The 60,948-nt window shown below is 42.9% G+C and overlaps 3 protein-coding genes across 5 annotated transcripts; all 3 read left to right on the forward strand.

Moving 5' to 3' along the window:
- The first annotated feature begins 6,088 nt into the window (after positions 1–6,088).
- On the forward strand, positions 6,089–22,024 carry znf143b (zinc finger protein 143b). Of its 3 annotated transcripts, none has more exons than XM_029751679.1 (16): positions 6,097–6,262; positions 11,187–11,318; positions 11,698–11,781; positions 12,015–12,110; positions 12,331–12,411; positions 12,671–12,864; positions 13,777–13,839; positions 14,105–14,221; positions 14,391–14,466; positions 14,589–14,714; positions 15,460–15,639; positions 15,828–16,055; positions 16,366–16,535; positions 16,811–16,963; positions 17,476–17,622; positions 21,722–22,024. In XM_029751679.1, exons 2-16 carry the CDS (start codon positions 11,213–11,215, stop codon positions 21,803–21,805), a joined length of 1,905 nt encoding a protein of 634 aa, XP_029607539.1. In that variant the 5' UTR covers positions 6,097–6,262; positions 11,187–11,212; the 3' UTR covers positions 21,806–22,024. The 3 variants fall into 3 exon arrangements, with proteins under 3 accessions (XP_029607541.1, XP_029607539.1, XP_029607540.1); XM_029751680.1 differs by having other exon boundaries at positions 11,205–11,318; XM_029751681.1 differs by lacking the exons at positions 16,811–16,963; positions 17,476–17,622; positions 21,722–22,024 and adding an exon at positions 16,694–16,794 and having other exon boundaries at positions 6,089–6,262.
- Positions 22,025–22,710: 686 nt separating this feature from the next.
- On the forward strand, positions 22,711–29,233 carry wee1 (WEE1 G2 checkpoint kinase). Its single transcript, XM_029751682.1, has 9 exons — positions 22,711–23,921; positions 24,453–24,664; positions 25,022–25,085; positions 25,623–25,795; positions 26,199–26,467; positions 26,760–26,947; positions 27,072–27,242; positions 27,624–27,769; positions 28,137–29,233. The coding sequence occupies exons 1-9, from the start codon at positions 23,427–23,429 to the stop codon at positions 28,291–28,293; spliced, it is 1,875 nt and encodes a 624-aa protein (XP_029607542.1). The 5' UTR covers positions 22,711–23,426; the 3' UTR covers positions 28,294–29,233.
- Positions 29,234–29,454: 221 nt separating this feature from the next.
- On the forward strand, positions 29,455–59,603 carry LOC115192813 (switch-associated protein 70). The gene is made up of 12 exons (XM_029751683.1): positions 29,455–29,611; positions 30,598–30,738; positions 41,647–41,820; positions 42,747–42,974; positions 43,354–43,500; positions 44,044–44,152; positions 44,590–44,771; positions 51,998–52,105; positions 55,662–55,828; positions 57,742–57,940; positions 58,287–58,383; positions 58,566–59,603. The coding sequence occupies exons 1-12, from the start codon at positions 29,459–29,461 to the stop codon at positions 58,682–58,684; spliced, it is 1,824 nt and encodes a 607-aa protein (XP_029607543.1). The 5' UTR covers positions 29,455–29,458; the 3' UTR covers positions 58,685–59,603.
- The last annotated feature ends 1,345 nt before the right edge of the window (positions 59,604–60,948 follow it).

Here is a 60,948-nt window from a genome sequence, read left to right on the forward strand (position 1 = left end):
AGCTCAGTCCGACGATGCTGTGACACACCGCCCCAGACCATGACAGACCCTCCACCTCCAAATCGATCCCGCTCCAGAGTACAGGCCTCGGTGTAACGCTCATTCTTTGACGATAAACGCGAATCCGGTGAGACAAAACCGCAAGTCCTGTCTGGTCCAGCGACAGTGGGTTTGTGCCCATAGGCGACGTTGTTGCCGGTGATGTCTGGTGAGGACCTGCCTTACAACAGGCCTACAAGCCCTCAGTCCAGCCTCTGTCAGCCTATTGTGGACAGTCTGAGCACTGATGGAGGGATTGTGCATTTCTGGTGTAACTTGGGCAGTTGTTGTTGCCATCCTGTACCTGTCCCGCAGGTGTGATGTTCGGATGTACCGATCCTGTGCCGGTGTTGTTACACGTGGTCTGCCACTGCGAGGACGATCAGCTGTCCGTCCTGTCTCCCTGCAGCGCTGTCTTAGGCGTCTCGCAGTATGGACATTGCAGATGTGGCCAGGGCAATAAGTTGCAGTCTTCATGCCTCCTTGCAGCATGCCTAAGGCATGTTCACGCAGATGAGCAGGGACCCTGGGCATCTTTCTTTTGCCGTTTGTCAGAGTCAGTAGAAAGGCCTCCTTAGTGTCCTAAGTTTTCATAATTGTGACCTTAATTGCCTACCGTCTGTAAGCTGTTAGTGTCTTAATGACCGTTCCACAGGTGCATGTTCATTCATTGTTTATGGGTCATTGAACAAGCATGGGAAACAGTGTTTAAACCCTTTACAATGAAGATCTGTGAAGTTATTTGGATTTTTATGAATTATCTTTGAAAGACAGGGTCCTGAAAAAGGGACGTTTCTTTTTTTGTTGAGTTAGTGTAGCGAACTCCGAATGCCCAGGATTTTGGAATGAGATGTTCGACGAGCAGGAAAACGTGAGATACTGTTTGTGCATGTGCCTTTTGAATAGATCTCTGCCCTTTATGTATAATTCAGCAGTCACGGTGGAATGTCTGGTTCATTACTGCAGTGAACAACGGAGATAGAGGGATCCACCATTTTGGGCCCAGTGTTTTGGTTTCTAATGATCACAAGGTTGTAAGACTTCTTGCCCATTCACCCTCTGAATAGCGCACATACACAATCCATATCTCAACTGTCTCAAGGCTTAGAAATCCTTCTTTAAAAGGATCGGACCCTTTGTTTTTTTTTTTAAATGGCCTAAAATGGCATACCCAAATCTTACTGCCTGTAGCTCAGGACCTGAAGGAAGGATATGCATATTCTTGATACCATTTGTAAGAAAACACTTTGAAGTTTGTGGAAATGTTAAATTCATGTAGGAGAATATAACACATTAGATCTGGTAAAAGATAATACAAAGAAAAAAAACATGTTTCTTTTTTTTTTTACCATCATCTTTGAAATGCAAGAGAAAGGCCATAATGTATTATTCCAGCCCAGGTGCAATTTAGATTTTGGCAGCAGTGTATGTGTAAAGTTTTAGACTGATCCAATGAACCATTGCACATCTGTCCAAAATGTTATATCAAGACTGCCAGAATGTTCCTAATTGGTTTATTAATACATTTTTAAGTTCATAATTGTGCACTCTCCTCAAACAATAGCATGGTATTCTTTCACTGTAATAGCTACTGTAAATTGGACAGTGCAGTTAGATTAATACGAATGTAAGCTTTCTGCCCATATCAGATATGTATATGTCCCAGGAAATGTTTTTGTTACTTACAACCTCATGCTTATCACATTAGCCTACGTTAGCACAACTGTACCGTGGGGTGGGACGACCCTGTAGAGGTTAAACTGTCTCCTCCCCTTCATCTACACTGATTGAAGTGGATTTAACAAGTGACTTCAATAAGGGATCATATCTTTCACCTGGTCAATTTATGTCATGGAAAGAGCAGGTGTTCATAATGTTTTGTACATAAAGTACGGGTTAATTATAAAAATCTTTGTGTATAAGGTCCTCCTGTGAGTGGAGATAAAGACCACGTCTCAGCACGACGCCATTGTTAGTAAGTTTCACTCCTCGATTGTTCAGCCGGCCTCGCAACAGGTTGGCTTCCAGCAACCTCCTCTCCATAATGTGGTACGGCTGCTACAATTATTTTTTTTTACATTTTAGCAGACGCTCTTATCCAAAGCGACTTACAGTAGTGAGTGCATACATTTACATACTTTTTTTCTGTACTTGTCCCCCGTGGGAATCGACCAAAGAGTTAGGTCTGCTTCGTGTTTTCATTCTTTTTTTGAATATATATATTGCGATACTGGTATTGTCACAACCCTAATTACTTTACAATGCAGCATAATGTGACGTGCAGGCCCGATGTGGTCTGTAAACCATGAGTTTCAGGTCACTGTATTAGGGTAAAACTAGGCCCTCAAAATAAGGCCTTATGAAAAATGTATTGTATTGTCTTCAATAATTTAATTTGAATGACAACATATTCACTTATGATCTCATTTGGTGAAGATCACAGGACTGAAAATGAAAGAATGCAACAACCAGCAAACATGGGTGGTTCTGGCAATTCTAAAATTCACTCGAAAGGCACCCTGGGAAATATGCAAATAGGGCAATTGAATTCCGGTCCTGGAGGGCCAAAATGTTTCTAGTTTGGGATTTTTTTTTATGGTTCTTCAGAGACTCTTAAAATGGTTCCCCTCTGCTATCGCTCTCAAGAACCTTATTAGGTTCCAACTTGCACCTTTATTTTTAAGAGTGTAGACGCAAGTACAACACATGCATTTGTTCTCTTTCACACACATAGGCCTTCACACTTACTGTAGCCTACGTGTATGCAAATTCAACTGTTACTATACTCAATCAGGAAACGGAGGAACACACAGGAATGGGCAAAAATGACAAAACAATTATTTTTTGTATGATAAAATACTTGTATTTTTTACATTTATTTTATTAAAATACATGTATTTGCAAATACAGTGCATTCAGAAAGTATTTAGAACCCTTGACTCCCCCCCCCAAAAAAAAATGTACATTACAGCCTTATTCTAAAATGGATTAAATAAATAAAAAAATCCTCATCAATCTACACACAGTACACCATAATGACAAAGTGAAAAAACAGGTTTGTAGAAATGTTAGCAAATGTATAAAAAAATTAAAAACAGAAATACCTTATTTACATAAGTATTCAGAACCTTTGCTATGAGACCCGAAATTGAGCTCAGGTGCATATTGTTTACATTGATCATCCTTGAGATGTTTCTACAACTTGATTGGTGTCCACCTGTGGTAAATTCAATTGATTGGACATGATTTGGAAAGGCATACACCTGTCTATATAAGGTCCCACAGTTGACAGTGCATGTCAGAGCAAAAGCCAAGCCATGAGGTCAAAGCAATTGTCCGTAAAGCACCGAGACAGGATTGTGTCAGCACAGATCTGGGGAAGGGTACCAAAAAATGTATGCAGCATTGAACGTCCCCAAGAACACAGTGGCCTCCATCATTCTTAAATAGAAAAAGTTGGGAACCACCAAGACTCTTCCTAGAGCTGTCCGCCTGGCCAAACTGAGCAATCGTGGGAGAAGGGCCTTGGTCAGGGAGGTGACCAAGAACCCAATGGTCATTGACAGAGCTCCAGAGTTCCTCTGTGGAGATGGGAGAACCTTCCAGAAGGACAACCATCTCTGCAGCACTCCACAAATCAGGCCTTTATGGTAGAGTGGCCAGACGGAAGCCACTCCTCAGTAAAAGGCACATGACAGCCCGCTTGGAGTTTGCCAAAAGGCACCTAAAGGACTTTCAGACCATGAGAAACAAGATTCTCTGGTCTGATGAAACCAAGATTGAACTCTTTGACCTTAATGCCAAGCTTCACGTCTGGAAGAAACCTGGCACCATCTGTATGGTGAAGCATGGTGGTGGCAGCATCATGCTATGCAGGGGTTTGCAATTCCAGTCCTCGAGGGCCGGATTGGTATCAGAGTTTGGCTAACACACCAGACTCTAATTACCTAATCATGATCTTCAGTTTAGAATGTCATTTGATTAACTAGCTGTGTTTGCTAGGGATGGAGTGAAAGTGTGATGCCAATCAGGCGCTCGAGGACTGGAGTTGCCCACCTCTGTATGGGGATGTTTTTCAGCAGCAGGGACTGGGAGACTAGTCAGGCTCGAGGGAAAGATGAACAGAGCAAAGTACAGATAGATCATTGATGAAAACCTGCTCCAGAGCGCTAAGGACCTCAGACTGGGGCAAAGGTTCACCTTCCAACAGGACAATGACCCTAAGCACACAGCCAAGACAACGCAGGAGTGGCTTCGGGACAAGTCTCTGAATGTCCTTGAGTGGCCCAGCCAGAGCCGGGACTTGAACCCGATCTCTGGAGACCTGAAAATAGCTGTGCAGCGACGCTTCCCATCCAACCTGACAGAGCTTGAGAGGATTTGCAGAGAAGAATGGGTGAAACTCCCTAAATACAGGTGTGCCAAGCTTGTAGTGTCATACCCAAGAAGACTCAAGGCTGTAATCGCTGCCAAAGGTGCTTCAACAAAGTACTGAGTAAACGGTCTGAATACTTATGTAAATGTGATATTTCAGTTTTTGCTTTGTCATTATGGGGTATTGTGTGTAGATTTGAGGGGGGGAAACAATTTAATCCATTTTAGAATAAGGCTGTAACATAACAAAATATGGAAAAAGTCAACAGGTCTGTATACTTTTCAAATGCACTGTTTGTTTTGGAATGTTTGTTCAAATAGATGCAGGGTTTTTATTTCAGCTGTTCAGAAATAAGGCCATAGACATAGACGACATCATCATGGTTCAGAATGATTAGAGCTTTTTAATAATGGAAATTCCCTTAGCCAAAAATGTTCATTGTTAAATTGACAAAACATGGAAAATATTCCATTGTCCTGTCAGGTCCACATCTTCACCTGCGGGATTAAAACTTGACTTCATTTCTCTCGTGAATGATCTGATTTCTCTCTAAAGAAACCACAGGTTGGGCTCATAAAAAAAAACCCTGACCTAAATGGAATTCAAGTAATTGGTCAATTAGTTGTTTAATAACCGAAAAAAAACGTTGGTTAGCTCAGCGTTAGCAAAGATTATGGATATACTGACACTTAGCAGCAGCTATGTTAGATAAAACGCATGCGTAGAAAATGATCCGGATCATTAGCTTTAAGGAAAAATACAATTTCAAAATGTATATTTTTTTCTAATTGATTTACAATATTATATAACCTTTTATTTAACTAGGCAAGTCCAGTTAAGAACAAATTCTTATTTACAATGATGGCCTAGGAACAGTGGGTTAACTGCCTTGTTCAGGGGCAGAACAACAGATTTTGACTTTGTCAGGTCAGGGATTCGACCTAGCAACCTTTCAGTTACTGGCACAACACTCTAACACTAGGCTACCTGCCGCATCAAAGAAGTTTCTACAATATTTGTTATAATGTAACTTGTCTATAGTGTAATAAGACCCCACACAAAAAAAATAAAGAAACTTTATCTGTGATAATTCACACCCCAAAAAATAAGTAACATTTTAATTTCCTTAGAGGTGGAGGAGGTATGGGCGAAAACTCAGTTTCTGTAGCCATGGCCTAAAAATAGACTATATAAATTACAAATGAGTGTGAGCCCTTATATATCCAATTTATACGTTACCTTTCGTAGGGTAATTCTACTTCATTAAGTCAGATATACAATAAGCTTGCATAAAGGTCACGTTATGTCTGCATCAATACTCAGCCATCATGAGCTCAGTTCACTGCATTGCCCACATACCCCCATTTTTTTCCCACACAACCTTGTTTTCAACATGGATGCCCGACATTTCTCAGTAAATGTTGTTTACATGGAACATTTACAGACAAATTTGATCTCAGCTGTATGACATAAGACAGAAATTAGAAGGGCTCAGAACGATCTAGTTACATGTTACGTAAAATGCAAAGCGTCAACCGTTTTCTAACGTTAAAAAATAACATTTATAGTCAAACGCCACAAACAATACACATAATGGCGCCTGCTAGGGGCCCATGAACGTGTATAGTGAAAATATTACCTGAAATTGTGACGTTTAGCTGGTATGTGGCCAATGGGAAGACCATCATTAAGTTGTAGACAACCAATAGAATGGTGGTAATTCAGTTGGGGTTGGTCTTCGTTGCGACGGCTTTTCTTCATACATGTTCCCGGGTGCAAATGCTCTCATAACGTTTCCTGCACTGATGCATGGTGGTCGAACGGAGGGATTGTTGGAAAATTGCGGAGGTTAGTATATAAATTGGTTTTTTACCCAGTGTGCATTATTCCCACAGCCATCTCTGAGAAGAACTACAACAGGGACTGTAAATGAGGGACGGGAGAAACCTGCTTTACAATAAAATTGAATGTCAAAGAACAATCATTCTTAACATTAATTAGCTAGCCAATAGATTGTCTTGTTGCCTAAGTGCGTTATCAGCTACGTGTGCAACCCACTTGCTATGAAACGACGAATTATTGTTAGGCTACACTGCTGGCTGTGTAACATTAGTTAATGTAGCCTATTGGGGAAACTCCAATTCAACATATTTAGGCTAGGCTATCACTTGAGGAATTGCGGTTTGTGTTAACACAGATTAGCTTTATGTATCATTAACTCGTGTGCAGTCTTCTAACTCAGTTGTTCCCAACGTTTTTCGTTTACTGTACCACCAACTTAATTTTTCTCTGCCCGGAGTATTCCCTCGTGCATTTTACCAGTAAGCCTATGGATTCATGTCGAAGTACCCGCTGAGGATAGGCCAAACACCCTCAGTGGTCCTAGGTACTGGTTGGGAAAAACTTTCCTAGCTGTCCTGCTCTGGCACATGCCAGTTTAGAAGTTGCAACATTTGTAACAACGCGTCTGTCTCTAGCTTGCAAGTCATCTTACCAAATAAAGTTAGTGTATGTTGCCTAATAAATCAAACTTGTATACCAATACTTAATATACATAGCAATTCAAAGTCGTCTACGTTTTCTTTACAAGCCAGAATGCTGAATAAAATAACATTTGCACTTACTCAGTTGCAGGTTGTATGTGTGGTTGGTCTTTGAGACACATCCACAGTGACTTATTGCTTACCTGACTTTTTAGATCACTGGTGTATTGTTTTATTATTTTTTACATTGAACCTTTATTTAACTAGGTAAGTCAGTGAAGAGCAAATTCTGATTTACAATGACGAGGCTGGGCCAATTTTGTGCCGCCCAATCGCGGCTGGATGTGATACAGCCTAGATTCGAACCAGGGAATGTAGTGACACCTCTTGCACTGAGATACAGTGCCTTAGACCGCTGCGCCCCTCAGGATACTGATCATTTATTGCCAGAGAGGGGTTGTTTACATAACAGGTTAAAATAATTAACTTGGCAGGTTAGGAGAACTAACGCAGTAGGTTAGGTGAATTAAATTAGCATAGTGTGTTAGTTAGGAAAAGGGTTAGGCTTAGCTACCATGCTACAGTTTTCAACAACTGTTGTCCCTGATAAGACCACTAGATAGAGCGGTAGGCCTACTCCATCTAACTACAACGGTAGAAACTAAAGTTCCATCTGTGGTTAGAAAATATCAGTATCATAACACCGATACTGCCGTTGAACTTGATATCACCTGGTACATGTGCAAAACCATGTAAACAGCTGCAGATTTTGCTTACATGCATGTGTCGTGTGCATGTTCTTCCATCTTGTGCACACGCCTTTGGTCACAAGCAAACACATCTTTATTGCCACACACCGAGACCAGCGTTTTGAAGTTGGGTAAATAACACTTTCCTGGGGATGTTTTGTCTAAAATGTCAACCAAGTGAAAGACCAACAACATGGATAATTGGCAGAGAAAGTTCAAATGAAGTGTATGCAACATTCTGACTTGTAAAGGGACTGTTCGGAATGTAACCTAAATGTGCGTGGCGTTGCCTACATAATTTAAAGGCATCGTCATGTTTTGTGTATACAGTTTCAATGGCTGTTGCTACATCTTTTCGCCCCAGATATTTTTTGTATTTTATTTAACCTTTTTATTTTAACAGGGAGTCATACTGTAACTAAGGTCTCTTTTACAGATTTGACCAAGGTCTCTTTTACAGATGAGCCCTGAATAGCAGAAAATACACACATCGATGTAAATACAAAGTGCAAGCCGAAAGAAAAACACTGTCATAAAAAACAAACACATTCACAGTCTAGGACCGATAGGAACGTTGACTGAATAATCTGCTTTCTAATATTTAGCGAGAGGCAGGACCTATTTCTATAGAAGAAGCCCATTTTTATTCTCAGCTTCTTAACTAACTCATCAATATTATTTTTAAAAGACAGCATTTCATCTATCCGGATGTCCAGATATTTCTAAGCAGGGACACAATCAATATGGACACCATCCAAAGTACATAAGCTTAAATCATCATCAGTTATTTTTATGTGCTCTAGAGAACAACATATACTTAGTTTTACCTGCATTCAGTACTATGTTCAGGTCTATAAAGTTTTTCTGTAGTACAATGAGGGCAGACTATAGAGCCTGGTCACCTGTGGGGGCAATAGCATACACAACAGTATCATCGGCATACAAGTGCAGGTTATTTTTTATTTTTTACAGACAAGTGGATATTGTTCATTTAAGCAGTAAAAAGTACAGGACCCAGAATTGACACCAGCGTGACACCTTTTGTAATATCCAGGAAACCTGATTTAACACCATCGATAGACCTCATTGTGTATCTGTCAAGTAATTGTTAAACCATTTACATGCAGCCTGGTCTAGGCCAATTTTAGGACTGCCTTTGAATTTGCGATCAACCGTATCAAAAGCCTTTGTGCTGCCCTCTTCATGGACTTGTCAATGTTGTCTTTTTTCCATACAATTAACCACATAATTTTTTTATTTTACCTTTATTTAACTAGGCAAGTCAGTTAAGAACAAATTCTTATTTTTAATGACAGCCTAGGAACAGTGGCTTAACTGCCTTGTTCAGGGGCAGAATGACAGATTTGATCTTGCAACCTTTCGGTTACTAGTCCAACGCTTTAACCACTAGGCTACCTGCTGCCCCATAACTAGGGATGCAGACTGATTTACATTTCAAGATAGGAAAGATCTTAGCTGAGAATTAATCAAGGATTTAAATATTTTAGCTAAGCAAGAACATTTTAAGAGCAGGGCAATTTAATAATTATTTAGGTCACAAGGGTCACCACCTTTGTGAAGGTGGAGTACATGGGCCGCCTTCTAAACCTTGGGGATAGTACCAGATATAATCGTCAGGTTGAAAATATGGGTTAATGATTCATCAATCGGGGTGGCAGAGAGCTGCAGCAAAAATGGATCCAGCATATCAGCCACAGTGGATTTTTTTTAAACATCAATCTTAAGCAAGGCATCTAGCACATAGTACGCTGAACAAAAATATAAACGCAACATGTAAAGTGTTGGTCCCATGTTTCAGTAGCTGAAATAAAAGGTCCCAGAATTTTACATATGCACAAAAAGCTTATCTCTCATTCTGTGCACAAATTTGTTTATATCCCTGTTAGTGAGGATTTCTCCTTTGCCAAGATGATCCATCCACCAGACAGGTGTGGAAAATCAAGAAGCTGATGAAACATGATAATTACACACATGTGCATCTTGTGCTGGGAACAAAAGGCCACTCTCTAAAATGTGCAGTTTTCTCACAACACAATGCCACGGATGTCTGCAGGAATGTCCACCAGAACTGTTGCCAGATAATTGAATCTTAGTGCTAATAATACACTAGTCTTGAACATCTCTACTAAGAGCATTGTTTTTGGTACAAGTTATTCCTTAAGTTCTAGATCTTAGCTGAATCTGATAATGAATGGTGTGGCTGTTGAACACGTTGAGGAGACTAAATGACTTGCCGTTACCTTAGATTGTAAACTGTCATTGTCAAAACATATAGATTCAATGGTTATAAAGACGGGGAGAGGCTCTGCTTTTTTGACACCACACTCCACAATGCAAGTCCTGCAGGCTTTATTTGTATCTTTATTGTCAAGTCATATGGTCATGTGTTGCGAAGAAAGACCTAGTTAAACTGCAGCTGGCCTAGAACAGAGCCACATGTCTTGCTCTTCATTGTAATTGGAGAGCTAATATTAATACTATGCATGCCAGTCTCTCTTGGGTAAGAGTTGAGGAAAGACTGTGTCACCTCTCGTTTTATAAGAAACATTAATGTGCTGGAAATTCCAAATTGTTTGCATAGTCAACTTACACACACCACTGACATACACACCCCACCAGACATGCCACCAGGGGTCTTTTCACAGTCCCCAGGTCCAGAACAAATTCAAGGAAACATACAGTAAGTATTATACAGAGCCATTAGTGCATGAAACTCCCATCTTATATAGTGCAAGGGAACAGGAAACCTGGTTTCAAAAAACAAATAAAGCAACTCCTCACAGCACAATGCCTTTCCCCCATGTGATCTACTTGTTGTGTCTATGTACTGACATGTATGTGTAACTGATAGATGCATACACACACTACATGTTCATGTTTTTCAAAGTATGTAAATTGTGAAGTCTTTTTGTTTGTAATGTATTTTTTTTGTTGTCGTACCCCAGTAAGACTGTTGCCATTGGAGTCGGCTAATGGGGATCCTAATGTATCAAATAAAACATTTTTCATTTCTCTACCTTAAGCCGCCTGCAATGTCATTTTAGAGAATTTGTAAGTACGTCTAACCGGCCTCACAACCGCAGACCACATGTATGGCGTCGTGTGTGCGAGTGGTTTGCTGACGTAGTGCTCCATGTTGGGGTTATGGTATGGGCAGGCAATTACATTTTTAAATACGGCAATTTGAATGCAAAAAAATAAGTGACGTGATTGTGAGGCCCCCTTTTTTTTATGCACAAATTAAATAATTTCATTATTAAATAAAACTTGTATTTCATGATTTGAAACTGAATTGAGCGTTGCATTGTTTTAAATTCATTTTAATTGAAAATTCAATATTTATATATTCTGTTTCAACATGGTAGATATTTACGTTTTTTGTCTGTGTATCAAGTTTATAATTTCAAATTGACCAAAGTTTCATGTATTCAACTTCTCAGATTTAAGTTTTCAAATTCACTTCTCTAAATTCAGAACCAGCGACAACATACTGAATCATGATTTTTTTTAAATTTTTAGTCCTGTTTGTTTGAGTAGGTTGAGACATGCTCTTGGCCCAGATAAACCGTGACTCCCAGGGGATGGCAGAGTTCCAGGATGCAGACGGCCAGCAGGTGACCCTCTGTCTGGCCGAGGCAGTGACCGTGGCAGGTGAGCTCCCTTGGGGTCCTAACCCAACACAGGGGAGGTCAAAAGGTCAAACCAATTACTAATGGGAAGTGGTCAGAGAATAGAATTAGATGTATGTATTACAGGTCAGAGTAAAATACTACAGCAAGCTTGGTACTTTGTTTATATCCCAAGACTGGGTTAGGCAAATAGCTTTCATAGTACCACAGTATAACTACTACATGTCTCAACACTGTAATTACACTATATCAACATATGTAGATGGGTTTTAGAACTCAACGTGGGACCTAATTAAAGTAACATACTGCCTAGTAGAAAAAGGGCAGCACCCTAATTATTATCGTGTCTCGACCAGCTCTTAGTTGAGTACGTTGATACTGACTGTTATGATCCTATATAGACGGCGATCATATGGACACAGTGAGTCTACAGGCGGTAACCCTTGCCGACGGCTCCACAGCATACATACAGCATGACCCCAAAGGTAAGCGTGCATCACTCTCTCATGTCATTATCAGAGGTGAGAGAAAAGCAAAAAATGTCCAAATTTGCCTCAAGTTTTCTCTATGTAAAAATACAAGGTCTTATCCTCTATGGTAAAGATAAGGGAAGGGGGTAAGCTAATCCTAGAGCTGTGCTTAGCAGGGGCTTCTGAGACAAGTATGTTGTGGCTCAGTGACAGCTCTGATTAGAGTTCAGTCTAATTGAGAGGAGTAGTTTCCTTTTCAGATGGACAGCTAATGGACGGACAGGTCATCCAACTGGAGGATGGGTCTGCTGCATACGTCCAGCATATGTCCATGCCAAAATCAGGTAAAGGATATGAACCAGACTCTTACAACTCTGCATTGTTGGGAAGGGCCCATGAGTAACAATTTCACTGTTAGTCTACACCTGTTTACGAAGCATTTGATTTTGACCTGTGCTTCTCAGGTATAACCTGGATAACATCTGTTTTTTTGTTTCGGTGACAGACGTTTGTGTATAATGCATTTCTAGAGACTACCATGTGTATTGCATGTTTATATTGTAGGAGGAGACAGTTTGCAACTTGAAGATGGACAGGCTGTCCAGCTAGAAGATGGAACAACAGCCTACATTCATGCACCCAAAGGTAAATGTTGTTCATCAAGGATGTAGGCCAGATTCTGTCTGGTCTCTCTTTCTTCTCTTGGATTGGCATTAGGTTTAGGTATAATTATTTATCATTAGCAATAGGATAGAAGTGCCACCTTTCTCTTTGTTAGGCCATGTGATATTTTTTGCCTCAAATTCAATCTCGGCTGTACATGAATACGTAGGGGAGTAGTGACTAGGGGTCACATTGGTCATCACATTGGTCACGGTTGACCTTTCTTCTGATACCTCCTCAGAGACATATGAACAGAGTAGTTTGCAGGCGGTGCAGTTGGAGGACGGCAGCACGGCGTACATCCATCACACGGTGCACATGCCCCAGTCCAACACCATCCTGGCCATTCAGGCCGACGGCACCATCTCCAACCTGCAGACAGATGGGGGCATAGACCCTGAGACCATCAGTGTGCTGGAGCAGTACACCACCAAGGTAGTGTGAAATCTAAACCCAGAGCCATAGAGGGAAGTATAGATTTATTCATATAGACATGGACACTAAACATGTCACCTCTGATTTGCTTTGCAACATGGTCATGAAAAGACTGGGTTGACAAAGTATTTGGTTCCTTGCCTTATTTCTGGAGACTTTAAAGCTGGGTTGGAGTGGAGAATGTTCCATGTTACTATAGGGCAGGGGTACCCAACTGTTACCCTACGAGGTCCGGAGTCTGCTGGTTTTCTGTTTCTACCTGATAATTAACCCTACGAGGTCCGGAGTCTGCTGGTTTTCTGTTTCTACCTGATAATTAACCCTACGAGGTCCGGAGTCTGCTGGTTTTCTGTTTCTACCTGATAATTAACCCTACGAGGTCCAGAGTCTGCTGGTTTTCTGTTTCTACCTGATAATTAACCCTACGAGGTCCAGAGTCTGCTGGTTTTCTGTTTCTACCTGATAATTAACCCTACGAGGTCCGGAGTCTGCTGGTTTTCTGTTTCTACCTGATAATTAACCCTACGAGGTCCAGAGTCTGCTGGTTTTCTGTTTCTACCTGATAATTAACCCTACGAGGTCCAGAGTCTGCTGGTTTTCTGTTTCTACCTGATAATTAACCCTACGAGGTCCGGAGTCTGCTGGTTTTCTGTTTCTACCTGATAATTAACCCTACGAGGTCCAGAGTCTGCTGGTTTTCTGTTTCTACCTGATACTTAATTGCACGTACCTTGTGTCCCAGGTCTAAGTCAGTCCCTTATTAGAGGGGAACAATGAAAGTATGCAGTGGAACTGGCTTTGAGGTCCAGAGTAGAGTTTGAGGACTCAAGGTTATGGGCTGCAGTATTGCTGTGAAGAGAGTCTCATTCAGAAGCACTATATGATGATGCATTTAATTTGCTTGTTCGCTAGGTGGAGAATTTAGAGAGTGGGCTGTTCGGCCGAGAGGAGACTGATAATGGCATCCACATGCAGGTACTGTCACTCTGCTGGATAATGTTCATTAGAGCAGGGTTTTTCAACCCTCGCACCCAGATGTTTCACATTTTTGTTTTAACCCTAAACTGGCACGCAACAAAGAACTTTTGAAAACATTTTGCAATGGAAAACAAAAAGGTACGCATCTTACTCCAGAAGTCCAGGTAGATCCTCTGTGTTTTAGTACGGTCTCTTCCGTTTGGTGGCTAATGAACAAGACCCTGGTTTGTCATGAGGACCTAATGTTTCCTCTTCTCTTCAGATTGTTCTCCAGGGTCAAGAGGGTAGGACAGGAAGGGTTTCACACGTAGGGGAGAAGTCCTTCCACTGTGACCACGAGGACTGTGGAAAGCTCTTCACCACTGCTCACCATCTAAAGGCAAGGCCCTGTGTTTGTCTCAATACCATTCTCCTCTCTATGTCAAATATTTTGTCTAATGACAGTTTTATACTTTGTTCTTCTTCTAATAAAAGCTAGAGTATTTTGTGTGTGTGTGTAGTTTGTTTTTACTGTTGCTGTAATATAGCTTTGTTTGTGTTTCCCACAGGTACACGAGAGATGCCACACTGGAGATAAGCCATATATATGTGACCACATTGGCTGTGGGAAGAAGTTTGCTACAGGTAGCAAGCTACTGTGAGGGCTTTAACTCTTCTCATGGGTCATACAACCTTGCTGATTTCTTCTTTGTGTTTAAATTGTCTCTAGACTAAAGTTGTTTGGCACCTTGTTTTGTCCTCTTCAGGGTATGGGCTGAAGAGTCACTCGCGCACACACACCGGGGAAAAGCCTTACCGCTGCCAGGAGATCAACTGCCACAAGTCTTTCAAAACATCCGGAGACCTACAGAAGCACACACGGACACACACAGGTACAATACACTCCCGGTAGAAATGCACTGGTACAATACACTCCCGGTAGAAATGCACTGGTACAATACACTCCCGGTAGAAATGCACTGGTACAATACACTCCCGGTAGAAATGCACTGGTACAATACACTCCCGGTAGAAATGCACTGGTACAATACACTCCCGGTAGAAATGCACTGGTACAATACACTCCCGGTAGAAATGCACTGGTACAATACACTCCCGGTAGAAATGCACTGGTACAATACACTCCCGGTAGAAATGCACTGGTACAATACACTCCCGGTAGAAATGCACTGGTACAATACACTCCCGGTAGAAATGCACTGGTACAATACACTCCCGGTAGAAATGCACTGGTACAATACACTCCCGGTAGAAATGCACTGGTACAATACACTCCCGGTAGAAATGCACTGGTACAATACACTCCCGGTAGAAATGCACTGGTACAATACACTCCCGGTAGAAATGCACTGGTACAATACACTCCCGGTAGAAATGCACTGGTACAATACACTCCCGGTAGAAATGCACTGGTACAAGGAAGAGGATGGGTTCCACTTATTCTTCCACCTATTGAGTTTTCTTTGTCTCCTCTGCCTTGTGTTGGGGTCATGTTGCTATTTTCAATATAGGCCATTGATAGATCTCAGGTTTCTCACTCTCGAACCCCCATTATGTCTAATTTACATTCTGAGACGTAGTCTTACTCTCATTTGTCCTGCCTTGTGTTGTTTTCAGGAGAGAAGCCATTCAAATGTCCTGTTGAGGGCTGCGGACGGTCGTTCACCACCTCCAACATCCGCAAGGTTCACATCCGCACGCACACCGGAGAGCGGCCGTACTACTGCGCTGAGCCCAGCTGCGGGCGATCCTTCGCCAGCGCCACCAACTACAAGAACCACATGAGGATTCATACAGGCATGTACCAAAATACTAGGCTTCTTCTTTACATGTTATTTACATGGCCACATAGGAAGGAGCTGTCTGATGGAGGCTTTTTGGACCAAAATGTCATGTTCTTTTTTTTGAAGCAATCACAATATACCTTGACTGAGTTATTTTTTTGCCCAATGATAACAATGTGTTGTACCTGTCCATGTGTCCAGGAGAGAAACCTTACGTGTGCACCGTGCCAGGGTGTGATAAGCGATTCACGGAGTACTCCAGCCTGTACAAGCACCATGTGGTCCACACGCCCTGCAAGCCCTACAACTGCAACTACTGTGGGAAGACCTACAAACAGATCTCCACCCTGGCCATGCACAAGCGCACAGCGCACAACGACACGGAGCCCATCGAAGAGGAGCAGCAGGCCTACTTCGAGCAACCCACAGGTCAGTGTTTGTGTGTACGCCTGTGCACATAAACGAGAGGGAAAAGTAATACTGCACTCAATACTCAGCAGTGACATCTAGCAGACAGAATAGCAGTTTACCTATATTTCTAAAGAAATGGTGAATGATGAAATCATTGAGTTCTTAGATTATGTTGAATACTGACAAATTGCAGTGATTGCTTGGATACGGAGATGACTTTCATTGGCCCTCATTCAATCTCAGACGACCTGTCATCACATTAAACCTGACCCTATTCATTTATTCTGGGGTTTTCTAAGCTTGACCCTGTTTTCCCTGTCTGATTCAGATGCCATTGATGACCCCGAGGTCACCTACACATCTGTAGTGGAGGTGGAGGACTCCGGGTCGGAGCAGGTGTCTGTGGGGACCCCAGAGGTTCTAGGGCAACAGCACCAAGTGTCTCTAGGGCAACAGCACCAAGTGTCTCTAGTCACACAGGATGGAACAACGCAGCAGGTAAGCATCCATGTCACACATCAGTGTTTCCCCTACTATTGGCTCACCTTCTCTCCCTTGCATATGGATGGATTTTATATTATTCTTTGCTTTTCGTGTCTTTTCGCTGGAAAGAATGATCTTTAAACTTAAATATTGCATTGCTGGTTGCATAACAGGAGCTGTTCTTCAAGAGCTCTTTTTATAGAGGAAATGAAGAAACACCATTCGTACATGTATGTTGATGAGTGCATGTTGTGACGGTTGGAAAACGAGCTGATGTTGTTATACTTCAGGTCAGTATCTCTGAGGCGGATTTGCAAGCGATGGGTGGTACAATTACCATGGTAACACAAGAAGGTACCACCATCACCATCCCAGCCCATGAGCTGATGTCACAAGGACATAATTCTGTCACCATGGTGACAGCGGATGGCACAGAGGGACAGGTATCTATCAATTATTAAAGAATGTTTAGTTATAATTATTATTTTTACGTAAAGTTGGGTGTTATTTTTATATTTTTTATATTCCGGGTTGCTGCCCATCTGCACTACTGCCAATGTCCATTCTATGTACTAGGAAAAGACAGAAATATATGTACCTATGATTTTTCCTGGGTAGATGTTGGTAAACCAAGTATACCTTCAGCAAAAAGAAAATAAAGATTCCACACACTCCCAATACATGTGGGATTTCTTTTTTATTTCAAACATTATTTCATATTTTCAAAACATGAGTGACCAACAACAAAACATACTACAGCATAATTACATGTAATCTACAATATTTACAATAATAAACACACAAAATACAGGATTTATTTTGACTTAAGGGACAAAACGTTTCCAGGCCTAATCAATCCCACTTCGGAGCAAAGTCTTTGTGTCCTTGATTTTTGCATACTATATTTTATACTCTGTATTCTCTTTTTTTCAAATGTTATTTCTGTCCTCTGCAGGTGCAAATTATGACCCCAGATATGACCACGTTCCAGACAGTGGAGGAGGTGGATTTTATCCAGGAACAGGAGCACCAGGTGGTGTCTTCAAGCCCTCACCCGGTCACCCTATTGGCTACTTCCAATGGCACTCACATCGCTGTACAGGTATGCCATAATGAGCAGCCTATGGATGTTAGTTAGGCTGCGTTTACACAGTTACCCCAATTCTAGTGTATTGTCAAATCTGATACCTATCTGATCTTTTCCCCAATGTGTAAATGGAAAAAAACAACATAGAATCTGATCTTTAGGCTGCGTTTACACAGGAAGCCCAATTCTGAACCTTTGGCCAATTAATGGCAAAAGAGCTTATCTGATTGGTCAAAAGACCAATTAGTGGAAAAAGATCAGAATTGGGCTGCCTGTGTACGTACATTCGTATGTGAATCTCAATCCTGATACAATTCTGATACTTCAAATGTGACCTCAGTCTGGATGCTTATATATATATATATTTTTATTTATATATATTTATTTATATATATTTTATTTATTTCACATGACCTGCTGTTACCATGACAACCACCACAAAATTTAAAGGAGCAGTGACAGGAAAGTAGGGTTGCATCTTTGCTCAGTTTGAGAGGCTACATCAGTGTGAATACGCAAATCGGATAAAGGTCACATGTAAAACTGAGTGTCAGTCAGAATATAATCTGAATTGGGTTCTTCAGATGGCTGCGTAAACACAGCCTTGGTGAACATGTTACCTAGCTACTTGCTTTGGGAGATGGAAGGTAACATCACAGATGTTTCACATGATGTATAAACCTGAAGCATACGGTTGGCATTTCCACTCGCTACCAAATATGGTGACGAGGGGAAGCCCAGTGGCCGGCAAAGGGAGAAGATTGAGTGAGATGGGTTTTGGCTAACATTCTGCAAATTGTTTCATCCATTAAACATTTGATCTCAATACAGTGTTCTGTACCCAAAACTACAATCTGTTAGTGGACAAAGTATTCTTTTTTTTTTTTAATTGGCCTTTACCCATTGACAAAGTTTCTGAACAACTTTTAAAAAAAATGTCTTTTTTTTTTTCTTTTTTTTGAGTGCAAGTGTGAATTGAGTAATTGCACTGTGTGGACTTCGGAATAGGTGTTACGTAATGGATATATACATGTACATGCTAGAACTCACCAATAGAATCTCTCTAGCTTGGCTCTACCCACAATTATTAATTTGCTACCATTGGAAGACCACAGCCTGTAGTTACCTTGGGTTAGTTATACAAATCTTTGGTTCTCACATTACCCGATGTTGCAGGTAGAAATTGAATTTTTTTTTTATATACACTGCTCAAAAAAATAAAGGGAACACTTAAACAACACAATGTAACTCCAAGTCAATCACACTTCTGTGAAATCAAACTGTTCACTTAGGAAGTAACACTGATTGACAATAAATTTCACATGCTGTTGTGCAAATGGATAGACAACAGGTGGAAATTATAGGCAATAAGCAAGACACCCCCAATAAAGGAGTGGTTCTGCAGGCGGGGATCACAGACCACTTCTCAGTTCCTATGCTTCCTGGCTGCCGTTTTGGTCACTTTTGAATGCTGGCGGCGCTTTCACTCTAGTGGTAGCATGAGACGGAGTCTACAACCCACACAAGTGGCTCAGGTAGTGCAGCTCATCCAGGATGGCACATCAATGCGAGCTGTGGCAAGAAGGTTTGCTGTGTCTGTCAGCGTAGTGTCCAGAGCATGGAGGCGCTACCAGGAGACAGGCCAGTACATCAGGAGATGTGGAGGAGGCCGTAGGAGGGCAACAATCCAGCAGCAGGACCGCTACCTCCGCCTTTGTGCAAGGAGGAGCAGGAGAAGCACTGCCAGAGCCCTGCAAAATGACCTCCAGCAGGCCGCAAATGTGCATGTGTCTGCTCAAACGGTCAGAAACAGACTCCATGAGGGTGGTATGAGGGCCCGACGTCCACAGGGGGGGGGGTTGTGCTTACAGCCCAACACCGTGCAGGACGTTTGGCATTTGCCAGAGAACACCAAGATTGGCAAATTCGCCACTGGCGCCCTGTGCTCTTCACAGATGAAAGCAGGTTCACACTGAGAACGTGACAGACGTGACAGAGTCTGGAGACGCCGTGGAGAATGTTCTGCTGCCTGCAACATCCTCCAGCATGACCGGTTTGGCGGTGGGTCAGTCATGGTGTGGGGTGGCATTTCTTTGGGGGGCCACACAGCCCTCCATGTGCTCGCTAGAGGTAGCCTGACTGCCATTAGGTACCGAGATGAGATCCTCAGACCCCTTGTGAGACCATATGCTGGTACGGTTGGCCCTGGGTTCCTCCTAATGCAAGACAATGCTAGACCTCATGTGGCTATGTCAGCAGTTCCTGCAAGAGGAAGGCATTGATGCTATGGACTGGCCCGCCCGTTCCCCAGACCTGAATCCAATTGAGCACATCTGGGACATCATGTCTCGCTCCATCCACCAACGCCACGTTGCACCACAGACTGTCCAGGAGTTGGCGGATGCTTTAGTCCAGGTCTGGGAGGAGATCCCTCAGGAGACCATCTGCCACCTCATCAGGAGCATGCCCAGGCGTTGTAGGGAGGTCATACAGGCACGTGGAGGCCACACACACTACTGAGCCTCATTTTGACTTGTTTTAAGGACATTACATCAAAGTTGGATCAGCCTGTAGTGTGATTTTCCACTTTAATTTTGAGTGTGACTCCAAATCCAGACCTCCATGGGTTGATAAATTGGATTTCCATTGATTATTTTTGTGTGATTTTTGTTGTCAGCACATTCAACTATGTAAAGAAAAAAGTTTTTAATGAGATTATTTCATTCATTCAGATCTAGGATGTGTTGTTTAAGTGTTCCCTTTATTTATTTGTGCAGTGTGTGTGTGTGTGTGTGTGTGTGTGTATATATATATATATATATATATATATATGAGGAGATTCCATGTGGAAAAGGGGACAACGCCTGCTCTATTCCTTCAGTATCATCTTAAATTGTGTTCTGTTTGACTGTTCCCCATAGTTTTGCCGGATGAGAACACATTGAACTGATATTTCTGCCGTCGATGATACTCGCATGAGTTTCAGACCAAACAAAGAGTAATCGGCAAAGATTAAACCTGAGCTATTAGCCATTGGCTAATCCCTCCCCACCCAACCTCTATGTTTTGCTGTTTAAACGCTCAGGTGAACTTGATGGGTAGGTGAGGTTGGATTGGGGTTTAGCAGGAGCTGTGTGCCAAGGGTTGTAGTGGCCACTCCATTTCTGGTGTTGACCTAACTGTCTTACTGAAAGGAGGCCTATGGTCACATGATGTGTGGACTGTGGTTTCTATGCAATCCAGGTCCAGTGGACAGCTGCCTCTAGCCCTGTGGCCCACTACTGCGTAGGCTGATCCCACAGAGTGGCTTGTTGCTTACCAGGATGTGTCCCAAATGGCACCCTATTCCCTATTAGGGCACTTCTTTTAGCAGGGCTCTGGTCAAAAGTAGTGCAACATATGAGGGATAAAGAGTGCCATTTGGGACATGTATTTCCTGCTACTCCAGGAAACACCTAGAATTTACATGATTTACTACATTCTGAAGCTTATCACAAGGTACAGAAGGAAGCCAGTCCCCCTGGCGAAGTGTTTCTTTCCACTTGTACCCTCCAGGCTCCACCCAGTATCTGTTTTGGGGCATTTGGTCATTGAATAAAATGTCAACATTGATATGTAGTAAACAAAATGAATTGCAACAGTAAACTTTGTCACACAAATGTTTGTTTTTATATAAACACCTGTTAGGTTAATAATAATAAACATTTGTTGTGAGAAATTAGACTGAAATCATGTAGCCAGTAAGTCAATAACAGTTAATCATTCAGAAGCTCAAAGCTCCCTAGGACTAATGTCACTTCAGTGCTGCAAGGTGTTAAACAAAGCAAGCCATTGTTCTGCCTGAGGGGGTTCTGTAATAGTCAAAGTCCTGGCTTGTTAACCCATTGATTGCTTCGATCTGCCCTCTTGTCATGCTAATGAAAATGAAAACACTCTCTAATCCTTCTGTGGTATAACACCCTGTCAAGGTTGTTAATCACACAAAAGAGCAATAATACTGATGAGATGGTAGTGTGTTTGAGTGGTGGGGAGATTAATGGAATAAACTTGTGCTAGATATAAATTACAATTTTAATTTGTAATAACATATGGTGTTTTTTTGTTGTTTTTTTAGCTCAGTGATCAACCATCATTGGAAGAAGCCATCAGAATAGCGTCGCGAATACAGCAAGGCGAGACCACCGGATTGGATGATTAACTCCACAATTAACTAATAGCAAAAAAGAAATCGTGTCTAAACTATTTTCTAGATTATACAATAATTGTGTGTGTGTATATATATGTTTTGATAACTGGAGTCCTATGTGGATTTAATGTGCTCCTTCAGCCATTGGTGAGGACAGGATTATTTCTATTGTGCAACTGCAATGTACAGCTAACTCATATTTTTTTTTGTAATAAATGATTGATCACACAATATACTGTGTACATAAAGTTAGTTTGGGGAACAGAGAAAGACCGAACATCATGAGCCCCTTGGCCCCATTGCCTTACAGTTTTATTGAGACATGCATAGAACAACTACCACAATTTGTTAAATGTTGTGGACACAATGTTATAGATCATAAAAATATATATTTTTATGATCTATAACATTTTATCTTGCTGACTTATTGAAATTAAGCCTTGAAAGCCTATGGCAACAAGGTGTGTATGAGAATATTAAATTAAGATGCAGAGCTATATCTAAACATTAAACTAAAAAAATGTCATCTTTAATGCCAAACATGAGTCATATAAAACTTGAAAGGTACATCAGTTCCAATAATGTAGGATTATTCATGCAAATAGCCTATTGCATGCAGATCCATCCAAATACATATGTATATAGATAATTTGTATGTCTACGATCAGTTCATAATGGCCTGGTATTAAACTTTTATGTAATTAATTTCAGATTTTTTTTTTTTTTTTTTAAATTCGGCCTTGAAAGTAACCCCCAAAAATACTTATTAACCGGTTTTTTAATTTGCGTCGCTAGGAACTTGATGAAAGATGATCATTCGCGCCAAATTGACGTTTCATCAAAGAGAATGTAAATGACGTCGCATCTACTGGAACGCCTATCTTTTAAACGCGCATGGTTCGCTCCAATTGGCTGAGGAGGAGATCATCTGACCAACGGTCGCGGGAAGCCCTTCACCATGCGCTTGATAAGGATGCGCTGAGTTTCGTTAGGTCAATGTATGTAAACATAGCTAGCTAAATGATTTGTTGTGAAAAATACACTTTTCTAGTTTGTAACGTTTTAAGATAACCAAGTCATTTTATTGCGAGTTGTTGGGATATTTTGTATTTTTTTTTTAGGTACCCCGACGGATTGTATGTTTTTTCTATTCGCGCTGGGTTCTGGACAAGCGGTTGCAGTGCGCCACAGCCATTTTCCGGTACCGAAGCTAACTCGGCTGTAGCTAGTAGGAGTGACCACGGCAGGGGCGTGTAGCTGGTTAGCTAACTGTATAGCTAGCGACACATCTTCCGAGTAAATTTATCTGATGAACATAAACTTGTTTGAGATGTATTTTACAATTTGCGACCCGTCAACAAGAGAAAGTGTTCGCTGAACGTAAGGGAGATTTCGGAGGAAGTTTGACTTTTTGCCATACTTCTGGTTTGCTAGGTAGCAGCGTCAACTTTGCTGCGTGGCTAGCCGACTGACTTGATATTACAAGCTACATTAATTTATTTTACGGTGATTATATACATACTACAGTAGTTGAATAGTAATTACACGGATTAGCTAGCTAACAGTTGGTTAACGTTACACCTTTAGCTATAAACAGCCACTTAAAAAAAAAAAAGCGATAGCCTGGTTTTAAATGAAAATGCAGAGTTACAGTTGCCGTCGTCGGCATGGAAGTTCATCACCAAACGCCCGACCGATACGTCAGAAGTTACACTTTGCACCGAGCGATGAAGAGGACGACCCGATTGAGGACGGCAACAACAGCACAGGAGCAGAATCGGGCTTTACAGAACTGGACTCTCCGATGCATGAGCTACGGGACAGTGTCGATAAACGACTCGAACACAGCAGCCCTCTGAATCGGACTGGGGGACGCGGTGATGTGGAACTATGGGACGAAGAGGGATTCGGTTCTCCGTCTCACCTTCAGTCCCCTAGTAGCGTTATTTTCACGAAGGGGTCCCGGTCACCACGGAAAAGCTCTCGGTTGTACTGCAATTCACCGGAGCGGTCATACATTCAGGACGATGGGGAAGGCTCGAGCTCACCTATTCCAGACTGCCCCGACACACCTCCACACAAAACCTTCAGAAAACTTCGCCTTTTTGATACTCCACACACACCAAAGGTTTGACCATTTCATCCAGAAAACCTGCAAGCTGTAACATACCAACCTTTGGCTAATATTGTTTTGACAACACAGTTAATGCAGTGTAGCTAACATTTATGACGTAGTAATGGCATTTTTGTAATACTGTACAAAAGGCTGGCAGCATGACCTAGTGACTCATTGAAACTTTACTTTTTAAAATGTTTTTAAAGGTAGCTTTTGTTGAATAATAGTAACCGCCCAATGACCTATTTTCAGTAGTGGTATACAATTATATAACCCAGCAGTCAGCCTTGCAAATTGAGTCATTGATTCTAAGTCAATACTTTTTCATGGCTGGACATGCCTCCGTTATCCGCTCTGGAATCCTTGTCAACATCAGTATTTTGCATTGATAGGCATATTTGTATACATTTTCACTAACATTTCACTTCAACTTTACTCAGTTATTTATACATGTGATATTTCAGTTCATTAAGGGTATTTCACGTTATCATAATAGTTTGCTCTCTAAGTGTCTCAACATGTCTTGAATATTTTAATTCGCAGAGTTTGCTGAACAAAGCCAGAACTGCCAGCTCAGTGTCCTCAAGTAGGAGAGTGGCTCTCTTCAGGAATGTGGATTCCACAGGAAAATCTGGTCCAGACGGCAGGAGAAGCCAGACCCCTTTGGTCAACATCAACCCCTTCACCCCGGAAGCCCTTCTCATCCAGTCTGCCACTCAACAGAAGAACAACAGGAAGAGGGCACACTGGAATGAGTATGTCACTCATTTATCCTATCTTTATTTTTGCCAAATAAGTTAGTATTAGACTATCTAAAACAGTTGAACTTAGTCCAATAACAACAGACAACAATTGATCACTTATGTTTTTGTCCTTTTTCATTTGATACCTGGATGTGTCCATATGTCAGTACACACAGATTGTAACCCATTGTTATTGCTAGCTGGAATCGTTAAATCCGTTGACTAAGCATCAGTAAGGCAAAAGTCTGGCAGGAAACCAAGAGCCGTCATGGTCACTAATGAACTCTGCCATGTGTGTGTGAAGGCCTCAGTGCTGCCCTCTGGTGGTTGGAATGTATGCTAACAAACTCTTTGTCTCGTTTTATTCAGCTCCTGTGGTGAGAACATGGAGGCGAGTGACGCTGAAACCGAAGAAATCATTCCTCCGCCAAAGGTAGTTATTTTCTAACCATCCTGATTTCTTTATAGCATTGCGAGGAACTTGGTTCACTTGCAGGCATGTTATTCAGCAAAGCTCTTAACCTACACATATCCAGTTATTTTTTTATTTATTTATTTCACCTTTATTTAACCAGGTAGGCAAGTTGAGAACAAGTTCTCATTTACAATTGCGACCTGGCCAAGATAAAGCAAAGCAGTTCGACAACATACAACAACACAGAGTTACACATGGAGCAAAACAACATACAATCAATGATGCAGTAAAAAAATAAAATAATAATAAAATATATATATATATATGACTATATACAATGTGAGCAAATGATGTGAGATAAGGGAGGTAAAGGCAAAAAAATGCCATGGTGGCAAAGTAAATAAAGTATAGCAAGAAAAACACTGGAATGGTAGATTTGTAGTTAGAAGAAAGTTCAAAGTTAAAATATAAAGTTAGATGGATAACATAATGATAACAATCCAAATAACATTAGACTATTGTGATTTTTCTATTAAACCTCCTCTCTATCCTCAGAGAATCACCTTGATGGAGAGTAATATGAAGTCCAGGTACACCTCTGAGTTCCACCAGCTGGAGAAGATCGGCTGCGGGGAGTATGGGGCCGTCTTCAAGTGTGTCAAAAGACTGGACGGCTGCATCTATGCTATCAAGCGCTCAAAGAAGCCCCTGGCAGGCTCTGTGGATGAGTAAGTTGGAGTTTCTATCTGTGAAACAGTAGCACGCTCTAAATATACTGATCCACCTACTGTAGAGCCAGGCAAAACACATTTGCGCTCAAAATTTGAGACAAGCTTTTTGTGCATATGGAACATTTCTGTGATCTTTTATTTTCGCTAATGAAACATGGGACCAACAGGTGTTGAGTTTATATTTTTGTTCAGTATATATTGTGTATGGGTACTCTTGCTGAAGCCAGTCTGACATCCTCCCTTTGTTGCTGTCACCATGTATTCCAACAAGACTTGAGAATAGACAAAAAATACTATTCCCTAACGGTCCATGAAATAATAAATAATGTTAGTTATCCTAACCACAGTTAACAAACTTGAAGAAATGTTTAATCTAACTACATCTGTGTTCCACCCATAGGCAGAACGCCCTTCGGGAGGTGTATGCCCATGCTGTGCTGGGCCAGCACCCCCATGTGGTTCGCTACTACTCAGCCTGGGCAGAGGATGACCATATGCTCATCCAGAACGAGTACTGCAACGGTGGCACCCTCTCAGATGTCACGGCCGAGAACTATCGGCGGCTCGGCTTCTTATCGGAGCTGGAGCTGAAGGACCTGCTGCTGCAGGTGACTCGCGGCCTCAAGTACATCCACTCATCCTCGCTGGTCCACATGGACATCAAGCCTAGTAAGTACCACTGACAGGTTGAAAAGCATGAACTTTAATGTTAGATGGGATTTGTAATAATGAAGTGGATGTTTAGTTAACAGTGGAGACGAGAGAAACCAGCACAGTTCTTTTTTAACTATTTTTTATTTTTTATTATTATTATTATTTTTTTATATATATATATATAAATATCAGCTTAGTTTTTAACAGGAGGACGTCTTGATTCACATCCCCAATGCAATTTGTTTGAAGTGTTAGTTTTTACTTAGTCATTGACAACAAAAATCAATTTGTGTATTGTCTCTTTCAGGCAATATTTTTATCTCACGCAAGACGGTGTGCAGTGTAGACGCATGTGATGAAGAGGAGGACGAAAAGGATGGACTGGCAACCAGTGTGGTATACAAAATAGGTGACCTTGGCCATGTGACGAGGGTGAACAATCCTCAAGTTGAAGAAGGCGATAGCAGGTTCCTGGCAAATGAAGTCCTCCAAGAGGTGAGTTTTCTCTCCATTAGAAACTTGCCTTGCCCCAGCTAAAGTTATTATTATTATTCAGAAATCCAGGATAATTCAAATGATTCTTTACAACTTTCCTAATCATGTCAAACTTTTCTTTCAGGACTACAGTAACTTGACGAAGGCGGACATCTTTGCCCTGGCCCTGACTGTTATCAGTGCCTCGGGGGCGGAGCCTCTGCCCACCAATGGGGATAAGTGGCACGAGATCCGTCAGGGAAAACTGCCACCCATCCCACAAGTGCTCTCTCAGGAATTCTTGAGTCTACTCAAGGTAAGAACTTGATGTTACTATAAGCGTTTCCTTTGAATTGTGACCGCTTAATTTAAGGTTTTCTAAAAGCGTTTCTCTTGACCCTATACCTTTGCTTATACCACAGCATTATTGAATACTAGTTTCTAATTGGCTAGAAGGGCATTTGAGAATTGTCATTATAACCAGATAACGGTGCAGTTGGAAAATATATGATTCTATGCCACTGCTATTCAGTGATGTTCACTGTCCTGTTATAGGACAGACTGATAAAGCTGTGTGATTTTGAAAGATGTACTGTTCATTTGAATTGTGCTCTCAAACATCAAATGGCTGGTGTTAGGCTATTTACAGTTGCTAGTTTTCAGGAGGTAACTTTATAAATTTTTTTCTCCCCTGAAGCTGATGATCCACCCTGACCCTACCAGGCGGCCGTCCACCTCTGACCTCATCAAGCACCCGGTGCTGTTGACTGCAGCTAGAATGAGTGCTGACCAGCTCCGTGTGGAACTCAATGCAGAGAAGTTCAAGAATGCACTGCTCCAGAAGTAAGTACAGAATGGCACTGACACCAAGTGAAACAAGGATCTGATGTAGCACCCCCCCCCCCCCCCCCCCCCAAGGCTGTTTTTGTCAACACTACAACACTAAAGGCAGAGGTTGGCTAGTTGATGCTCATGCTTTTACATGGGTATACCAATTTCTCCATTCTGGCACATTGTACAACTAGTGAGCCAACCTACCCATAGTGTGACATAAATTGATTAATTGACGGCTAAGTGACATTGAAGGCGTAGAAAAGGTGGGGCTTGTAAATTAGAGGTTCACGGTATGGACTTTCGGTTTCATCTGTTTGTCTCATGGTGCAATGTTTCTCTCAGGGTTGGTCTAACTGTTCTTCATTGCTTTCCCCAGGGAGCTGAAGTTGGCCCAGATTGCCAAAGCTGCTGCTGAGGAGAAGGTTCTGTCCACGGACAGAGTCCTGACCCGCTCCACTGTTCAGCCCAACCCCAAAACCTCCAGACTCATCGGCAAGAAGATGAACCGCTCCATGAGCCTGACCATTTACTGAAATGCAGACCCCCCCCCCTCCCCCAATGATGTTGGAACATGGACTGGAAAACTGATATCTAGGGAATCTGACTAGCTACGTATTCTGTTGAGTAAGAGTGCTGAAAATGGACCCCATTTCCACTGGTCACAGGAGAGACTTTTCACTGTCAAAATCGGTGCTGTGGGTGGACCTTTTCTTGTCATACTCGATCAAGACAGACTAGACTTTGCCATACTCAATTAGTACTGACTTGTCATATTTGACCAGTAATTCTGGTAGTGGACGTCTCTTGACAGAGACCAAGCATTCCTTAAGGTAGTAACTGTACCTTTTTTTCTTTTCTTTTTTTCTTGTGGCTGACAAAAACAAGTCTAAGTAGATTGCAGAGGCTCTCCACTGTACTCCATGCACTTCCTTGAAAGCCTTGCTCTTTGATGGAGAGGGACACAGAGAAGCCCTCGGTGTGTGACCGTACCAGGCCACAGATGTGCGCACCTTAATGCCTGATTCCAGGCATCCGAGGGTCTGTCAGACATTGCTTTTAAGAGCACTTTGGAAGCAACGGGGAACTTGCCACATAACCCGCCGCTATTCATGTCTGTGTTCTACAGGGGTAATGGATTTTTCATTTTCCCATTAGAGTAGTTTTAAATCACTGCAACCATTATCATATTTGGTGGACTATAATTGTGGACCATAACATTCTTTTTTTTTGTTTAAACTATCCACAATATCTATTTTTTTAAATGGATCATGCAATACATGTAAGAAAATGGTGTCTATCAAACCTGGTTAAAAAAAGTGTTTTCTTTGCCAAAATTAAACAGATGTACAGCCTCCAACCTTATGCTTCAACCCTGCCTATGTAGCATTAAAAAAATCATTGTTCTGTACGTTCTCCGTTTCTAACTCTCTTATAGCCTGTACATTATCTTTTAATAAATTCTTATCAAATTCATGCTGGACTTCAAATTCATGTCACATATTACATAAGGCCCTACATGACTCTGTATTACCACCTTATCGCACACCTGGCACATTGAACTTATTTAGTTCAATATGAATAATCTACTAGGTGTATTTTGACTACATGCCATGAGGAAATGCAGAACTAAAATGTGCTTTCCCTAGGCGCTGAAAGCGTCTGGCAGCTTGTCACGTGACTGTCTCATTGTATCCTAGTATGAGGAAAAACGTTCAGCTACACAAACTACTTTTAGTCGCGCAAGCAGCAAGCTCAATGGCACTTCGAGACGAACTTTTAAAGCCAATATGGCATGCGTTCACAGCGTTGGACCTGGACAAAAGTGGGAAAGTGTCCAAATCACAGTTAAAGGTATGGAATTATTTACCTAGATCGTGTGTTTTGTCAAACAAACCCGAGGCACGTCGTTCCCTTAATTATTAAACAATTACACGCAGGAACTGTTTTTGAGCGTCCTAAAAAGAGGTTGCCATCAAAGTGAAGGCCATCTGATTTTGGATGGATACTTCTTAATTGCCGAGGATGCATTTGGAATTATGTCATTTTAGGCCAAATCATTGTCTGCCTTCCTATTACTACCGCACAGACACGGTGCATGTCAGACGTCAACGGTTTATGTAAACTACTTGTGGATGGTTGGGGACCTGTGGACGTTTACTGAGTCTAAATCTATAGCCTACCGTGCTTACTTCATAATCCACTTCATGTATGCCTACAATAACAGCTACTTCATAAATGTTAAGTGTTTGTCTAAGTAGACTTACATTTAAACAGCATATTTGCTGAGTTGTGTGTTTAGCTTGTTTATGGTCTAGTTTCGTGAGAAGGGCACTTATCAGTGCCATAGTGCTGAAATCACTCAGGGTAAAGTCACATACTTTGATGTGATTAATTAATAGTTGTAATAGTAGATTGCACAAGGTGCAATTTCGAAATTGGGTAGTGCATACATTTTTCTCTTGTCATGTCAGTCATTGCATATTTTAGAGCTATTTATAACTAGTCAGAAATGTCCAGATCAACTAGCCCATGTCAGCCAGCTAACGTTTTTTAGCTAGGTTTTTTAGCCCATAGATTTTGTAGTAGATGTTCGAGTCACCTGAAGACATCTTGTAATGTCTGATGTTTCCCAAAAGCTGGAAGGGGGGCCTCCAAAGTGAAAAAGTTTCAGAACCGCTGGTGTAGTTGACTAGAAACCTTTCCAGTGACTGATGTGTTCAACGCCTTCATTAAATAGAAATATATACTGTTTGGGCGTTGATGCTGCATTTAATATAACTATCGGCTCTGTGTGAACTGTGAAGTCCTGATAAGAAGAGGGGTTTTCGTCTTTGCAGGTGCTCTCGCATAACTTGTGCACTGTGATGAGGATCCCCCATGACCCGGTGGCCCTTGAAGAGCACTTCAAACATGACGACCAAGGCCCTGTCTCTACTCAGGGCTACATGCCCTACTTAAACAAGTTCATTTTGGACAAGGTGAGCCACACATACAGTAATACTATGCCCCTCAGTCAATCATTCTCTCACTCACTGCTGTTGATATGTTTACCTGTTTTGTGATGAAGGGTCACTGAAGTCTAGGATGAAGATGACAAGGTTAGAATCCCATTGCCTTAGTTTGACATCTTCAACCTTGACTTCAGTAAATGCTAGGGATTCTATTGTTGGTCAAAATGGGTCATATTGAGAGTAAAGGATTCATTTTCCAATGTCACAACATGGATACCATGGTGACACAGGCATTCCGGTGTCAGTTTTGACTGGGCTGAGCGGGAACTGTGCTTCCGCAGAGGTAGGGGGGCCAGCAGGCCAGAAGTGGATGAACGCAGTGCCCTTGTTTGGGTGTAGGGACTGATCAGAGCCTGAAGGTACAGAGGTACCGTTCCCCTCACAGCTCCGTAGGCAAGCACCATGGTCTTGTAGCAGATGCGAGCTTCAACTGGAAGCCAGTGGAGTGTGCGGAGGAGCGGGGTGACGTGAGAGAACTTGGGAAGGTTGTAGGGGTTTGTAGGGTTTTAATGGCACAGGCAGGGAGCCCAGCCAACAGCGAGCTGCAGTAATCCAGACGAGAGATGACAAGTGCCTGGATTAGGACCTGCGCCGCTTCTTGTGTGAGGCAGGGTCGTACTCTGCGAATGTTGTAGAGCATGAACCTACAGGATCGGGTCACCGCCTTGATGTTAGCGGAGAACGACCGGGTGTTGTCCAGGGTCACGCCAAGGCTCTTAGCACTCTGGGAGGAGGACACAATGGAGTTGTCAACCGTGATGGCGAGATCATGGAACGGGCAGTCCTTCCCCGGGAGGAAGAGCAGCTCCGTCTTGCCGAGGTTCAGCTTGAGGTGGTGATCCGTCATCCACACTGATATGTCTGCCAGACATGCAGAGATGCGATTCGCCACTTGGTTATCAGAAGGGGGAAAAGAGAAGATTGTGTGTCGTCTGCGTAGCAATGATAGGAGAGACCATGTGAGGATATGACAGAGCCAAGTGACTTGGTGTATAGCGACAATAGGAGAGGGCCTAGAACTGAGCCCTTCCTCGTTTTGGCATATTTGTTTTCATGCTTGTTTTTCATGACATAGAATTCTTGTGTGTTGTTCTAAAGAATTACTACAGCATTTATTCTCATCAATGACAGTATAAAATTAGAATGTTTTTGGTTAACGTTTAAAAATGTTACCGGTCAGAACCCATTTTGGACTTGGTGTGCATTTCATACCCTGGGATTTCCATTTGAAGGCAGATATTTACTGTTCAAGTGCTTCCTATGACACACACGAGGAAATAGATGACAATGGATTTTACAACACACTTTACGGTACATTAGCCCATTTCATTCTTTGACGTGTTGATATATCTTCTCCTGTCACTTCCTGGAGCTCTCATTCCTCTAATACTACAAAAAGGTTTCAGGAACCTAGATATGACATCATGGACAAACGTCAAGAGTGTCCCCACCCATGTGGATATGACCCTACCAAACAGGTCGGGAGCACCACCCCCACTCCCCAGGGAAACTCCAGCCTAACAGTCGCGTGTGTGTGTGTGTCACCTTCTTCCTCACTGACTCACTCCACTTGTCAGACAATTACAGTAACTCAGCCGGAGAGACAATCAAGTCCATTGCTGACTGTTCCACATAATTCCCCATTCTGCCATTTGGGACTCAGCAGTCCCTCACTATGTGGAGCACATCATTCTTCCTAGCCAACTGACCCTGTAGAAACCTGGAATACATTGTTAATTGGGAGCTTAATTTGTTCCCCTTTTGTTAGAAGGGGAACAAAAGAAAGCAAGGTTACACAAACAACAGAGCACCAAAATAGTTCAAGGCTGTGAACATGTGACCTTCATTTAGTTAACATTTTTAAGGCTGCTGTGGTTGAATTATTTCCTCATTTCATGTCTTGCTAGTTCAACAACTCTGTCCGTCCTAGTCTTGCCTAGACCTCGACATATTTCGATCCACGTTTCATAATAGAGTAACACATAGGCTCTATATCAAATTCTACCTTGTTTGTAATTTCATAATTACTTTTGAATCACCTGTCCTCTGCCCTCGCGCTACAGTAACAACAGGCATCTCTGTGATGTGACCATTTGACGGTAGGAAGTTTCAGTCTCCTGGAGGGCCAATGACAGTGATAAGAATGTTTGTAAACCTGTTTGGACATTCCACTGCAGAGAATACTAACGAGCATGTGTATCTGCAGTGGAGAGGCAGGACTGGTTTCTGGAGGGGCCGTGACAAGGCCCCCATTGTTGAGGTGCAGAGAGTGGGAGAATGGCAGAGAGAGAGAGGGAGACCTCAGTCTGGACCAGCTAGTACAGAGCGAGAACGAGATGACCATGACACAACATTGTGAGGACAGAGAAAGAGCTGCTATTTCATAATAATCCCACTTTCACAACTTCTATGGCTCCTCCATCCGCATCCTCTTTCTGCTTACCTCGCTGGTATTACTGTGAAATTATATTTCCCTTGAGTTGGTGTTACTGTGCAATCTTTGACTCACCCGAAACAAACCACAGCTCTATAGTGTCTGCTGATGTTGAAGGCAGGCAGGCCACACCTGTGTTTCCCCTTAGTTCATTGACCTGATTCTTACCTGGGCCACGTTCAATAGGCAAACTCTGTGGAAGGTTGCAGTGAGAAGTGTTATGAATAGACCTGACATTAAGCCCATTCTACATGTCAAAGAGTAATGTTTATTGTACATCATTTTAACTGAACGTTCCACAATGTTCTAACCTGCAGAACTCAGCCCTGTTGTAAAATATTCCCCCACCACCTCGTGAGGGGGAGGGAAATTAGAGACACATCGAACAAATTACTCAATAATAATAGCAGTATGCTTTTATTTTGTATATATGTCATCTTATTATTGTGGATTTATACAACTGATGGGTCTAATCCTGAATGCTGATTGGTTAAAACCGCATTCCAGGCGTTGTCTATTCCATAAGTTACCCACTGGCTAAATCTATTACGTTAAAATGCGATTTACTCTGTTTACTCTGACTGCGCCATCCACCGAAAAGACACAGAAGAATTTAACAAGATTCCTGTATGTTCTACCTGGAACTAATACATACGGCAGAAAATACACTGAGAAATTCTTGTAATGTCTGAATTATAGAGGTGGTAACATTAGATATAACAGAAATGTTGCATGTATTATATATAAAAACAAACGAGTCATGTAAGCTAAGCCTTAGGTCTCACATACATGGGACATACACATTTCATTGGATACACAACTGTCTGATGTCATTGACACACTTATTGAAGAAAGAAGCAAAGCCCGCTGTGAGGAGGAGGAGCAAGAAGAAGAGGAGGATATATCCGCTGTGAGGAGGAGGAGCAAGAAGATGAGGAGGATTTATCCGCTGCGAGGGGCAAGAAGAGGAGGATTTATCCGCTGCGAGGGGCAAGAAGAGGAGGATTTATCCGCTGCGAGGAGCAAGAAGAGGAGGATTTATCCGCTGCGAGGAGCAAGAAGAAGAGGAGGAGGAGGAGCAAGAAGAAGAGGAGGATTTATCCGCTGCGAGGGGCAAGAAGAAGAGGAGGAGGAGCAAGAGGAGGAGGATTTATCCGCTGCGAGGAGCAAGAAGAGGAGGATTTATCCGCTGCGAGGAGCAAGAGGAGGAGGATTTATCCGCTGCGAGGAGCAAGAAGAAGAGGAGGAGGAGGAGCAAGTAGAGGAGGATTTATCCGCTGCGAGGAGGAGGAAGAAGAGGAGGAGGAGGAGCAAGAGGAGGAGGATTTATCCGCTGCGAGGAGGAGGAGGAGGAAGAAGAGGAGGAGCAAGAGGAGGAGGATTTATCCACTGCGAGGAGGAGGAGCAAGAAGAGGAGGATTTATCCGCTGCGAGGAGCAAGAAAAGGAGGATTTATCCGCTGCGAGGAGCAAGAAGAAGAAGAGGAGGAGGAGGAGCTAGAGGAGGAGGATTTATCCGCTACGAGGAGGAGGAGCAAGAGGAGGAGGATTTATCCGCTGCGAGGACGAGGAGCAAGAAGAGGAGGATTTATGCACTGCGAGGAGGATTCATCCGCTGCGAGGAGGAGGAACAAGAAGAGGAGGATTCATCCGCTGCGAGGAGGAGGAGCAAGAAGAGGAGGATTTATCCGCTGCGAGGAGCAAGAAGAAGAGGAGGAGGAGGATGAAGGGGGAAATCAGAAGGAGCGGGAGGAGGAGAAACAGAGGCAGAGAGGAGGAGGAGGAGGAGGAATGAGTGATAGCAGCAGTGAATCTATTTTGAGATCCCTCAACAATCATTCTCACGGTAGTACATTGGTAGTAGTCAGTGACATGTCAAAGCTAAGCAGGGCTGGGCTTGGTTAAAACTCTGTATGGGAGACCAAAGGCTGGATGGGTGACCTGTAAATAAATCAACTGTCCAGTAAAAGGTGCTGCCCAGCCTTAACCATGTAAACTCATACCTGAAAATGTAAATGTACACTGAACAAAAATGTAAACGCGACATGTAAAGTGTTGGTCCCATGTTTCATGAGATTAAATAAAAGATCCCCAAAAATGTCCATACTCACAAAGAGCTTATTTCACTCATTTTGTGCACAAATTTGTTTCCATCCCTGTTAGTGAGCATTTCTCATTTGTCAGGTGGATGGATTATCAAGAAGCTGATTAAACAACATGATCATTACACATGTGCACCTTGTGCTGGGGCCAATAAAAGGCCGGTCTAAAATGTGCAGTTTGGTCACACAACACAATGCGACAGATGTCTCAAGTTTTGAGGGAGCGTGCAATTGGTATGCTGACTGCTTGAATGTCCACCAGAGCTGTTGACAGAGAATTGAACGTTCATTTCTCTACTATAAGCTGCCTCCAATGTCGTTTTAGACAACTTGGCAGTATATCCAACTGGCCTCACAACCGCAGACCACGTGTAGCCACGCCAGCCTCCACATCCGGCCTCTTCACTTGAGGGATCATCTGAGACCAGCCACCCAGACAGCTGATGAAACTGTGGGTTTGCACAACCAAAGCATTTCTGCACAAACTGTCAGAAACTGTCTCAGGGAAGATCATCTGCGTGCTCATCGTCGTCACCAGGGTCTTGACCTGACTGCAGTTTGGCGTCGTAACCAACTTCAGTGGTTAAATGCTCACCTTCAATGGCCACTGGCACACTGGATAAGTGTGCTCTTCACGGATGAATCCCGGTTTCAACTGTACCAGGCAAATGGCAGACAGCGTGTAAATCGTCATGTGGGTGAGCGGTTTGCTGATGTCAACGTTGTGAACAGAGTGCCCCATGGTGGAGGTGGAGTTATGGTATGGGCAAGCATCAACTACGGACAATGAACACAATTGCATTTTATCAATGGCAATTTGAATGCACAGAGATACCGTGACGAGATCCAGAGGCCCATTGTCGTGTCATTCATCCACAGCCATCACCTCATATTTCAGCATGATAATGCACGGCCTCATGTTGCAAGGATCTGTACATAATTCCTGGAAGCTGAAAATGACCCAGTTCTTCCATGGCCTGCATAATCACCAGACATGTCACCCATTGAGCATGTTTGGGATGCTCTGGGTTGATGTGTACGACAGCGTATTCCAGTTCCCCAATATCCAGCAACTTCGCACAGCCATTGAAGAGGAATGAGACAACATTCCACAGGCCACAATCAACAGCCTGATTTAACTCTATGCGAAGGTAGCTTAAAAAAAAGGTAGCGGCATGGATCAGAAAACCAGTCAGTATCTGGTGTTACCACCATTTGACTCATGCAGTATCTGGTAACACCAGATACTGACTGGGTTTCTGATCCATGCCGCTACCTTTTTTTTAAGCTACCTGTGACCAACCGATGCATATCTGTATTCTCAGTCATGTGAAATCCATAAATTAGAGCCTCATTTATTTATTTCAATGGACTGATTTCCTTATATGAACTGTAACTCAGTAAAATCTTTGAAATTGTTGCATGTTGCGTTTATTTTTGTTCAGTGTATATACAAATATTGTACTTTTCATGTCTTTGTATATGTTTTTGTATATGCATTCAGAAAGTATTCAGACCCCACCCCTTTTTACACATTTTGTTACGTTACAGCCTTATTCAAAAATTTTCCTACACACAATAATCTACATACCCCATAATGACAAAGTCAAAACAGGTTTTTAGCAATGTTTGCAAATTTATTGTTAATAAAAAAACATACCTTATTTATATATGTATTCAGATCCTTTGTTATGAGACTCTAAATTGAGTTCCGGTGCATCCTGTTTCCATTGATCATCCTTTAAGATGTTTCTTCAACTTAATTGGAGTCCACCTGTGGTAAATTCAATTGATTGGACATGATTTGGAAAGGCACACACCGGTCTATATAAGGTCCCACAGTTGACAGTGCATGTCAGAGCAAAAACCAAGCCATGAGGTCGAAGGAATTGTCTGTAGAGCTCCGAGATGACAGGATTGTGTCGAGGCACAGATCTGGGGAAGGGTAGCAAAAATGTCTGCAACATTGAAAGTCCCTAAGAACACGGTGGTCTCTTATCATTCTGTTTTATTTAACCAGGCAAGTCAGTTAAGAATAAATTCTTATTTTACAATGACGGCCTACCCCTGTCAAACCCTCCCCTAGCCCGGATGACACCCTATTCTTAAATGGAAGAAGTTTGGAACCACCAAAACTCTTCCTAGAACTGGCCGCCCGGCCAAACTGAGCAATCGGGGTAGAAGGGCCTTGGTCAGGGAGGTGACCAAGAACCCGATGGTCATTCTAAGTGTGCCAGAGTTCCTCTGTGGAGATGGGAGAACCTTCCAGAAGGACAACCATCTCTGCAGCACTCCACAAATCAGGCCTTTATGGTAGAGTGGCCAGACGGAAGCCACTCCTCAGTAAAATGCATACGACAGCCCGCTTGGAGTTTGCCAAAAGGCACCTAAAGACTCGCAGACCATGAGAAACAAGATTCTCTGGTCTGATGAAACCAAGATTGAAATCTTTGGCCTGAATGCCAAGCGTCACATCTGGAGGAAGCCTGGCTCCATCCCTGTGGTGAAGCATGGTGGTGGCAGCATCATGCTGTGGGCAAGTTTTTCAGTGGCAGGGACTGGAAGAGTAGTCAGGATCGAGGGATAGATGAATGGAGCAAAGTGCAGAGAGATCCTTGATAAAAATCTGCTCCAGATCGCTCAGGACCTCAGACTGGGGCGAAGGTGCACCTTCCAACAGCACAATGACCCTAAGCACACAGTCAAGACAACGCAGGAGTGGCTGCGGGACAAGTCTCTGAATGTCATTGAGTGGCCCAGCCAGAGCCCAGAATTGAACCCGTTTGAACATCTCTGGAAAGACCTGAAAATAGTTGTGCAGTGACGCTCCCCATCCAACCCGACAGAGCTTGAGAGGATCTGCGGAGAAGAATGGGAGAAACTCCCCAAATACAGGTATGCCAAGCTTGTAGGGTCATACCCAAGAAGACTTGGCCAAGGCTTTCGACTCTGTCAATCACCACATTCTTATCGGCAGACTCAACAGCCTTGGTTTCTCAAATGATTGCCTCGCCTGGTTCACCAACTACTTCTCAGATAGAGTTCAGAGTGTCAAATCGGAGGGCCTGTTGTCCGGACCTCTGGCAGTCTCTATGGGGGTACCACAGGGTTCAATTCTCGGGCCGACTCTCTTCTCTGTATACAGCAATGATATCGCTCTTACTGCTTGTGATTTTCTGATCCACCTCTACGCAGACAACACCATTCTGTATATAGACTTTTTCTACTGTATTATGTATGTTTGTTTATTCCATGTGTAACTCTGTGTTGTTGTTTGTGTCGAACTGCTTTGCTTTATCTTGGCCAGGTCGCAGTTGTAAATGAGAACTTGTTCTCAACTAGCCTACCTGGTTAAATAAAGGTAAAATAAATAAAAATAGACTCAAAGATGTAATCACTCCCAAAGGTGTTTCAACAAAGTACTGAGTAAAGGGTATGAGAACTTATGGAAATGTGATATTTCAGTTATCTATTTTTAATAAATTTGCAAAAATGTCTAAAAACCTGTTTTTGCTTTGTCATTTATGGGGTATTGTGTGTAGAATAAGGCTGTAATTTAACAAAATGTGGAAAAAGTCTGAATACTTTCCGAATGCATTGTGTATAAACAACGTGAAACCTATAAGGAAAACATTTATTTTGTACAATGTCAGAACATACACTTTTCTTATAAAATTCCTAGATGACTCATATAGTTTGTCTCAAATATGTCATACCCTATCTTTGTAAGAAATTCACCATAATCATGTAGTGACTTGTATGTCACATGGCATAAGTTAACACACATGCACTACTGACATATAACGTAAAAAATCTTACCAGATACTTTATAGCTTTTAATCTTATTCTGCCATACAAGATTCTTATTTGCTTTTCATGGTTATTTTTCATATGGGAGGAGCATTTTCAGCTTTTTGTTTGTGGTCATTTTTTCATCCAGATTAGGGTTAGATGTATGTTTTAAACACTCCTAAAGACGTCTCCTTAATACATATTCCGCTTGCGTTTCAAAAGTCTGTTTCTCTGTTGATGCATCACTTGCTATTTGTAGATTGCTGATAATCATTATCAGGCCTATCTCTCTGTTGTGATTTAGCTGAGTTGAGTCAGGCATCTGTTTAAACAGCTAAGAGTCATTCAACGTCCAATCAGCAAGCCATGAAACCCACCATCTCAGATTGTTCTGTAATCATTTCTGTAACAGATCAAATTAGCATTCCTTCAACATTTTGTTGAAATATCATTTCATCTCTGAGAATTTAAGCAAATTTATTGCACCCAAATTGGCCATTTAAAATTAGAGGATTCATATAATATTCAATAAATATAGTACATAACATCCGATTTGTACAAAACAAATATTCTAACAATGAGGAAGACATGGCAAAGAAATAGTCAAGCCACACCCTACGCCAGATCCAACACCCATGGACTCCCCATGCCAAATCCAACACCCATGGACTCCCCATGCCAAATCCAACACCCATGGACTCCCCATGCCGAATCCAACACCCATGGACTCCCCATGCCGAATCCAACACCCATGGACTCCCCATGCCGAATCCAACACCCATGGACTCCCCATGCCGAATCCAACACCCATGGACTCCCCATGCCAAATCCAACACCCATGGACTCCCCATGCCAAATCCAACACCCATGTACTCCCCATGCCAAATCCAACACCCATGGACTCCCCATGCCAAATCCAACACCCATGGACTCCCCATGCCAAATCCAACACCCATGTACTCCCCACGCCAAATCCAACACCCATGGACTCCCCACGCCAAATCCAACACCCATGGACTCCCCACGCCAAATCCAACACCCATGGACTCCCCACGCCAAATCCAACACCCATGGACTCCCCACGCCAAATCCAACACCCATGGACTCCCCACGCCAAATCCAACACCCATGGACTCCCCACGCCAAATCCGACACCCATGGACTCCCCACGCCAAATCCGACACCCATGGACTCCCCACGCCAAATCCGACACCCATGGACTCCCCACGCCAAATCCGACACCCATGGACTCCCCACGCCAAATCCGACACCCATGGACTCCCCACGCCAAATCCGACACCCATGGACTCCCCACGCCAAATCCGACACCCATGGACTCCCCACGCCAAATCCGACACCCATGGACTCCCCACGCCAAATCCGACACCCATGGACTCCCCACGCCAAATCCGACACCCATGGACTCCCCACGCCAAATCCGACACCCATGGACTCCCCACGCCAAATCCGACACCCATGGACTCCCCACGCCAAATCCGACACCCATGGACTCCCCACGCCAAATTCGACACCCATGGACTCCCCACGCCAAATCCAACACCCATGGACTCCCCACGCCAAATCCAACACCCATGGACTCCCCACGCCAAATCCAACACCCATGGACTCCCCATGCCAAATCCAACACCCATGGACTCCCCATGCCAAATCCAACACCCATGGACTCCCCATGCCAAATCCAACACCCATGGACTCCCCATGCCAAATCCAACACCCATGGACTCCCCATGCCAAATCCACCCCAACAACAAGTACATAGTAGGAGTTCTCTGTTTAACAAGTGGAATGGAGCTGCACCTTGGACAAATTTTTCCCTTCATCCCTATGTAATAAATTCTCAGTGAATTTAGTGTTGTTTTTTTTTCCCTGTTCAGAGAAAATAGTGAATGTAGTTGTTAGGTTTATGTTCCGTCCTGCATCCTGATATTACCTGGTTCTGACCACTAGATGATGCTGTTGCTGCTAATAGATGGTGCCGTTCCTACAAACAATTGAATCCCCCCCCTCTAAATGTTAAAGGGATCGTTCACCCAAATTACAAAATGACATATTGGTTTCCTTACCCTGTAAGCAGTCTATGGACAAGATACGACAGCTACCCATGCTTTGTTTTTGTTTACCTGGCCACTGTTTCAGATGCTAACATTTTAGTATTTGTGGCACAAATCCAATACAAGTCAATGGTACTATATTAGCTATTTCGCTCTTCTTATCCAAATAACATCATTCAGTTTTTGGATACTTTAGCGTGAAAATGCTAATAATAGTGGCCAGGTCAGCTGTTTACGAAAAACAAAGTTTCTCCTTTCATTCTGTCCTATGAATTTGGTTTGATTCATGTGTTAATCAAACCTACACTGAATGTATGGTCTTCCATGCCATTTTAAACCTTAACTGTAGTATAAAGAGAAGAGTGAAGATGTCCTTAGTACAGAGTCGGCTTATTGTGCCTTTGTTGTGTTTTTCTCATATGAAAAATGCCAGTCTTCAGCCAAGTGACCTGATCTGAGACTGTTCCTAATTGCAGGTCCAGGACAACTTTGACCGGCAGGACTTTAACAGAATGTGCTGGACCCTGTGCGCCCGTAAGAACCTCAACAGAACCCACCTCCTCATCTCTGACGAAGACGCTTTCAAGATCTGGTGCATCTTCAACTTCCTATCTGAAGAGAAATACCCACTGGCCATCGTCACTGAGGAGGTGAGATTGGACAGGGGTTGTGTTCATTGGGCACCAAACAGAGGAAAACCGACTTAAACAGGCAGGGACCGTCCATTAAGAAACGCTAATTTCCATTTTCTGTTGTAAAAGGTTTTAAAACGTTTCAGTCAAGTGTCCTAATGAACATGACCTGGGCTCTAATGCTGGCACATTTAGTCCAAACACAAACCTGACTTTGTGCAAAGTTTAGTTTGATTATTAACAGATCAGTAATCAGTTGTACATATAATCAGTCTGAAACTCATGATATAACATTATTTTCCTCTTCCGTATCAACGATACCTTTACCTCTGTCACAATAAGGGACTAGGTTATAGGTAAAGAAGTATTTTTCAGATCCACTGTTATATTTTATGTACTCCTTTTGGAGAAAGACCATCACCATTGCCAAACAGCTCTCACAGAACAGGAAGTTAGCAGCTTGCTGTTAAATTACAACACGGCAGGATTTATTATAAGGTCATTAATGGAAACTGTGTGTAGTTTCATATAATTATTGCTGTGAGGATTATTACTCCTTTTTATTATTCCACATAAACACATGTGGCAGGTAGCCTAGTGGTTAGAGACTTGGGCCAGTAACTGGAAGGTTGCTGGATCGAATCCCCGAGCTGGCAAGGTAAAAATCTGTTGTTTTGCCCCTGAACAAGGCAGTTAACCCACTGTTCCCCGGCCCCGGAGACGTGGACGTCGATTAAGGCAGCCATCTGCACCTCTCTGATTCAGAGGGGTTGGGTTAAATGCAGAAGACACATTTCAGTTGAATACATTGTTGGACAACTGACTAGGTATCCCCCTTTCCCTACTGTAACATACAGATTGTGTCACTTCAAAGGAAGTATGGGTATTTTCTTTGTTGGTGTGTGGGTATGCTGACCTGTCTGTCTCTTCCCAACCTCCCTCAGATCGAGTACTTCCTGCGCAAGCTGACGGAGGCCATGGGTGGCAGTTGGGTGGAGGAGCGCTTTGAGGACTACAAGTTAGAGCTGAGCATCAAGCAGCAGAGTCTGAGTGCCTGGGAGCTCATCACCCTGGTGGGCAGGGGCACCTTCAGCAAGGGCATGGACCGCCAGACCCTCTCCATGGGCATCACCGAGGTCTTCCATGAGCTCATCCTTGACGTATTCAAACAGGTTGGCATCAGGCCCATTTATATCTCCATATCTTGGCACGATGTTGACATCAACCACATTATCGCCCTCCATGTGACCGTGATTGATGGATAGCGTTGACCCGTGTTATGTACTAGCAATACTGTAGCATGGAGTGAGCTTTTAAACACAGAACACCAAAGCGATGGTCAGTCGAGTGCAGTAGTCATGTTATAGGGACAACATGAATATTGACAATTAGAATCTCATATGCAACACCACAAACTCATCATGTTGGCTGTGCAGTGGTCAACTAAGCAGTTAAACTGACAGGAGCCATCCCATTATCTCAACACAGATATTAACACAAACCGACAGATAAAAAAAAAAGACTGAAACATACTCTATTCTCTTGATGCAGGGCTACATGATGAAAAAGGGCCACAAGAGGAAAAACTGGACAGAGCGCTGGTTCCTCCTGAGGCCCGACTCCATCTCCTACTACGTGAGCGAGGACCTGGCTGAGAAGAAGGGCGACATCCTGCTGGATGGGAACTGCTGTGTCGAGGCAAGGAACACTAAACAACAACAAACAAGGCTCATACATTAATTTTACACCTTAACCTAACTAGTAATATACACTGAGTGTAGAAAACATTAGAAACACCTCCCTAATATTGAGTTGCACCCCCTTTTGCCTTCAGAACAGCCTCAATTTGTCAGGGCATGGACTCTACAAGGTGTCGAAAGCGTTCCACAGGGATGCTGGCACATGTTGACTCCAATGCTTCTACAGTTGTGTCAAGTTGGCTGTATGTCCTTTGGGTGGTGGACCATTCTTGATACACACGGAAAACTGTTGTGCGTGAAAAACCCTGCAGCATTGCAGTTCTTGACACAAACCGGTGTGCCTGCCTGGCACCTACTACCATACCTCGTTCAAAGGCACTTAAATATTTTGTCGTGCCCATTCAACCTCTGAACGTCACACATACACAATCCATGTTGCAATTGTCTCAATGCTTAAAAATCTCCTCCCCTTCATCTACACTGATTGAAGTGGATTTAAAATGTGAAAGAGTGACATTTATTTCTGAATTTGTCTTTGCAGTCGTTACCGGATAAGGAAGGAAAGAAGTGCCTGTTCTATGTCAAATGCTCTGACAAAAGCTATGAGATCAACGCGTCGGATAAGAAGAGGAAACAGGAATGGATTCAGGGTAGGACGTGGACATATTTCATTCATATTTCATTCATATTTCATCATAAATGAAATAACTCATACATTGATTTTTTTTTTATTATATTGTTTTTGCACTTCAAATCCTGTTGTTGTGTAATGTTACTCTTGTAGTTTACAATTCTCTTACCATGCAATTTATCTCCTTTTGGTATTATGGAAAGCATGGACTGGACATTTAGACTTGGTTGATAGGTATATGTACAGGGGGGTGTTCAGCAGAGCACAACATTGTGGAATGTTCAGATAGATATATGTTATGTAGAATAGAGATGCCTCTCCGACATGTAGAATAAGGAATCCTATCAGCTTTACTCATCACATTTCTATCTGCAACGTGCCACAACGTTTGCCTATACTGAACATTTCCCAGCCTTGGAACTGACCCCTGTCTGGTATGTCTCCTCTCCATCTCAGCCATCCAGATGTGTCTCAGTCTGCTGCAGTTGGGACGGACGGTGCCACACCGCGAGTCCCTTCAGAAGCGGCGGGATTTGAGGCAGAAACAGCAAGCGGAGCAGGAGGAGCTGGAGCTCAGGATGAGGGAGCTGCAGACGGCCAACGAGAACAAGCAGCACCAACTGGAGGCCATGAGGAAGGTGAGCCCAGCCAGCCCACTCACAACGGTCAAAGTCCTCCCTTTGCTACTATGCCTGTTTCACACTACTGAGCTGAGCTAGACTGTGCTGGCCTAGTTATGCATCAACAATGTGAAGAGAGAACATCCAAGCCAGCACAGTAAGGTGGTGTGAATGGTTCTTACACGGAACCCAAACCGGCTGTGCGCGTGCGCCATCGTGCGCTATCGTACATAAATGTATTTTCTCCCCCTACACCAAACGCGATCACGACACGCAGGTTAAAATATCAAAACAAACTCTGAACCAATGACACTAATTTGGGGACAGATCGAAAAGCATTAAACATGTATAGCAATTTAGCTAGTTAGCTTGCACTTGCTAACTAATTTGTCCTATTTAGCTAGCTTGCTGTTGCTAGCTAATTTGTCCTGGGATATAAACATTGAGTTGTTATTTTACCTGAAATGCACAAGGTCCTCTACTCCGACAATTAATCCACACATAAAATGGTCAACCGAATCGTTTCTAGTCATCTCTCCTCCTTCCAGGCTTTTCATCTATGAACTTATATGGTGATTGGCATCTAAACTTTCATAGTATTACCACGACAACCGGCAAAACATTTTGTCTTTCAATCACCCACGTAGGTTTAACCAATGAGGAGATGGCACGTGGGTACCTGCTTCTATAAAGCAATGAGGAGATGGGAGAGGCAGGACTTTCAGCGCGATCTGTTCGTTGGCGCACGTGAGCAGTGTGGGTGCAATAATTGAATAACATGGATTTCTAAATGTATTTTGCGACGCTCACACACGCAACTTGTCCGGTCTGGTCAGCATGTTAGTCTAAGATTGTTAGTGCTGTTAGACTAACTGGAAGTCATGAGTATGTTTGCTGGAACACCCAAAACTGTGGGAAGGCAGAGGGAAAGTGTTTTCTCTCTACAGCTGCAAGCTCTGAATTTGATCACCCTTTTGTTGCTTAAAAATGTCCTGCACTGCAGGACATGCAGAGAAGCTTCATAGTTTACATTAATTCACTGAAAACCCACACTAACACATGGTTATACTAACAGCAGGGGAGAGCGGGGTAAGTTGAGCAACCCTTGTTGCTAGGAAACCATACACAAAATGTATAATTTTACCAAATATTTAGGAACAGGTCTGTGAAGGAAAAAAACACATGGAAAAGTGGTAAGCAAGTTAGGCTCCCCAAAAATATTCTGTCAAATTAATTTACTGTTATAGGTTTCGTGATGCTTGTATATAAACCTAAGTAGATTGTTCAATACAGTGCCTTCAGAAAGTATTCATCAAATCAAACTTTATTTGCCACATGCGCCAAATACAACAAGTGTAGACTTTACCGTGAAATGCTTACTTACAAGCCCTTAACCAACAGTGCTGGGGGGTGGTGGTGTGTGTCCATGTAAATTGTCCGGTGGCGATTTTTATGAATTGTTCAGCAGTCTAATGGCTTGGGGGTAGAAGCTGTTGAGGAGCCTTTTGGTCCTAGACTAGGCGCTCCGGTACCGCTTGTCTTGCGGTAGCAGAGAAAACGGTCTATAACTTGGGTGAGTCTCTGACAATTTTATGGGCTTTCCTCTGACACCGCCTATTATATACAGTTGAAGTCAGAAGTTTACATACACCTTAGCCAAATACATTTAAACTGTTTTTCACAATTCCTGACATTTTAATCCTAGTAAAAATTCCCTGTCTTAGGTCAGTTAGAATCACCACTTTATTTTAAGAATGTGAGATGTCAGAATAATAGTAGAGAGAATGATTTATTTCAGCTTTTATTTCTTTCATCACATTCCCAGTGGGTCAGAAGTTTACGTACACTCAATTAGTATTTGGTAGCGTTGCCTTTAAATTGTTTAACTTGGGTCAAGCTTTTCGGGTAGCCTTCCACAAGCCTCCCACAATAAGTTGGGTGAATTTTGGCCCATTCCTCCTGACAGAGCTGGTGTAACTGAGTCAGGTTGTAGGCTTCCTTCTCGTGCACGCTTTTTCAGTTCTGCCCACAAATGTTCTATAGGATTGAGGTCAGGGCTTTGCGATGGCCACTCCAATACCTTGACTTTGTTGTCCTTAAGCCATTTTGCCACAACTTTGGAAGTATGCTTGAGGTCATTGTCCATTTGGAAGACCCATTTGCGACCAAACTTTAACTTCCTGACTGATGTCTTGAGATGTTGCTTCAATATATCCACATCATTTTCCTGCCTCATGATGCCATCTATTTTGTGAAGTGCTCCAGTCCCTCCTACAGCAAAGCACCCCCACAACATGATGCTGCCACCCCCGTGCTTCATGGTTGGGATGGTGTTCTTCGGCTTGCAAGCCTCCCCCTTTTTCCTCCAAACATAACGATGGGCATTATGGCCAAACAGTGACTGGGTGTGTTGACACACCATCCAAAGTGTAACTAATAACTTCACCATGCTCAAAGGGATATTCAATGTCAGGTAACTTTATGTGTGGGGTACAGAGATGAGGTAGTCATTCATAAACCATGTTAAACACTATTATTGTACACAGAGTGAGTCCATGTAACTTATTATGCCACTTGTTAAGTACATTTCTACTCCTTAACTTATTTAGGCTTGCCACAACAAAGTGGTTGAATACTTATTGACTCAAAGACATTTCAGCTTTACGTGTTTAATGAATTTGTAAAATTTTCGAAAAACATAATTCCACTTTGACGTAATGGGTTATTGTGTGTTGGCCAGTGCCCCAAAAAAAACACACAAATTTAATCAATTTAAAATTCAGGCGGTAACAAAACAAAATGTGGAAGAAGTCAAGGAGTGTGAATACTTTCTGAAGGTGCTTTACATCAGTTGGGGTCTCTAGCTTAAACATGAGGTCATAAACCTAGCATGAAAGTGCAACCATTTGGCTGTGTGCGCTAAAATAGTACAAATGTTTCCCATGGGGTAAGTTGAGTCAATGTCAAGTTGAGCGAATTGAAGTGTTTGCTTCCCAGGTGTAATGCAAGGCCCTGTTACCTCATATCCCAGCGACTAAAATGTACAAAGTGTTTGTTAGGTGTTAAACCTGTGTTAAAAGATGCTTAAAATGATTAAAAGACAAGAAAGCAGTTGTGATTAGGTGGAATTGTGTTTGGGAAATAAAGCTAGACATTGTTTTAAAAGGTAGTGGTCAAACTGTCCCGCAGCTCAGCTCACCCCTGTCCCGCAGCTCAGCTCACCCCTGTCCCGCAGCTCAGCCTTCCCCTGTCCCGCAGCTCAGCTCACCCCTGTCCCGGAGCTCAGCTCACCCCTGTCCCGCAGCTCAGCCCAGCTCACCCCTGTCCCGCAGCTCAGCCCAGCTCACCCCTGTCCCGCAGCTCAGCTCACCCCTGTCCCGCAGCTCAGCCCAGCTCACCCCTGTCCCGCAGCTCAGCGCAGCTCACCCCTGTCCCACAGCTCAGCCCAGCTCACCCCTGTCCCGCAGCTCAGCCCAGCTCACCCCTGTCCCACAGCTCAGCCCAGCTCACCCCTGTCCCACAGCTCAGCCCAGCTCACCGCTGTCCCTCAGCTCAGCTCACCGCTGTCCCGTAGCTCAGCTCAGCTCACCCCTGTCCCGCAGCCCAGCCCAGCTCACCCCTGTCCCGCAGCTCACCCCTGTCCCGCAACTCAGCACACCTTATCCTGTCCTGCAGCTCAGCTTACCTTATCCTGTCCCGCAGCTCAGCCCACCTTATCCTGTCCCGCAGCTCAGCTCACCTTATCCTGTCCCGCAGCTCAGCCCACCTTATCCTGTCCCGCAGCTCAGCCCACCTTATCCTGTCCCGCAGCTCAGCCCACCTTATCCTGTCCCGCAGCTCAGCTTACCTTATCCTGTCCCGCAGCTTAGCCCACCTTATCCTGTCCCGCAGCTCAGCCCACCTATCCTGTCCCACAGCTCAACTTATCCTGTCCCGCAGCTCAACTTATCCTGTCCCGCAGCTCAACTTATCCTGTCCCGCAGCGCAGCCCACCTTATCCTGTCCCGCAGCTCAGCCCACCTTATCCTGTCCCGCAGCTCACCTTATCCTGTCCCGCAGCTCACCTTATCCTGTCCCGTAGCTCACCTTATCCTGTCCCGCAGCTCAACTTATCCTGTCCCGCAGCTCAGCCCACCTTATCCTGTCCCGCAGCTCAACTTATCCTGTCCCGCAGCTCAGCCCACCTTATCCTGTCCCGCAGCTCAGCCCACGTTATCCTGTCCCACAGCTCAACTTATCCTGTCCCCCAGCCCACCTTATCCTGTCCCGCCGCTCACCGCATCCTGTCCCGCAGCTCAGCCCACCTTATCCTTTCCCGCAGCTCAACTTATCCTGTCCCGCAGCTCAACTTACCCTGTCTTGCGCTGTCACTTCTATTTAACTCGTTTTTCTAACTGCAGTACCTCTCTTAATCCTGATTTAAATTGTACAGTACTTCTTAATCCTGATTAAATTCTTTAGTCTGGACTTCTGATGCAGTTTATTGACAGTTTAAATCCAATTATCGCTGCTCAGTTGGGTCTCTAATTGCAGATGAAATGTCACTTAAATGAGATGTTTCCTCATTTCACTAATCAACAAACAAACATGGAATACATAGTGACCATATTCTCCTATTGAGCTGATTATACTAACAAACCAACATGGAATACATAGTGACAATATTCTCCTGTTGAGCTGATTATACTAACAAACCAACATGGAATACATAGTGACCATATTCTCCTGTTGAGCTGATTATACTAACAAACCAACATGGAATACATAGTGACCATATTCTCCTATTGAGCTGATTATACTAACAAACCAACATGGAATACATAGTGACCATATTCTCCTATTGAGCTGATTATACTAACAAACCAACATGGAATACATAGTGACCATATTCTCCTATTGAGCTGATTATACTAACAAACCAACATGGAATACATAGTGACAATATTCTCCTGTTGAGCTGATTATACTAACAAACCAACATGGAATACATAGTGACCATATTCTCCTGTTGAGCTGATTATACTAACAAACCAACATGGAATACATAGTGACCATATTCTCCTATTGAGCTGATTATACTAACAAACCAACATGGAATACATAGTGACCATATTCTCCTATTGAGCTGATTATACTAACAAACCAACATGGAATACATAGTGACCATATTCTCCTATTGAGCTGATTATACTAACAAACCAACATGGAATACATAGTGACCATATTCTCCTATTGAGCTGATTATACTAACAAACCAACATGGAATACATAGTGACAATATTCTCCTGTTGAGCTGATTATACTAACAAACCAACATGGAATACATAGTGACCATATTCTCCTGTTGAGCTGATTATACTAACAAACCAACATGGAATACATAGTGACCATATTCTCCTGTTGAGCTGATTATACTAACAAACCAACATGGAATACATAGTGACCATATTCTCCTATTGAGCTGATTATACTAACAAACCAACATGGAATACATAGTGACCATATTCTCCTGTTGAGCTGATTATACTAACAAACCAACATGGAATACATAGTGACAATATTCTCCTATTGAGCTGATTATACTAACAAACCAACATGGAATACATAGTGACCATATTATTCTCCTATTGAGCTGATTATACTAACAAACCAACATGGAATACATAGTGACAATATTCTCCTATTGAGCTGATTATACTAACAAACCAACATGGAATACATAGTGACCATATTCTCCTATTGAGCTGATTATACTAACAAACCAACATGGAATACATAGTGACCATATTCTCCTATTGAGCTGATTATACTAACAAACCAACATGGAATACATAGTGACAATATTCTCCTATTGAGCTGATTATACTAACAAGGCAGTTCCAGTTATGAGTGAAATAACATTCATAAATGTTGTCTTATGTGGTCATTGCATTTCACTGTTATAGTTCTAACAAAAAAATGTTTTATTCACGCTGTAGAGATTGGTAGAGAGATTGTGCTGTACATTCCAATACCAGTTCTTGTCCTCAATACCCATTGTAGCTGAGCTCTTATAGATGAGACCCTTGACAATTAATTTGGACAAACTCACACGAGACTTGCAATACAACAATACAACTTTATTGTCCAATGTAACACATATAGTGTAGCCGTGGACAATCATTGGATTTACTGAGGAAACAATCTCTCTTTGTTGTTCATTCATTATGCATCGGAGTAGAGGCACAATGAATGTTTGGACATTCTCCCATTGAGGTGCAACAAGTCCCCGTCTCTCGTACTCTCTGATACACACAGGACTGGAGATTGAGGGTCAACCCCCTTTAAACCTTTTAACCTTGGATTCACGTGTACACAATAGCCACTGTGATTGGCTGGTCACTTCACACTAGCCTGCCATGGTGAGTGAGTAACGAACGAGAAAGGTCAAATGACAAGTCACAGCTGCATGGAAAGAGTCAAATGTTAGAGGAATCACCAATTTAACAACCAAGGGGAAATCTGCAGTTCAAACATAACAAAATGACCCTGCCGCTGTGTTGGCAAACACCTGAGCCATGGGGCTGTAGAAATGTAACCACTCTCAAATTCATAGACAGAGCTATGGATGCAGGGACTGACCATCTGTCAGATCAAAAGAATGGTTTTAACCATGTTTTGAGTCTGCACACAATGTTGATTTACATTTACATTGTTTACAAACAATGGAGTAAAACAAACTTAGATTTTGGGTTCTGATGGGGGTATGACAGTTGAACTAAGCTCATTAGGCATCTAAGTCATTTTTTTTCAATAGTCACTGTGTACATAAAATTACAATTAAAGTCCAAAAATGGATGTACCAACTAAATAATGCCCCTTCTAAAAACAGTTGAGTAAAAACAGCTCATTTAGAAAGAAAAGAAATATACAACTCACTAAGATATATTACTTTCTATGCATTGTCAGCTCAAGATGACATTGGGAAATCTTTACAATAAGTTTTTTTTTGTGCTGCGACGACAAGTCAGACGTCAGTGCTGTGCTTGCAATTCCTCTTTAGGAGCTTTTCAGATTAGTTTTGTTTACAAAGCCGCATATCCATTAGCTTAGGTTAAGAATTTTGTTCATGCATTGCACTGGGTAGATTTAATTTTCAATTCAGGAAGGGATTTTAAATTCAGAAACGCAATCAACTTTGACGGAGAGAAGATTGTGTATCTGTTGTCAATTATGTAACGACTGTCCCCTCTGCTATTGGTCAGAAACTAGAGGAAGCGGCTACCAACGCGGCGGAGGAGGAGAGGATCCGCCTGCAGACCCAGACTGAACAACAGGATCGCTACAGGATGGACCTGGAGAGGGAGAAAATGGTACCTACCTAGCTACTCACAATTTAGCGGTCAAAGGAGAATATGTTTGTACTGTAAACTACACCCACCGCTGACTACTACCCCTTATGTGGCCGGCTACTTAATTGACTTTAACAAAATTGCCCCTCACACTTTTAGTTGGCTAATTTTTGGCTACTTCAGAACTACAGATACACACTGCACCCTGTGAGACTTCAATGAGTAGGTAGAAGTTGTCCTGCACCCTGTGAGACTTCAATGAGTAGGTAGAAGTTGTCCTGCACCATGTGAGACTTCAATGAGTAGGTAGAAGTTGTCCTGCACCATGTGAGACTTCAATGAGTAGGTAGAAGTTGTCCTGCACCATGTGAGACTTCAATGAGTAGGTAGAAGTTGTCCTGCACCCTGTGAGACTTCAATGAGTAGGTAGAAGTTGTCCTGCACCATGTGAGACTTCAATGAGTAGGTAGAAGTTGTCCTGCACCATGTGAGACTTCAATGAGTAGGTAGAAGTTGTCCTGCACCATGTGAGACTTCAATGAGTAGGTAGAAGTTGTCCTGCACCCTGTGAGACTTCAATGAGTAGGTAGAAGTTGTCCTGCACCATGTGAGACTTCAATGAGTAGGTAGAAGTTGTCCTGCACCATGTGAGACTTCAATGAGTAGGTAGAAGTTGTCCTGCACCATGTGAGACTTCAATGAGTAGGTAGAAGTTGTCCTGCACCATGTGAGACTTCAATGAGTAGGTAGAAGTTGTCCTGCACCATGTTAGACTTCAATGAGTAGGTAGAAGTTGTCCTGCACCATGTGAGACTTCAATGAGTAGGTAGAAGTTGTCCTGCACCATGTGAGACTTCAATGAGTAGGTAGAAGTTGTCCTGCACCCTGTGAGACTTCAATGAGTAGGTAGAAGTTGTCCCTAACCACAGATTCAGCTTCTTCAGCATTTTCTCTTAATTTATTCAGTCAATTCTTGGGTCCATGAAAATGATTGCAACTTTCTAGTTCTTTCATCCTCCCATCTGTACCCCTTAGCTCATAACCTTTGACATTTATTCCACACATCCTACTGACAGACTTTATAAATGTCATCCTCCGTTCATAGTACTACCATCAATAAGGTTTCACATTTATTTCTCTCAGCTTAATAAGGTGTTACATTATTTCATTATCTCAGGCCAATGTCTGCTCTGTTTCAGGAAGTATCCAGAAGGGTTGCTTCCTCTTTTCTTTGTTATATGTATAAAAAAAGAACGGAATGTTTACAGATTGGCATTAGCGATGGAAAGTGTTTCCAATCATCACATAATTCATTTTCATAGCGTGAAGGGTAGGACTGAATGGTAGGAAGTTAGTGGGCATAGGATACAAAATCAAATGAGTGGTGATAACATACAATGGGTCTCCAATAAATATGTGAAAGAGAAGATGCAATGGGTTAAATTAGTTACATTAAAGGGATAGTTCAGCCATATTAGATTCAATAAGTGAGTTAAATAGACTGCTTGGCTGACAACGTGCATCAATGAATGGTCAAATAGCTGGCAACAAGGACAAGAAGCTGCCATGTGGGAATTGTAGGTCGCTCGTTTCAGCCCGTTTTACACTATATAAACAAAAGTATGTGGACACCCCTTCAAATTAGTGGATTCGGGCTATTTCAGCCACACCTGTTGCTGACAGGAGTATAAAATTGAGCACACATCCTTGCAATCTCAATAGACAAACATTGGCAGTAGAATGGCGTTACTGAAGAGCTCAGTGACTTTCAACGTGGCACTGTCATAGGATGCCACCTTTACAACAATTTAGTTCATCAAATTTCTGCCCTGCTAGAACTGCCCCGGACAACTGTAAGTACTCTTATTGTGAAGTGGAAACGTCTAGGAACAACAACGACTCAGCTTCGAAGTGGTAGGCCACTCAAGCTCACAGAACAGGACCGCTGAGTGTTAAAGTGCGTAAAAATCATCTGTCCTCGGTTGCAACACTCACTACCGAGTTTCAAACTGCCTCTGGAAGCAATGTCAGCACAAGACCTGTACGTCGGGAGCTTCATGAAATGGGTTTCCATGGCCGAGCAGCCGCACACAAACCTAAAATCACCATTCGCAATGCTAAGCGTCAGCTGGAGTGGTGTAAAGCTTGCTGCCATTGGACTCTGGAGCAGTGGAAACGCATTCTCTGGAGTGATCAATCACTCTTCACCATCTGGCAGTCTGACAGATGAATCTGGGTTTGGTGGATGCCAGGAGAAAGCTACCTGCCCCAATGCATAGTGCCAACTGTAAAGTTTGGTGGAGGAGGAATAATGTTCTGGGGCTGTTTTTCATGGTTCGGGCTATGCTCCTTAGATCCAGTGAAGGGAAATCTTAACGCTACAGCATACAATGACATTCTAGACGATTCTTTGCTTCCAACTTTGTGGCAACAGTTTGGGGAAAGCCCTTTCCTGTTTCAGCATGACAATGTCCCCGTGCACAAATTGAGGTCCATACAGAAATGGTTTGTCGAGATCGGTGTGGAAGAACTTGACTGGCCTGGACAAAGCCCTGACCTCAACTTTATTGAACACCTTTGGGATGAATTGGAAAGCCGACTGCAAGCCAGGCCTAATTGCCAACATCAGTGCCCAACCTCACTAATGCACCTGTGGCTGAATGGAAGCAAGTCCCCGCAGCCATGTTCCAACATCTAGTGGAAAGCCTTTCCAGAAGAGTGGAGGCTGTTATAGCAGCAAATGATTTTGAAATGAAATGTTTGACGAGCAGGTGTCCACATACTTTCGTTATTGATACCATGTCTTGTTTTGACGGATTCGCTAGCTATCTAACCAACTGTAACAAGATATTTGAGAGACAACAAGTGCTCATTGTGCAAATGTATGTTTTCAAGAAACATTTGGAGACGAAATATACTTTTCCTGTTGTCAACAGTCTTAAGCCAACTCTGTCTGTTTTTCTCCATAGTTGTGCACACGTTGGTTTTGTTGCTAACCAACCGACCCCTTCTATCAGTGCTATAACCTACTAAGCACTGACTCCTCAGGTCCAAGAGCACCAATAGATTTAGTTTTAGAGAACTGTAGTGCTCTTTCTACATTGTCTTGATGCTGGTCTTCAGGTGAACTGCAGTTCTTTCTACATTGTCTTCTTGCCGGTCTTCAGGTGGACTGTGGTGCTCTTTCTACATTGTCTTGTTGCTGGTCTTCAGGTGGACTGTGGTGCTTTTTCTACATTGTCTTGTTGCTGGTCTTCAGGTGGACTTTGGTGCTCTTTCTACATTGTCTTGTTGCTGGTCTTCAGGTGAACTGTGGTGCTCTTTCTACATTGTCCTGTTGCTGGTCTTCAGGTGAACTGTGGTGCTCTTTCTACATTGTCTTGTTGCTGGTCTTCAGGTGAACTGTGGTGCTCTTTCTACATTGTCTTGTTGCTGGTCTTCAGGTGAACTGTGGTGTTCTTTCTACATTGTCTTGTTGCTGGTCTTCAGGTGAACTGCAGTTCTTTCTACACTGTCTTGTTGCTGGTCTTCAGGTGAACTGCAGTTATTTCTACATTGTCTTGTTGCTGGTCTTCAGGTGCGACAGGAGATGGAGGAGCAGGTGGCCCAGAAGTCCAGTGAGCTGGAGCAGTACCTGCAGCGCGTCCATGAGCTGGAGGACATGTACCACCGCCTGGAGGACGCCCTGGAGGACGAGAAACGTGCCAGGCAGGACGAGGAGACGGTCCGCAGGCTCCAGGCCCGGTCGGTGCTCCACACACAGACACATAGGCAGGCATATACTGTACATAGGCACGCATATACTGTACATAGGCACGCATATACTGTACATAGGCACGCATATACTGTACATAGGCACGCATATACTGTACATAGGCACGCATGCACACTCTTGAGATGAATTGATGGACTTGATTGTCTCTCTGACTGAGTCACTGTAAGTGGAGTGAGTCAGTGTGGAAGAGGGTGACACACACACAATTCTGTTTCTGTGGATACACTGAGACACAAGGGGGCCACACACACACACCAAGGCATCTACATGTTTCCTACATAGACATAGGCAACAGTCCCTCCCGTCCAGACACCCTTCCTTCCTCTGTCTCCAGGTTACTAGAGGAGACTGTTCCCTGTACTTAAAGTACGTCTCTCCAGGTTACTAGAGGAGACTGTTCCCTGTACTTAAAGTACGTCTCTCCAGGTTACTAGAGGAGACTGTTCCCTGTATTTAAAGTACGTCTCTCCAGGTTACTAGAGGAGACTGTTCCCTGTACTTAAAGTACGTCTCTCCAGGTTACTAGAGGAGACTGTTCCCTGTATTTAAAGTACGTCTCTCCAGGTTACTAGAGGAGACTGTTCCCTGTATTTAAAGTACGTCTCTCCAGGTTACTAGAGGAGGCTGTTCCCTGTATTTAAAGTACGTCTCTCCAGGTTACTAGAGGAGACTGTTCCCTGTACTTAAAGTACGTCTCTCCAGGTTACTAGAGGAGGCTGTTCCCTGTATTTAAAGTACGTCTCTCCAGGTTACTAGAGGAGGAGACTGTTCCCTGTACTTAAAGTACGTCTCTCCAGGTTACTAGAGGAGACTGTTCCCTGTATTTAAAGTACGTCTCTCCAGGTTACTAGAGGAGACTGTTCCCTGTACTTAATGTACGTCTCTCCAGGTTACTAGAGGAGGAGGCTGTTCCCTGTATTTAAAGTACGTCTCTCCAGGTTACTAGAGGAGGAGGCTGTTCCCTGTATTTAAAGTACGTCTCTCCAGGTTACTAGAGGAGACTGTTCCCTGTATTTAAAGTACGTCTCTCCAGGTTACTAGAGGAGGAGGCTGTTCCCTGTATTTAAAGTACATCTCTCCAGGTTACTAGAGGAGGAGGCTGTTCCCTGTATTTAAAGTACGTCTCTCCAGGTTACTAGAGGAGACTGTTCCCTGTACTTAAAGTACGTCTCTCCAGGTTACTAGAGGAGACTGTTCCCTGTATTTAAAGTACGTCTCTCCAGGTTACTAGAGGAGACTGTTCCCTGTATTTAAAGTACGTCTCTCCAGGTTACTATAGGAGGAGGCTGTTCCCGGTATTTAAAGTACGTCTCTCCAGGTTACTAGAGGAGACTGTTCCCTGTATTTAAAGTACGTCTCTCCAGGTTACTAGAGGAGACTGTTCCCTGTATTTAAAGTACGTCTCTCCAGGTTACTAGAGGAGACTGTTCCCTGCATTTAAAGTACGTCTCTCCAGGTTACTAGAGGAGGAGGCTGTTCCCTGTATTTAAAGTACGTCTCTCCAGGTTACTAGAGGAGGCTGTTCCCTGTACTTAAAGTACGTCTCTCCAGGTTACTAGAGGAGACTGTTCCCTGTATTTAAAGTACGTCTCTCCAGGTTACTAGAGGAGGCTGTTCCCTGTATTTAAAGTACGTCTCTCCAGGTTACTAGAGGAGACTGTTCCCTGTATTTAAAGTACGTCTCTCCAGGTTACTAGAGGAGGCTGTTCCCTGTATTTAAAGTACGTCTCTCCAGGTTACTAGAGGAGGAGGCTGTTCCCTGTATTTAAAGTACGTCTCTCCAGGTTACTAGAGGAGGAGGCTGTTCCCTGTACTTAAAGTATGTCTCTCCAGGTTACTATAGGAGGAGGCTGTTCCCTGTACTTAAAGTACGTCTCTCCAGGTTACTAGAGGAGGAGGCTGTCAAGCGGGCTGAGCTGGAACAGATCCACCTCCACCAGCAGAGGGCCATCTCTGAGACAGAAGTGGAGAAGCAGGAGCTGCGGAAGGAGGGAACAGCCAAGGAGAATGCCCTGCAGGCCGCCATGCTGCAGCTGGAGCAGCTAGAGAAAGAGAGGCAGGGGGCACTGGAGCAGTACCAGGTGAGACATGTTTTAGGGCCGGTTTCTAGGACAAAGATTCACGGCCTATTTCTGGACTAAAATGTACTTTGAACAAAGATTCTCAATTATTTTCAGTCAGGAGTAGGACTCATTTTGTTCTGCTGGAACAGGGATGCTGTGTGAGGCTAGAACAATACATTTTTTGTGGTGCTAGAACAATACCTAATTATACATGTAGGGGGTGCTAGAACAGTGGGTGCCTTGTGAAGCAAATAGTACCAGATGACAATTGTAGGTGGCAGTAGAGGTCTACAGATGAGCCATGGATTGTCCTGTTTCACTATCAAAAAAACAACTGATATCGTATTTTCTTTGTTTGTCACAGGAGGTAGTGCAGAAACTGGAGGATGCAGCAAATAACACCAGGACCTGGAAACATAAAGTGGCCCACCATGAGGGATTAGTCCGCCTCGTTCAACCAGGTAACACAACACTATATTACTGTACACTTTCCTCCTTTTATCAGTACTCTCTTCATTCTTCTCTCTGTTGTGTTGTTTTTTGTTCACCCTCTCTGGGTGCATCTCAGTAATGTAAAGTGGCTTCCTTTCCTCATTTACTTTCCTTTGCACTGATGTGTGAACTTTCTGATTTGTTTTCTCAGGTTCGAAGGGGCCTCAGAAAATCACTAACTGGGGCCCAGCGGCCTTCACTGAGGCAGAACTGAGCTTGCGGAAGAAAGACTGGCAGGAGAGGAAGAGCCAACCCGCCGAGAACCAGTAGAGCCCCCTTTCCTACGTTCAACACACTCATGGTTGCTGGAACATTGATGCAATGTTGCCCTCAGTGTGCCAAGTTGCGTCTTCAGCATTCGTTGACCAACTCAAAAGAAAACAGGGAAGACAGGCTTGTTTATACACAGACACCAGGGTTGTGTTCATTAGGAAACGGCGAGGGCCTACCTGAACCTGTCCAATACGAAAGGCTCATTTTTGTTTTCTGTTGCAAAGCGTTTTGAAATGTTTTCTATTGCGTCCCCTAATGAACACAACCTAGTTCAGAGCAGGTGCTGCACAGATCTTGATACTACCTGGATAGCCTTAGAGGGAAATGAACAGCCAGATTAAAATTGCTTTCATATGAAGGAATAAAAGGAGCTGCACACTTGACACTAATAAATGTATGTTTGGGAAAGTGGAGTCGTTTTTATCAAAATGTTTTTGAGCGTGTTTTGGCGTATTTCAATTTTTCCTAAGATTTCAGTTGTTTGTCTTTTTTAAATGTTAAAACTACAGCTTGCATAGTTTTAGGATGACTGTTTTTGGTTCCATTGCCAAAGTGATAGAATTTATAGCGCTTAAATAGCCCATGTAAGTATGAACAAAACTCCATGATAACATCATGAAAGGACAATTCATGAAAATCAAATGACCGGAGCTTATCTCAATAACTAGCCATCATACTGTACTGCTCTCAGTATTTCATGTCATTTTTGTGTACACATTCTGTAAGAAACAGGGCATTTTGCAACATTACACTTGAAGCATTGTTGCTAGCAAATTACAGGGCTTTGTACCCCGGTGCCAGAACCATGATCTTGGGGGATATAGTTGTTGTTGAACTTTTGGTATTTTCTATTCTTTAATGTGTGTAAATCGCTTAATACAGAACTCTGTAATAAAACATTACATCAATCTTTAAACAGTAGTTTTGTACAATCGTTGCAAGTAGTTACACATCTGTTCTCTATCAACTGATTATTAATATATAATTTAACAATGTTCATAACACAATAGACATCACAAGAGGTTGGTGGCGCCTTAATTGGGGAGGACGGGCTCGTGATAATGGTTGGAGTGGAATGGTATCAAACTCATGGTTTCCATGTGTTTGATGTCATTCTATTAGCTCAGTTCCAGCCATTATTATGAGCCGTCCTCCCCTCAGCCGTCCACCACTGAAAGAAATAAGAACCCAGTCTCTGCAGTTGAAATGACGCTGCCAGCGATACAACAGGACTAGTATGGTTGTTTGAAATGATGTCCTCCAGGGGACACAATAGTTTCAGAAAAGGCAAGGCTATACATCGTTGGTTGTCATCTCCTACAAAAGCGTACCCCAGCTGGTGGCCCGCAGGCTTTTTTTTGGCCTCCCAAGTTTTGAGCCCCAAAAAAATGTTTTTTAAAATTTGAATATTTTTTTTTAATGGTTGGACATAAAAGACTAAAAATAATCAGCTCCAGGTGATTGTAATTTAGGAAATCTGTTCCCAAGTATTCCCATGCATAATAGAGATATGATAGTATACAAATGTAAGCAAGTTTTGAAATTATGTTTTAGTCAAATATTAGATATGTTTGGGCTTCTTGCGGTCAATTTCCAGTCTACCATTTATCTGTAATTATGTTCCGACCATTCGCTAAAGAAAAAATTGTCCCGCGGCTGAATCTAGTTGATGATCCCTACAACATTCATTTAAGTAAACTATGTCATGAATACAACCTGTTATGCTGTCAACTGTATGTGTGTGCATGCGCACATGCGTGTCTTCAGGGATGTTTCGATATTTCCATTACTTCACTGCACAAACCCGCCACTTTCCAAAATAAAATAGATTCTTGTCTTCTCCTTACGTCTACGTTTACACAGGCAGCCCACTTCTGATCTTTTGCCCAATTATTGTAGAAAGAGCTAACCTGATTGGTCAAAAGATCAGAATTGGGCTGCCTGTGTAAACCAATATTATCTGCATTGTTTAGTATTTATTTGCTGAAAAACTTTAACATTCTTTCATATTTTAAATAAATATCGTTTTCATAGCTTTTCTGGCCAAAATCTCTGGACTAGAAGATCCCGAAGGGCCTCTTCTAGTAAGTGGTGACGCAACTTATTCTTTGGCTGCAAAGGGGCAGCAGGTCAAGTGAAAAAACAAAGAGATGGAGGGAAAAATAAACTCTAAACAGGTGTAAACTCTAAACATCCCAAACTCTCAAAAGCCAATCAATCAAGCTAATCTGTTCTCCACAATATGAACTATTTAATTCACC

Source organism: Salmo trutta, chromosome 4 (genome assembly GCF_901001165.1).
Source record: "Salmo trutta chromosome 4, fSalTru1.1, whole genome shotgun sequence".
Classification (NCBI taxonomy): Eukaryota; Metazoa; Chordata; class Actinopteri; order Salmoniformes; family Salmonidae; genus Salmo; species Salmo trutta.

Coding starts and splice junctions, on each gene's coding strand:
- znf143b (XM_029751679.1), top strand. CDS start 11,213: ATGCTCTTGGCCCAGATAAACCGTGACTCCCAGGGGATGGCAGAGTTC. Junction 12,412..12,670: donor CTACATTCATGCACCCAAAG/GTAAATGTTGTT, acceptor ATACCTCCTCAG/AGACATATGAACAGAGTAGT. Junction 16,056..16,365: donor CTACTTCGAGCAACCCACAG/GTCAGTGTTTGT, acceptor TGTCTGATTCAG/ATGCCATTGATGACCCCGAG.
- wee1 (XM_029751682.1), top strand. CDS start 23,427: ATGAAAATGCAGAGTTACAGTTGCCGTCGTCGGCATGGAAGTTCATCA. Junction 25,796..26,198: donor CTGGCAGGCTCTGTGGATGA/GTAAGTTGGAGT, acceptor TTCCACCCATAG/GCAGAACGCCCTTCGGGAGG. Junction 26,948..27,071: donor CAAATGAAGTCCTCCAAGAG/GTGAGTTTTCTC, acceptor CTTTTCTTTCAG/GACTACAGTAACTTGACGAA.
- LOC115192813 (XM_029751683.1), top strand. CDS start 29,459: ATGAGGAAAAACGTTCAGCTACACAAACTACTTTTAGTCGCGCAAGCA. Junction 30,739..41,646: donor ACAAGTTCATTTTGGACAAG/GTGAGCCACACA, acceptor TCCTAATTGCAG/GTCCAGGACAACTTTGACCG. Junction 58,384..58,565: donor AGTCCGCCTCGTTCAACCAG/GTAACACAACAC, acceptor TTGTTTTCTCAG/GTTCGAAGGGGCCTCAGAAA.